The sequence below is a fragment of the Patiria miniata genome, unplaced genomic scaffold (genome assembly GCF_015706575.1).
Source record: "Patiria miniata isolate m_02_andy unplaced genomic scaffold, ASM1570657v1 HiC_scaffold_18, whole genome shotgun sequence".
In the NCBI taxonomy this organism is placed as follows: domain Eukaryota; kingdom Metazoa; phylum Echinodermata; class Asteroidea; order Valvatida; family Asterinidae; genus Patiria; species Patiria miniata.
In genome coordinates, this window is record NW_024037056.1 from 7,157,628 (window position 1) to 7,229,716 (window position 72,089).

Here is a 72,089-nt window from a genome sequence, read left to right on the forward strand (position 1 = left end):
CTGCGCCTGTTCCCTTTTTTTTGCCTTAAATTGTTAAGTGGTTATAGGTAATGACATCATTTCGAAAACATTCAAAAATGAAATTTTCAAATATCGTGACAAATCATACTTGATCGGAAGTAAATAATATGATTAAGCAGCCGGTGAAATTACTGTGCCTAGTATGCTTCGTTTCCATGCAAGAGGAATTGACCATCATTTCCTGGGACCAAACCTTCAACCTGTCAACAAAAGCATGCTTTATGTGATTGAGAATTTGAAGATGCATTATCACAGTTATAACATCTATAATTTCGACTTCTTTTTTATTAATAACATGCCTCACATTTATTGCATTACTGATTTTTTTTTTTTAAACAGCAAAATCATTTTTTGGGGGCAAAAAGTGGCCAATACCTTCAAGCCTATTTAAATTAAATGAATAGGCAGAAAGAGACATGATCAAGAAAGTTCGGCATATCTTTTCTCATTTATAAAGCACTTAAGATATTGAGAGTGTAAGAGAGCACCTGTGTAAGCGTGCAGTGTTCTGTTGTCTCTATACAATGTATTACTTTCAGTGATTTCGTTAAGGTGTGTCATGGACTCGTGTATCTCCAGGACTAAAATCTGTGCTGATCCCAGACGGCCAGGCTAGTGAGAGTGCATGCTCTTATCACTTATTTAGCACACACACGCACATACACCCAGGCTTACGTTACATACCTTGTGTGGACATTCTTTTGTTTTCGTGTAGTTAAGAAAACTCGGTACACAAAATAACTTTACTTAAACTGTGAAAACTCTTTTAACCCAATTTTTTTTTCTATGATTCCCTATAGTGTTTCTCTTCATTCTGCTACGGATAAACCTAACCCAAAAATGCCTCTAAACCTGTTTTCCAGAAAGGGCAAAACGTTATCTGGACACGGCTTAGTCCACATAACGTTAACACAACCTGCATTATGTGGACATCTTTTGTTCACAAGTCCACATAGGGAATGTAAGACAAACTCACTAATACACCCACTTACATAGGCATAGAAGTGGGGTACTTCCTTTGTTCTCGTGTACTAAAATTTTGCAACGTCGCACACTTATGTCAAAATGCTCTTATTTTAACCATAGTTAATTTCCTGGGCTTAAATTCGGACTTAACATCCCTTAAAGGGATATTAAGTCCGAATTTCAGCCCATTTTGAGAGCATTTTGACAAAAGTGTTCGACGTTGCAAAATGTTAGTACACGAGAACAAAGGAAGTACCCCGCTCCTATGCCTATGTAAGCCTGGGTGCGTGTGTGTGTGTGCCTGACCGTCTTATGCGCTTTTCATAACGGTGTTCTTCATTTCAATGGTTTCTTATATTTTTGTTGCCTTTACAGTAGTCGGTCGGACAAAAAAACAATGTTCAAAAAAATACAGTTGCAGCTGTATAGATGGCTTAATTTGATGATTCCAAGTGCGTATCGTCTCTAGTTTTATTCTTGCAGTGAGTTTATCATGAGTTGACCACCGGCTAGCATAGGTGTAGCTAGCAGGAGGTTTATATAAAGCTGGATATGTAAAGACTGCTCCTTTCCAGTCAAATTCCCTTTTTTTCAGCAGCGCTCACCACCCCCACCAATATTCGTAAAAAGTGTTCTTCTTTTGTTAATGTGGGGGGGGGGGGGTGGAGGGAGGTGGAGGGGGGGGGGGAAGTGAGCTACGGCGAGAACAGTTGACGGGTAGTAAATGATGGTGATGGGGCTAGGACTACTACAGGAAGCAGGGGTGCTGATGGATCTGGAATGAGGAAGGAAGAGAGTCAGGAGGCGGTATAATTCTGAACTGTCCCTTTAATTTCCCTCCAATTTGGGTTCTTAGTTGGCAGATTTTGTAGGACGCAATCATGCGGTGACGGAAGATTTCGGGAAACACCATAAAGGAAGAAAAGATAAAAAAAACACTTATTAAATAATTATTCAATAAAATTAATGTGAACATGTAGAGAGGTTGCGTCCCCCAGTTCCACACTACAAACCGTGAGAGCACACTAGAATTATACCCTGATGTTTCCACTGAAAATATTATAGATTGTTAACCTGAATTAAAATTGTTAACAGTCCACTTGGTTGTATACGAGAAACATGTCATTAAATTCCCAGATACACAAATGCAGCTAATTCACAGAGACTTTGCAGAAACTAAATTACAGTCAAGTTCCAATAAAATTAGTTGCATGAATATTTAACAGATTCCACCTAAACTTTCTGATTAATGGTCCAAAACACAGTACATAATTACCTGTTCAATTAGTGACCTCCTACTTGTGCATGTCAACATATGAGCAGATTATTCAAACACAAGAGGGCGCTATTCAACATCTGCATGGGTGCAAATTTCACAGTAAGTTTTCACCAGGATAAGGCTTAATTTGTGGCAAAAACAACTACACTTGTACATGCACTTAAGCTTAAAGTCACTCCTTATGTTTATCCAGAATATTACATCCAGGGGTAAAGATCAAGAGGAGATTTATGCCCCACGTTATCCAGCTTGGCACAACGCCCACAAGTAAACATCGATAAACGAAGTCGCCATGTTTGCAAAATCAACATATCTTCGTTTCTTGAAATTAATTACTTTTACACAATGTCAATAACTTTACTTCTTTATATCATAAACTCCAATGCTTATTAAATCAGACATGCATTGTTAAAAGAAACATCAATGGCAGAAAACACGATAAAAATGTACCTGAGTTGGAAGATTTTGTAGGACGCAACCATGCGGTGACGGAAGATTTCGGGAATACCACCACCGCACGGTGGCGCCCCACTCATCCACCAACCGCAGTTTCTCCGAGAGCCACATCACATTAATAAGTGGGTTTTTTTTCATAACAAGTACCCTTAAAAAAATATCGTGCCCTTTCTTTGTGCCATCGGCCGTCACTGGGGCCTTTTTATGAATTTCGCGCATGTTTTGCACTGAAAAGCACCATACATATATATTGCCGTTAGTGTGCATAAACGTCAGTTTGGACTTTTACGGAGGATGAACACATGTCTACATTTCAGCGCGGATGTGCAAGTGCCCTTTTCAGGATATCTTTATTCCCACCCCCAACCAAAATGAACTTGCCACGCCCCTGAATAATTATTGGGCAAGATGTAGTTGACTGAAATGTTATCTGCACCAATCAGCTCACTATAGTGTAATGTTTTGGCAGTAGTGGCAGCCATGACATACCAGTTAAGGTGTACAAAGGACGCCTTTGATGAGAGGCAACATCCTCATCTTTTGGGATTATACTGGTAGATGTACGCTGTACAGCGTACTCAGCATGCGCCCGGAATCTAGTACATGTATCATATCTTGCCTATGAGCTTCGTGCGCTACCAAAAGAAGGCGCCCTTTTACCTAGCAACGACGTCCCATGGGCGGTACATTTCGCTGGTTGACGCGCACCGTTCCTTGTGTGTGACGTGCGTACACCAGGGGATTTGTTCTATGTACACGTAGTGGCCGCACACCCCCAACTGTACTTCCTTTGCCGGTGAGGAGGTACTTGTGAACGGAGCGGATACGCGATTTGTATGTTTTTCATACCACAGGAGACTGTGTGTCATAAAGTGTAATGCACTTGTTTTATACTCCCGTCGGCAGGAGGTGGCTTACGCTCTACATTGTATTGGCATTGAGCACCTGTCTTCGGGGACAGTTCGCACACTTGACTCCTATAAAAAATTGTAAGCTAGGCCTCGTATTTGCTGTGATGGTTACGCTTGGAATCGCCTGGATGTCTAATCTTTGTGATATAATTTTGCTCCAACATTAAGATGCCTCAGGGTAAGAAAGTTAATTCATATCAGTTTGTACTGTATAGACTCTGAACTTGAACATGTGCTTTTGCGTACTGTACAACCATTATTTTTTTTATGTTTTCTGGATTTTTTTCGGGGAGGGGCTTTTTAGTCATAATCATTTCCATAATGAAAAAGGAGAAGTCTGTGAAGTCCGATGATTGCAGCTTCACTAACGAATGAGCCTGTCATTCTCCTTAATTGGTGGGCGGATCTCCGCCTCTGATTAATACAGCAGGGCCGACCGGTACAGAGAAGACAATGGCGTCGTAGACAGGATGGAGGCGTACTTCAGTCCTGCTGAGGCACTGTTAAACAAAAATGGAATTGATCTACGCTTAATTATAATAAGCGTTAATCAGAGCCAAGGTTTTTCTTAAGGCCTTCATGATTTTAGAATAATGAAGCTTAGCTGGTGTACATTCTTACTCATTGAAGTGTACAACATATTTACTTTGTTTAGAAAACTCAAGGAAATATGTGCATGAGTTGTTATGTAGTGGGCAGTTGTTTTTGAACAAAGTGTACCCCATGTGGTTTTTAGCTATAGGTTCAAATAGCGTGTTGTGTGCCAGTCTTTTATTAACGTTGGTTTGTTTGCACGTTTATGCTCAGCACTGCTTTTCTGAGTACATTTTCAATAAATGCTCTGTAGTCTTTAGCTATGAATGCTCACATCAGCTGATAAAGTGGAAACTTTCCCCATTTATTTTACGCGCTTAAATCTGTTTGTATTTTACACAGACCTGTGGAGCTTGGGCTTTGCTAGAATGAGTGGCAATTCTTACAGGGCCGGGGCCCATCGTCCCGAAAACGCTGAAATTTGTATTTTTTTTAAAGATTAGACATGCACTTACGCAACGGAATGAAAGGCTAGCCTTCAAACACTAGTAAAAACCTGTCCTTAATAACTTGTGCACTGATCTATCCTTCCCCCTCTGACTATACAGCAACACCGACCACTAGGCAGACTCATACCCGTCATTAAATCCAGACTCTTCAAAGACACATTGTAACCAATCGGCAATTATTACTACAATCATTTGGGCATGATTTAAAATGTCTTTAAACTACATTCATATTAATTTGTGGGTTCGAGCTCCGCCATGGCCATGCGTGTTGTGCCCTTGTGTAAGGCGCTTTACCTCAATTACTCCTCTCAACCCAGGTGTTAAATGGGTACCAGCATTATTCAGTGCTGGGAAGGTAACAGACTCGCTGTGGAGGAGGTGTGGCGATCCCCCCACAGCAGCATATGAGTCAGGCCCGAACAATTCCAATTATGACAAATTCGTTTAAATATGCTATTATATTACTCGGAGCTCAGACTGTGTTGAGCATTACAAGTGCACAGTGGTTTAAAACCATATGTGACCCAGACATCGGTACATTTAAGGATAATAAACGGTCAAAATTCATATAAAACACACGAAGCATGTTCAAAAGCCATCTCTGGGTTTAGAAAACTAGGTTGGAAATTATATAAACGTAACTCGCCAATTTTGTCAAAAATCCGGAGCAAAATTCAAAAAGAGGGCGCTACTTATGCATAGCCCCCTCTTGCGACAATTTCTGCATTCATATTTTTCCCACGTTCATACGGCTTATTACCGGCGCGGTATTGACACATTTTTTTTCTCGTTAATTTTTGTTTTACTGGATGAAATAAAGATTATACCAGGTTGCAAATTTACGGTTCTAATGTAGTGATTTTGTGGTATTATTTTACATTATGTGTTGGTTTGTGACCCAAAATACTACTTAAATAGTAATCAATTTTCACCAAGATATTTCTACCGTCCTTTAAAAACCTTTCATAATAAAATGCTGAATGTAGTAATCAGTTGTTGAGTATTAGATTGATTCAATCTTCGTGAATTGAATGGAATACCTGCTGGTACTATTTGTGACTTATTGAAGGAGAAATTAAACAGGTCATCTTCGGTGTTCACTCTTTGGACAGGAAACTTGAGGAGTACTGGATCTGCTTTTAACCATAGACGATGAAATACGTCACTTAGATTGTCCTCTTGTGTTGTTTTCCTGGATAGCTGTTCCCTGTACTTCCGAATGTTTTTTTTTGTTATTTTCAAGCGCCTCTTCGGAAAATGTTCCCAGGCCATGGCTTTTGTTCGCTGCGACCAACTCGCACTATGTGCGAGAAGCTGGTGCACTGAGCACGTAAATCTGAAGCTTGGAAACTTCTCTAGGAGCATCCTGCTTGTGTCTTTGCAAAGCGTGACAAATTCTGTAGATGACACCAGACGGAGAATTATCGACATATTCGACACGATCTGTGAAAGTTTTGCTCTGTCTTGACCTCTTTCCGGTACACATTCCATCAGGACAAAAAGGAATGGACGGCCGTCGATGTCAACAAAAATATTCTAAGAATTATTAAGATCTCTAGTTTCAATTAATCCTGAAGAAGTCTGGTTTAAATCACAATGACAGCTCCGGTCTGGAGTTGGTTGCAGAGTCCTTGAATATCGGGTTTCCCTGGGTCGGGAAAACACGTCTGGTTGGCTGAGATGGTCTTTACTTTTCCCCTGTGTTTTCCTTTGCCCGAAAAATAAATTGCAACCCGTGTCGATTGTCCAAGAAAAAAAAAATCGAAAACCACGTTTCTCTGTCATTGTTTTTGCGAAATTTTCTTAAATAACCTACCCTACAATCCATGCAATCGATAGTAAATATACGTACTTTATTGTAAATGCACGAAATACTTCGCTTTCGTCGCAAAAGTCTCCTCTCTGTATGCAAACACGACGCGATGCGGACGTACAAACTAACTGGGAAGTATTGCGCGATTTTGCTGACCATGCGTATCAACAGAGGGCGCTATTTCGCGCACGAGGCGATATTTCTTTCGAATTTCTGTCGAAAACACCGTTCCGAAATTCGTCTTGTACGGCCAAAAGGAACATTTCCGATAATTTTCCGCGATTTAATATTGACAAGGAATGTTTACTCATTCAAAATATTACCAATTTATGACATTTTACGGTGGGTACTAGAAGGTACTCTTCAAAATGTGCGATCGTAAATGTATGAAAGTATTACATTTTGTTCAATTTTAGTCGATTTTTTCAATGTTTTGTTTCAGTGTCATCCAATAATTGGTCCATACCATACTATACACCATTCGAATGGGTATGAGATGGGCAATATTAAAAGCAATATTAAAATTGAAAACGAGCCTTTATATGCTTTGGCAAACACGTTATATTTAAACAAGATATGAATCCTTTATTTCATTTAACTCACACATCAATGTACATAACAATTGTTATATCTCTAAAACAGCGCATTAAATTTGAAAATAGTTTTTTTTATACTAAAAACTTGATTTTCAGACTCCAATCGAAGGTTTTTTTTACTAAAATTAAAAAAAAAAATTGGACCCGATGTCTGGGTCTTAAACCACTGTGAAGTGTATAAACCCTCTACCCTTTCATCATTAGATTTTAAATGTTTCAGTCTTGTTACAAAATATGGTGGGGTTTTTTTAGTTTTTTTTTTTTTACAAAAGCACATTTAACGAATTCCAACCAAGCCCGAACAAGAAATCGCATTCCAACTTGACGCATTTGTTCCAGTAGATGATTTTTCTGTACACGGACTGTGTTGCAGGTAATCGAAAAAATACTCAAAAGAATCTAAAAAATACTCAAAGATTCCATATCTGTAACACAGTTTTTGTTTACTTTGTGACAAAAAAGAAATCAGTAAAAAACTTGTTAGAGCACAAACATCTTCAGTTAATAAATTACTAAATCTGGTTAAGTTAAAATACTTCTTCAGCATCAGATTTCCTCCGAATTAGGCCTAATTATCAAACTACATGTATTTTCACAAAATACTATTTCAAAAGCAAATTGAAACCAATCACCAATGTTCGTGTAAACGTATATGGTTCTTATAGGATTAGTTAGGGCATACGTGTTAATTGTTTTTGTTCAGAATGCAAATTGAATCGGTTACTATATTAGGCCATCAGCCTCGGTCCAAAATGATGGCCACCGGTATCAAATGAGGGAAATAATCGTCCTAGCGATTTTTGGCAAGTTATACACCTACAGAGCTGGAAAATATGTGATAGCATTGCAGCGGTGGCAGCTTTTTGGGTGTTATCACCTTTTGTTTTTCCAAAATGTCGATCAAAATGCTTGTTCCCACTCTATAGGGGCGGTATACCTTACGCATGCGCATTACAACCATTTATGCCCTGATTTGATACTGACCAAACACCATGCTACTGGCCTACATAGAGTTCTCCACTGGACGTGATATAACTTTCTAATGCAATGCCATCTTGAAAATCAAGGCGAGGCAAAGAACGCCAGCCGAAAATCACCCGCGCTATATCGTCCAGAGTGTAATGTGCCTAATTAACCCTTCGCAGCGTGTACAAAAAATCCAGCCATTAACCCATCAACGGCTTCCCTTTTGGAAGCAGGTACTTTCCCACGCAACGCAAGAGCCTATTAAACGCAATGCAACAAAAAGCCATGTGCCAGACAGTGTCCAGACAGTTGCGCTGGAAAGATAATTGACTGGCGGCTGTGGTATTCTGTTAAGAAGGGAGATGGCTGTGTCAATGAGACTTGGCAGGAGGCCTGGTCGAACGTTTGTTGACACGGCTCGGGTGTAGTCCTGGCTGCAAAGTTCATTGAACCAGCTGATTTGGCAAGGGTTAAATGAGGATTAGATAGGAGGTGAACGTTATTGGCCCTATTTTTTTTTTATTCAAAACATTGAAAAAACTGATGCCCAAAAGGCCATCAGGTCACTCTGCGCAGGGTACACTGCCAACTGCATGTTAGATGAAGTTACAATGCATATACCCATGATCAGTTGCTCACTGGCATATAATTCTATTTGTCTGATAATGAACGCAGCTGGTGCTCTCAAAGCTCTCAAAATTAGTTTGTAACGTTTCATCGTCACCAAAACCCGGCTGAAACTTGAAATTCAAGAAATTCTTACGCAGTGAAAGTAAGCCAAATGTAAACCTGTTTCATTTTGACGAACCTCTGTGGTGATCGTCTTCTGATTTCCTTTCACACAGTTGAGAGCCCACCCGGTGTGCTGCATGAATCGCTACGTACGTTCCAATGACGTGCCTACCAGTGTTGTAGTCGAGACCGGATAGTCCGAGACCGAGACCGAGACCGAGACCTGAAGTTGCGAGACCGAGACCGAGACCGAGACCAGCCCCTTCAAGACGGACCGAGACCGAGACCGAAAGGGTCCGAGACCGAGACCGAGACCGAGACCGAGACCGCGGATAATAAATAACAATAATCTAAATAAACAACAAGACACTAATTACAGCTGAACAGTCTGTCCTTGAGATGTTGATGTTCATGGGGATGTGAAGGAAGTGATTGAAAGTTAGGAATCACTTGTACCTGCTTAATTGTGTCATGCGAGTGCTCTTCGTGTTTGCTTCATGCCATAAAATACAACATGGCAACAGAATTTGTTATTGTCACAATCAATTTTTAAAATATGGAAACAACCTAATTTATAGAAGGGGGAAACCTTATTTGATGAACTCCATATATTTTGCCAATTTTTTTTAAATATTGTTATTTTTTTTAATAATGTTTATCTACTATAAAGTGTTAATCTGATGAAGAAACTCTAACTTAGGAGTACGACAATTTGTACTAGTTTTTGCAAAACTTGAACATGTTGAGACTTGACAAAAGTAAAAAGCTAAAGGTGGATGTTTCATCTGTTATAGGAACTCGATATCGGACCCTAAACTCCACAGCCACCCCTTGGTTTCAGCAATGACCACTAACGGATATTTAAATGCAACTTTAATTTTACATTGGACCTCCTTGTAAACCTGATTCGAAAACAATTTGGAGCAAGAAAATATTGATTTATTTTTTAAATTTTCAGTCATGGAATATAGATTTGTACATGTAGACCAAAAAATTGAGAGATGGTAGCCAGATATGGATTGGTCTGCCCCCCCCCCCTCCCTCTTTGTGATTCTCCTTCCAACCCTGCATGTTTGTGTGTCCCCTACACGTTTGTTTCTTGCTCCTCTGTCATTTACCTCTGAAGAAGGCCTGGCTAAGGCTGAAATGTAATGCCACTTTATTTTTGTTTAATGTCAATAACGTTACATATACTATAGAAGATTGATGAACCATATTTGCCTGATCTGTCTTCTGTTAATCTGCCCGCCGTCATCATCATCATTAGCCTATTTGAGAATATGGCCGACACAATAGAAGGGCGCTGTCACAAACTGAATGTGGTGGGTGAGATGCACTTTTAGGATTCATGGCTCAGTGCCCACGCCTCTCGGTGTTTTGTACCGTGCCATCGTATCGCCCGCATCGGCTACTTTGCTGGGCGATTTACTTGAATATTTTAGTGATTAACAAGTACGACATAGCCAATATATTAATGGTTTATTGTGACGGCCGTAAACAGCATATAGCGATTAATGGAACACAATTCTTCTCGACTCATGCAAATGCAATTGACATTTAGGAAGGAGACGAGGCATGTAATTAGACTCTATTTTTGTGTGACCATGGCAGTAGCTCAATTTGTGTTTATCACAGATGAATACATGGCGAGTCAAAAAGAAAGTGACCGTATGATAAAAAAAAATGGGATAAAGAACATGTTATTGAGAAGTAACTGTGAACATTCCACGTAATTTTCATACTCTATTCCCAAGTCGTGTCTATTTTAATAAAGAGATCACAAAATTCAGCAGTCCACCACTAATACCAATTTAACGGTCTACGAATTGATGAATATCCGTTAATAAATATAATAAAAAAAAACGTTTTCCCGCCTCCACGATTAAAAGAAAAATTGAAAAGGAAAATACAAAAAAACTTCACCAATATTTCTAGGGAAAAAGAGTTGAATTGTTCCCCATATTCGAAATACACAATCTGACGGTAAAAAATAATGTTTCAGTCTTGATTCATAAGATTTAAATCTCAGTTGTATTTGGAATCAATGAGGATGGCTATAAAGTGCTTGTTTCATCAGATCATCCCACAATAAAAACGAGAAATAAGAAAAGGAGCAATGGTTATTGGACTATGCCTCACTCACTAGAAAGTGAAGAGAGACATGTCCATTAGCATCACACTGCAGTCACATTTGCCCTAAACTGATTCTTTACTTAACCCTAAAAGGGCCAGGGGCGGAATCCGCCCCCCTCACTTTTTGGCTGGTCTCGACTCGAGCTTCGACAAAATGTATCTCATAAAAACGAACTTCGAGAAAATGTATCTCATGGTTATTGGACTATGCCTCACTCACTAGAAAGTGAAGAGAGACATGTCCATTAGCATCACACTGCAGTCACATTTGCCCTAAACTGATTCTTTACTTAACCCTAAAAGGGCCGGGGGCGGAATCCGCCCCCCCCCTCACTTTTTGGCTGGTCTCGGCTCGAGACCAGCCAAAATATCGAGACCAAAGGGGACCGAGACCGAGACCAAGACCGAGACCACAGCTCCCGAGACCGAGACCGAGACCGAGACCGGCAAAAAGGGGTCTCGAGACTTAATTATTTTTTTTATCTCGTGCGCACGACATAATAGGGAGGTTTCGCAAGCGAACGGATACACTTACACTTACGCTTAGCTATCCGTATCCGTTTTCTACTTACGTGTAGCGAGCGAGATATATGCGTGTCGTCTGCACGTTTAGCGGATAGTGAGTGGCGTATGACGTCATACGTGCAGACGACATGCATATCTCGCTCGCTACACGTAATTAAAAAACGGATACGGATAGCTAAACGTAAGTGTAAGCGTATCCGTTCGCTTGCGAAACCTCCCTACTATCTCGTGCGCACGACATAATATCTCGTGCGCACGACATAATTATCACGTGCGCACGACATATATCTCGTGCGCACGAGATAATTATCTCGTGCGCACGACATATATCTCATGCGCACGAGATAATTATGTCGTGCGCACGAGATATTATGTCGTGCGCACGAGATAAAAAAAAAATTGATGTCCCTTTACGGGCTCCGTACCTTCATAAAACTCCGTAACTCCGTAAAATATATCTCATAAAAACGAACTTCGACAAAATGTATCTCATAAAAACGAACTTCGAGAAAATATATCTCATAAAAACGAACTTCGAGAAAATATATCTCTCAAAAACGAACTTCGACAAAATGTATCTCATAAAAACGAAATTCGACAAAATGCATCTCATAAAAACGAACTTCGAGAAAATATATCTCATAAAAACGAACTTCGACAAAATGTATCTCGTAAAAACGAACTTTGGGAAAAATGTATCTCATAAAAACGAACTTCGAGAAAATGTATCTCATAAAAACGAACTTTGGGAAAAATGTATCTCATAAAAACGAACTTCGAGAAAATGTATCTCATAAAAACGAACTTCGACAAAATGTATCTCATAAAAACGAACTTCGACAAAATGTATCTCATAAAAACGAACTTCGAGAAAATGTATCTCATAAAAACGAACTTCGAGAAAATGTATCTCATAAAAACGAACTTCGACAAAATGTATCTCATAAAAACGAACTTCGACAAAATGTATCTCATAAAAACGAATTTCGACAAAATGTATCTCATAAAAACGAACTTTGGGAAAAATATATCTCATAAAAACGAACTTCGACAAAATGTATCTCATAAAAACGAACTTCGACAAAATGTATCTCATAAAAACGAACTTCGAGAAAATGTATCTCATAAAAACGAACTTCGAGAAAATGTATCTCATAAAAACGAACTTCGAGAAAATGTATCTCATAAAAACGAACTTCGAGAATATGTATCTCATAAAAACGAACTTCGACCAAATGTATCTCACAAAAACGAACTTTGGGAAAAATATATCTCATAAAAACGAACTTGCGGTACCCGCTGCTATGTACATCAGATTCGAACCAGCCAACCGATCCCATTAGCTCGGTGGTCGAGTGGTAAGACATCTGCACTAGAAAGCAGGAGGTCGTGGGTTCGAGTCCCACCCGAGTGATTTTTTCCAACTTTCACTCGGGAGGTAACACACTGAGTATACAGTGTTTAAACGTTGGTGAAGGGCAAAACCTAATTTGATTTATATCACCCCGACTCAAAATTCCATCTTATAATAAAATGGCAGCAGACAAGTCCAAACGCGTGGGAGGTAATTAAAGTAAGGAGGGGATACGTAACGAAACAATGGATACATAATGTTTATTGTTTGGCCAATTGTTACGTCATGGGTTTGGAAATCGAACTCTGGTCAAGACAGCAAAATAATCTCCCGCTATCTATCATGCTCTGTTGAGAGGTAATTGACGTCATCGCTTAGCGCCCTCATTTATTATTCTCCGAAATCAGCTTCCCAGCAAACCTTACTCCATCGACCCTTCATGGGTTCATTTTACTATCTCGCATATATCCTCTCGTGTACTTACGAAACCGTATCCACTAGTCGGAGACTTTGATCTGCTAAGGACTGCTATTGTTGTGTGATCGTCGAATACATAATTGTCGGTGTCAAGAACAGGCCGTTCAAGATAGGCTACACATTTCATCCGGCAAATGACACTGTTGTAAAGGGACCGTAGGCGCACTGCCGGAAACACCGGTCTTGTGGCAATGCCTTGGTCGCTGTGACGCTGGGATTCAGACCGCGGACCTTTCTCCAAGTCTTGGCATAGAACAAGACCTCCTTCACGTCCCCATCCTGAGCGACTCTACTCCAGGGTAGGTCGGCGAAGCGATACGACCGGTGATTCTCCGTCCCAACCTTTGCCACAGCGTCAGTTGTCTGTAATAATCCTTAGTAAAGACTCGTTCCAACATTTAGATCAAATTACGCAGTTGCGTCACGATGTTCCAATGTAGTATTGTTTACTCTCCAGTCAAAAAAGTGTAGTTTTAGTATGGCCTAAATTGAGCGTAATTGAATGTCAGCGCAGGCACGACACACTGTGAGGTGTAGCCAGGAATTTGGAGGGGCGGGGGCAAGTCTTACCTGCCTTTACAAACCCCAATGCAAACGCTGAACCCTTACGGCGTGGGTTCCGGGGTCCACTTAATACACTGATCCTACACACAAGGATAAACGACTGTTCCGCTCCTGTACAAAATTCACTTAGCGGACTTGCCTTAATTGGTTAGACGCGTGATCACGGGCATTCATACCCGTTGGCATGTTAATCGCGAACGTTCCAGGTGTGTCATTGTGTCGGGTTTCTGCATGACATCTTTAACAAGAATATTTATAAAACTGTGAGCAAAACTCCTTTATATATAATTGTTCCAAAATTGTTAAGAATAAATACTTCAGAATGTAACAGATGGTATTGTGCAGTGTTTGTCGTCATACATGAAGTATTTACCCGGGAAATAAATGTCAAATTTCAAGGAGCACACCATTTACCCAAATGTCGTTGTCAATTAGGCTCGGTCCCGAACCGATAAAACAAATGCGAAATGTCATGGTTCATTTTAAAGCTAAAGATATTGTGCTCGGCGTTAACATGGTTATGTAGTTATCCCTTATCAGAATTCAAAAAAAAACAGACCAAAAAGTAGACTCATGAATATTCAAAAATATAATTAGCTGGCTTCGACAGCAAGTATTCATGGTATTTACGGTGCTTAATTATAACAAGTTAAGAAAGAACAAGTGACGACTCAAAGCAGAACGAAAGTAATTTGTCATTTTATAAATAACCGCATTGCTGTAAATGATTTCAATATTTGTCAGAAACCACTTACCCTCAAATCGAAGACATTCCTTGGGAAGGTCACGTCAAAGTACCAAAAGCTTGCATTTCGATGATTTCCTGCCGCCATCTGTAACGAAATGGCCATTACTCAATGAATGTTGATCCGACTGAAAAGGTTTTTCGTTGTTGAAAAGCTAATGAACTATGCTGCCCAAATATGTATCGATATTTCGATGCACATATGTATATTCTTTTTTAAAGCAGTGAAAATGGGTGCGCTTTGATGGTTCTTTTTTTTGCGGGGGGGGGGGACACGCTGTGTAATGACTTATCTAATTTTCTCCAGGCTTTTCCTTATCTTACGAATGACTCTATGTGAAGGTGTGATTTTTATTTCAGTTTGGTCATAGCTAGGCATCGTCACATTCACAGCACCACTGATGCAGTTTATACTGTCTGATTCCCATAAAGGACGACCATCAACAAAGGATATGCAGCCTTAACCATTACAGCCTGATAAAAACAACCTATTCCTTCAGTTACCTCCGTGCATTTTCACTTAATATTCAACTTTGTATTTACAAAATACAAGCTTCTTTGTAAGACGATAACAAGGAAATACATACCTGGTGCTTCTAACTGTGGTATATATATATGTGTTCACGTCCTCTCCGCTGGTGTAAAGGTGAGTAACTGACGACGACTAGGGCTGGGCAGGCGGATGATGAATACAGTTCTTTCAAACTCTGACCTCGATCAGAGAAGAATATAATGAACTTTTTGTTGACTGATACGTTAAGCATAATAAACAGATTAACAGACCCAAGGAATCGATTTGCGAGTTAGGTACGGACAAATAGGGACTAATATACTGATTTAATAACTGGAGTTATATGATCAGTGACTGCGAGGTCGAAGATTAAATGATGAAAACAAAGACAAATCTTTTCTAGCAGACAGCGATCTGAATGGCCTCACATGTTGTTACGCGCTAGCATAAAATGGGGCATTAACAAAATATGGTCTTGGATCAAGGTTTTCTCTCACACGTGAAAGTTGATATTCATAGATATAATAATACATCTAGCAGAAAGCCGAATCTATGGGAAACTGGTTATGCTAAAGAGAAATATACAGTTAAATAAGCCCATTGCTGTTTCAGGACCGTTTGTGAACAGGGTACCTTTCCTATTTAAATGTGTAACGGTTCAAATACAGCAGTGGCCCCGACTATGATAGTTCGGGCGGTGTGAACCAAAGTTTTACATCTGGCTTGCAGCCAATCTTGGATATTTCAGAATGAGCGCCATTTTGCAGTTCAGTTTTTAAAGGGTCTCTATAGCACGGTGACAAGTGTTGACCATTCCTGGACTGGATTGTTTATTATTGGCTATAGTAGAGAGGCATAGTGACAGAATTGTGCACTTTGTGGTTAAACGTGGCATATCACGTCTTCATGCCTTGACAAGAATTTTTGAGAAATGGAGGCATTTCATATCTGACCCCTGGTGACCTTTGTGAAGGGTCAATGAAGGGGAAGAATGTAGAATCCACATGCCACTTCAGCGGTTGTGTACAAATCTATGGAGAGTCAAGAACGTTTTTAAAGTATTTTCTTAACAAAATTGGAAATGATATATTATGAAAAAAATTGATGTCAAGATGCAACATCTTTTCCCAATGAACTGTGTATACCCTAATTGCCGCTATTTATATAATCTTCCAAATGCCACTTTTCATTACCTAAGTCTAAATAGTGAAAAAGAAGTGTTTTTTTAACAATTATTCTATAGTGTGTAACGATTCAGACCCAAAGACAATTTTGTCATGACTTCTGATCTCCATTTCCCTGCTTTAAGAATATAAGAGGTACATTGGACAAGCATCACACTCTGTAAAAAGGTTAAAAATGTGGTTACTCAAGTCCATCTGGATATAACAGAGTGTAATAAGAACACAATAATGAGTACTGCTTGACATTTGTATATATATTCCATTGCATTCCAATTGGGGCATGTTGAGTCTGTCATTAATTAAAAAAGAAAAGAAGATTGAGTTCAGAGGTCACCTCGAAATTGTTTGTGCATGGGGTCTGAATTCAATACATGACTATGGAATAAATATGATACATATCGACACATGCAAAGTTCGTTGACCTCTCAAAGGTATCAGGCGTCAGATATGATGCCCTCACGTCATAAAAAGGTGGCATTCACCTGAGAAAATCTTATAAATATCTAAAGATAGGTCATGACCTCTCAAAAGGTAACCAGAGGTTAAATATGATTTGTCTTACATGTATAAATGAATATTTTCTTTTCATAGCCCAAAAAATAGACTTAGATCGTGAAAAACTTGGGGTTTAAATAGTAAACCTTACAAATGGCTATAAATAAGGTTTACGAAGGTTATTGGACTTTCAAAGGTCACTGAAGGTCAGACATGAGTTGTTCCCAAATCTGATCATTGATTGCATTGCATGAAGACCTACATGACCTGCATGAAGACTTGGGACATAGGAAAGTGAAGCTTTGAAGAATAATTGTTCAATGTTATTGACTCTCAAAGGTAACCAGAAGTCAAATATGAAATGCCTCTTATATTTAAAAAAAATGTTATTCAAGGCATGAAAAACCAACATGTATAGTTTAATTCATAATTGTATCGCAGATTGCGCAATTCTTGGTATTATTGGGGCTATGCCGCTCCACTACAAGTCTGCGTGAATGCTGTCTATAGTTAGCAATTAGTAAGTCCACTTCAGGTTGTTTGTATGCCTGGGTTTCTGTTTGTTCGTAAGTGGCTCTCTGCATCAACTGCATCACATGCCCAGACAACCCTGGTCCTGTCGTGGCTAGGCTAGATATGAAAGCAGAGTCACAACTTTTGGTGACTCGACTCGACTCAAGTCCCTAAGGGTAAATGACTGGACTCGAGTCACGGCAAGCAAATGAATCGGCTCGACTCGAGTCCTCATCAGAAGACTCGAATCGACTCAAGCGAAGGATAATTAGGCTCAAGTCTCAAAAATATAAGCAAAACTTTGCGAAAAGTGATTGCAATGACGTACAAAAAGTGCAACATTTATGTTCATGCCGCTTTGCGAATACAGTTACAGCGGTCGCTTGTAATGGCCACGTGTCACAGACTCCCATAACACATCATATCATCATTATGGAACGCACAAAATACTATCCACCGAGTAGACGGATTTTAAACACATTTTCCAATTTTTTGTTTCATCATTGGCTTTGGGCGGTTTCTTATGAAGTTCTCGGATTCAAACGCCGGCTAAATTGATGCCCTCCTTTTAAAAATTAAACAGAAACATACCGACTTTTTAAATAATCAGAAACAGTTTTGTATATTGCAATTTGATTTTGATGTCAGCGTATCAGCGAAATAAAATCAAGACCCGAAGCCAAACCAGATAGCCTTGATAAGATCGAAGTTTCACTTCTTGTTAACTGTTAGTGATACTAATGACTTTCCCTCTTGTCGTTGTTATGTGGTTTTCAAATATTCGTAACTCGAATTGACTCGAGGTAAATATTTGACTCAACCCGACTTGACTCAAATTTCTTAAATTGATGACTCGACTGGACTCAACTCACTTCTTTAAAATGACTTGACTCGACTCGAGTCACAAATATTAGTGGCTCTTTACAACTCTGATTCACACCAATTTCAGTGCTATCAGGTGCCTGGGAAAAACGGTTGAACACAGTGGTTTAGACCAAGTCTGCATGGGTTGCTTCTGATCTGTACAGTCAGGTTATAGTCAGTCCAATCATATCCAGCAGTCATTATTATTGTGCTGTTGATCATAATGTGGTAATAACACTCCAAGTATTGTTCCAAGTGGTTTGAAACATTCTTCCCAGAGAAACCTGCCTTCCATTGGGGTAACAATGTGTAGATTCCTTGGTATCAAATTTGTGGGGTGTGCCACCACAATATCCAAGATGGCTGCCATCCATGGGGAGTACTCCGTCAACAATGATTTACTCGGGTTCCTAGGTATCAAAAATATGACGTTTGCCACCAAAATGGACTTCGTATCACATTCAGGTGCAACGTTATTATTTGAATGAAACCCTAGATGGCGGCTATTTTGAAATATCCAAGATGCTGCTTTCCATTGGGAGTACCCTGTCAACACTGATTTACGTGGGTTCCTTTGTATCAAAAACATGGGATTTGCCACCAAAATTAACTTCATATGACAATCAGGTCCGAAGTTATGATACAAATTAGGTACTAATAAATAGCGGCCAATTTGAAATATCCAAGATGGCTGCCATCCATTGGGAGTACCCCATCAACAATGATTTACGTGGGTTCCTTTGCATCAAAAACATGGGTTTGCCACTAAAATGGACTTCATATGACAATCAGGTCCGAAGTTATTATACAAATTAGGTACTAAATGGCGGCCATTTTGAAATATCCAAGATGGCTGCCATCCATTGGGAGTACCTCATCAACAATGATGTACCTGGGTTCCTTTGCATCAAAAACATGGGGTTTGCCACCAAAATGGACTTCATATGACAATCAGGTCTGAAGTTATGATACAAATTAGGTACTAAATGGCGGCCATTTTGAAATATCCAAGATGGCTGCCATCCATTTGGAGTATCCCATCAACAATGATTTATGTGGGTTCCTTGGTATTAAAAACATAGGGTTTGCCACCAAAATGGACTTCATATGACAATCAGGTCCGAAGTTATGATACACATAAGGTTCGAAATGGCGGCCATTTTGAAATCCAAGATGGCCGCCACATGGTAGATGGAAAAAAATGTTACCAATGGATTTCTAGTCCAGCGGATATGTGACAAAATATCGATGAATTGTGCACTTTTGCATAAAAGCGTGAAACTTGGCACAGATGTTTATATTCATGCGAGAAAATGTTTTAGATGTGGAGCCATCGCAAATTTACCCTTTTTGGGGGCGTGGCATTAATTTAAAAAAAGGGGGCGGGACTTGTCGTGCCCGCAGTGAAAATGGTTTTTCCCACTTGTTACAAAAGTAGGAAACTTCACAAAGACATAATTATATAGACTATTAGTGTTTCCCAGATTCGGAGCCACCACAAAGTACCTTTTTGGGGGCGTGGCAGCCATTAAAAGAAAAGGGGGGGGGTTAATTATTATGCCCACTTTGGAAAACATTGTGCCCATATTTCATGAACGAATAAAACGTCCCACAGACGTTTACATTCATGAGAAAAAAAATTCCAGATGTGCAGCCATCTCGAACACACCCTTTTAGGGGCGTGGCAACCATATAAGAAAAAAAAGGGGGCGGGGTTTTCATTATGCCCACCCTGGAAATATTGTTCCCACACTCATAGAGAAATGGAACTTTCCAGAAACATTGACATTCATAAGAAAAAAAATTCAGATGTGGAGCCATCTCGAACACACCCTTTTAGGGGCGTGGCAACCATATAAGAAAAAAAGGGGGCGGGGTTTTCATTATGCCCACCCTGGAAATATTGTTCCCACACTCATAGAGAAATGGAACTTTCCAGAAACATTGACATTCATGAGAAAAACAATTCCAGATGTGGAGCCATTGTGAACACACCCTTTTATGGGCGTGGCAGCCATATTGAAAAAAGGGGGGTTCTCATTATGCCCAACATGGAAAAAAATGTGCCCACATCTCATAAACGAATGAAGCTAATTCCCACAGACATTAATATTCACGAGAAAAAAAAAGTCACACGTGAAGCCATCGTAAATGCACCGTTTTAGGGGCGTGGCAGCCATAGTAAAATGGGGGGGAGGGGGTTAGTCATGATGCCCCTATAAAAGAAAGTCATGCCTACCTATCATTAATGGATTAAACTCCACACGGACAATATATTCATGAAAATCTTTCCTTTTTTTTGTAATTTGAAGCCATCACAAACTTATCCTTTTAGATGCATGGCATCTATTTTTTTTTAAATGGGGGGGGGGGGTGCTACTAATACTTTTTTCACCATCGAACTTTCATAAATGACTAAACTTCACACCAACTTGGTGCAAGATAATAAATTCACATGTAGAGCCACAGCAAACTCATCCTTTCAGAGGTGTGAGGGGCCTACTCACTGTGCCCACAATTGCAATTTTTATATTTTGTTGTTGATTTCTTATAATGTTGACTGACCCATAACCTATATTATTTGGTAATACAATGACTTACACCAAAGAGCATGGGTAAGTACCGGTAGGCTAACCCGTGTTGTAGGGTTCAATGTGTGTACTTGCACCTATATTATCATGCACATCTAAATTCCAGAGTGATTTCATAATTACAAATACACAGCACACAATGGCAGCCCTAAACTCTAACATTTAACATTTACGGGCCATGGAAATCCTTTTTTTATGGGGGGGGGGAGTGTAAAATCCCCCTACCCCCTACCCATTGCGCCGCATTGACAGCAGATTGGGTAACAACACGATGTACTCGCCTCACAAAGTGGTGGCCCACGTCCACTATGACTTCACATTCAATGAATCTGTGTACCCCCACCACACAACCCCTTTTGGTCTGTCAGAAAAAAAGGCAGGGGAAACAATGTATTTGGAGAAGTAACACTAGTCATTCCAGGACTAACTGAGGCACCCCAGTTTATACCCCAATTCAGATATTGCTGCAGTTGAAAGGTTAACAGTAACTGGGTTAATATAGATGAGGCAAGAATGCATAGTGAAAGAAAACAAAGGGTTTGCCAACAGTAACTTCCAACTATAAAGGCGGCCCTACTCCAACACATTAAACAGCTATATGGGGTGGATTTTATTATATGAAACGCGGTCAAAATTTTCCACGTTGTGCATATTGAGTACCCCCCCCCATTTTAAAAATGGACGCGGCGCCTCTAAAAGGGTAGGTTTGTGATGTGATGGCTTCACATTAAAAAAAAAGAAGATTTTTATGAATATATTGTCCTAGTGGAATTAAATCCATTTATGAAAGGTAGGCACAACTCTCTTTTATAGGGGCATCATCACTACCCCCCCATTTCATTATGGCTGCCACGCCCCTAAAAGAGTGTGTTTACGATGGCTCCATGTGTGATTTTTTTCTCGTGAGTATTAATGTCTGTGGGAATTAGCTTCATTCGTTTACGAGATGTTGGCACATTTTTCCCATGTTGGGCATAATGAGAACCCCGCCCCCTTTTTTTCAATATGGCTGCCACGCCCCTAAAAGGGTGTGTTCGCGATGGCTTCACATCTGAAATTGTTTTTCTCATGAATGTCAATGTTTATGGAAAGTTCCATTTCTCTCTGAGTGTCGGAACAATATTTCCAGGGTGGGAATAATGAAAACCCCGCCCCCCTTTTTTCTGATATGGTTGCCACGCCCCTAAAAGGGTGTGTTCGAGATGGCTCCACATCTGGAATTTTTTTTCTCATGAATGTCAATGTTTGTGGAAAGTTCCATTTCTCTATGAGTGTGGGAACAATATTTCCAGGGTGGGCATAATGAAAACCCCGCCCCCTTTTTTTCTTATATGGTTGCCACGCCCCTAAAAGGGTGTGTTCGAGATGGCTCCACATCTGGAATTTTTTTTCTCATGAATATAAACGTCTGTGGGACGTTTTATTCGTTCATGAAATATGGGCACAATGTTTTCCAAAGTGGGCATAATAATTAAACCCCCCCTTTTCTTTTAATGGCTGCCACGCCCCCAAAAAGGTACTTTTGTGGCGGCTCCGAATCTGGAAAACACTAATAATCTATATTATTATGTCTTTGTGAAGTTTCCTGCTTTTGTAACAAGTGGGAAAAACCACTTTCACTGCGGGCATGATAAGTCCCGCCCCCCTTTTTTTTAAATGGATGCCACGCCCCTAAAAGGGTAAATTTGCGATGGCTCCACATCTAAAACATTTTCTCGCATGAATATAAACATCTGTGCCAAGTTTCACGCTTTTATGCAAAAGTGCACAATTTTTTCACATATCCGCTGGACTATTCTGGCTTAGGAAGGTAAACTCTATCCAAATATGACAAAAATTCCTTCTTTAGCAAAAAAAAATGCAAAAGTACATAACAGCCTATACTATAGCGGTACTTTCCTCGTCCTCCACCGCTGTGACCCGGTTTCGAATCCCGCCTGTTCAATATGTGGATTGGGTTTTCAGTCCCCACCTGATAATTCCGTGGGTTTTCCTCAGAATATTTATCTGGGCTTTTCCGCCCACCTCTAAAACTGTACTTTTTCTCATTGTCTTCTCTCTACATGTTTCTTCAGGATTTCGAGCTAGGACACTTTTAAGAAATCTTTCGGTTTTTTTACCAGAACGAAAAAAATGCCGTTATGAAATGCGAGTGAACCGTGACTGTTGAGGGAGCGAGCTAACATGGGGAAGGGTTCTGTCCTCAAGGATACAAACAAGAATAATAACGACCTGGCCAGCTCCTGGTTAGACGCGCGATAACGGCCCGTACAGGTGGCAATTACCATGGATACTTGTCAACAAAGACCCAAACAGCCTAACCGCTTCACTGCACTCGGCGGCCATCACATTTGCAGGGTTTTGTGCCCGATCTTTTGTCGAAGTCTATCAAACCAGCTAATTATATTTTTTTAATATTCATGATCTACGTTTTGGGCCTTGTGAATTCTGATAAGTGAACACAATGTCGTTATCTTTAAATGAACTCTGATATGTCGCATTTGTTTTATCGGTTCGGGACCAAATCTCTCTAAACTTTTAATGAAACTCTAAATAATAACACAATTTGTATAGGATCCGTGTATCACTCCTCGGAAGCGAACACTGGTCACGTTTCTTCTCCTTCGGAGGCCACGTGAGTGTACATTGATCACGCACTTCGATTTGTCTATCTTACAAAACCTGCAATGGGTTCTTAAGGTCTGGAAGTTATGCTTGATCAGTTGACCAAAAAACAAAATTCGTTTGAATGTTCTTTCTCTGGTCGAGGTCAGTCACACGTCAGTCACATCACCTTTACACTAGCGGACAGGACGTGAACGCTCAGGCGCGGATGGGGGGGGGGGAGTTCAAGGAAATTCCCAAAATATTTGGAACGAAAAGAAATGGACAGAAAACATTGTGACTTTTTTGGGGGGAGGGGGGGCAGGGATTTTCTCGAACTTATTCAAGTTTCACAAGTTGGCCGACCATTCGCCTAATTTAAGCCCAGTTTACGGACAGCCAGCTTATTTCCCCCGTTTTTGTTTGCTGATCTAAATTATGATAATATTATCATTGTTCACATGATTTTCCATAGGCAACTTGGTGAATTTGAAGCTCATCAGTACCGAAGTTTGGCAAGACTACTTGATTATATCTGGAGACAAGGTAAATGCACTCATTTTTTTTGGATATAGGGCCTAACAGTAGACATTTCGGATCGTTACTATGTCCTCATTATTATTCAGACACTTATAATGCTTACGGAATGTTATTTAAGTAAGAGTGTGTAAGTAGAATCACCAAAATAAACATTTCAAAAAAATGGAAATAAATATAGTACACGGCAAGGATTAATTTATGCAAGTTAGGTATATTTGGGTCAAAATTAAGGGTGGCATCCAACTACATTTACTTCTTAATCCTTTGACTGCTCTATCGGATCTAGCTAAGACCAAAGTGAAATGATAATTTCACCTTCCATAAGTGTCATTCGTAAGATAAGAAGCTGTTTGCAGAAGATGAGTTTAGTCATTGTAGATGTGAACCAGTTGAGCAATAATTTTGATAAAAGGTCAGTTGTTTTGTTATGGGCGGTAGAATCATGGTACTGATTAACGCTTTTATTTCTTGTTTCATGTAAATTAATATTGGAAGAGCGACATCATATGCTTTGGCACCTATCCGACAGTTTCATTTGGAGAAAACTTTCGGATAAAGATTTAAAATTTAACCAGCGTTTTATATTAATTCAGATACTTGTCTGTTAGGCCAAAAAAGGTCTCCGGTTTCTGGTATGGAGCTTGCCCAAAAAGTGGTGCGGCGAGGCGGCTTTTTTTTTTACCTTTTTTTTTTTTGCTTCAAATGTCGGCTGATGACTGCAAATGGTGCCCGACTAAACTTAGTGCAAATATATGGGAGTCCAGAGAGGCTACATAAAGCTTATTCTCGATCATAACCCCATCTAAAAACACGTAAAAATTGTGCAGCAGCAGGATTCCAGTCCAACCAATGAGTTTGGCGGTTTTGAGACATCATCTTTTATTGAAAAAAAAACTTTTTCATTTTGCCGACGCGCATGGCTACGGCGACGCGCGCGCATACCAGAAACCGGAGCCTTTTCTTTTTTTGCCTTTTAACAATTTTTTTTTTTTCGAGTTGCTTTTGGACACAGAAGTGTGGTGTTATGAAAAATTTAAGTTTTCACTAACATTGGTGATTGGTTTTCTTTGGAATGCAATTTTGAATAATTTTAGCCCAGCCCTGTTATTTTTTTAAGTTAAAATATTGAGGCTTGATTTTCCTCACTGCAAATCCCTGAAATGAAGTGACTAACCTACAAAATTATAAGAGGCCAACAAAATAAACATCTGTTGATTTGGCAATACGTTTTTCAAATGGACATGGACACATAATTAAACATTGTGCATTTGAAAGTTTCCTCATGCTTTGCCCTGTTGGAAACATCGTTTTAGTTCCTAATATGCAAGTCGTACGCCACCAATCCACAGTTATTAAAATTGATCAGTCACCAAATCTCTAGAGGGATATATTTCGGTGCCTCGCGTTACAGTTTGTCACCCGATTTAAAATATAGTAAGAAACTTAAAGTAAGAATTCAAATAAATCTTTTGGAACAACGTAAGAACCTTTCTGTGTGTCTTAAAAGCAAAAACTCACAGTAAAACTTGCATTATTAGGCCTTTTCACACTAGAGCCTCTCAACATAGGGTTGAACTTAACCCTGGGAGAACCCAGTGCTGTCCGGGATTGAGTTTTGGATTGTTCAACCTCGCATTCAACCCCGCGTCATTTCACACTTGTTTCGTGCAAACCATGCATGTTTCGCTCAGTTACTACCGTTTGGAAGCCCGGGATGAGATTTTCAACCCGGGTTGAAAATCTCAACTCTGGTCTGGAGCAGGGTTGAGTTCAACCTGGGGCGAAATCAATCCTGGGGATGAAGCGGGGCTGGCTCAGGGTTGAAATTTTCAAGTGTGAAACGCGCCATGTTTTCAACCCTGCGTCAACCCCGTGTCAACCCCGAGATTTGTCCAGTGTGAAAAGGCCTTTTGGTATGTAAATGACCACCTTAAATCAGATATCCATACCCTCTCGACTGTCCAGTTTCCCTATACGATACTCGGTTACTCAGAGGGTAAATAGGTTTGTCCTCTCGTTCCTGCAAAAATCCACAACCCAAATCGGAAGCTATCTCAAATAACAGTCGCACGCTGATGGACCCTTTTGTTTTCCAGAGCATGGTTCTCCCTACCCAACACTTTATTTGTGTAAGCCTGATACATTATCTAGCCGTGCTACTTAACAAGTTGGCTGTTTAATCAAATCAAATCACGTGGTGTTTATAATAGTTAGCGAAACACGACAAAAATGACTACCAAATCTAATGAATGCGCTGGTAATGGGTAATAATTTTGTCGAGTTTCATCCATTTACGTTTTATGCAACGTAACGCTCTCAGGCCATTCACCCATTTTATTAGATTTCCTGGAGAAATCTACAATTTAATCAGCAGTCATTCAACTCAAGCTTGTTTTGTTTATAAACGGGCTGCGTGGACTATTCCAAGAGCACCATTGGGAATCACTAATACACATGATAAAGACAACGACCTAAAGTGGTCCGTCTCTCCCAATTTTTCTTGTTTCACGCGCAATTGCGACTGTCATTTCAAATTTGATAGCAGTTACAAAAAAGTCACTCTATAAAAAGACACTTCGGTATACAAGAATCGGTCAGTGCGGGCAGGCTTTTGGTTGATGGGAATCTATGCATTAGAGCGCACTGCATGCTAGTCGTGTTCAAAACGTTCGGACGGACCGCACGTTGCGTCGACGAACACTACCGCCTTTGCGAGAAAATAAGAGAACTTTCAACTAGGAGGAGAGGTTTATCCGGTTTTCCCACGGGAAAACATTTGTACACTCAATCGCCAATTCTCAAGATTTCCTCCTAACGTACCTTATAGGCAGACATAAACGTTGGTCGGTGTCGCGTGTCCTTCCTCATCACAGCTACATGTAATAACGTAACTTGTACTGCGACTACGAAGTGGGCAAAGCTCCGGACTACGTTGCTCTTGATAACTAATTCCAATGCAATGTTGACTCTAAACAGCTTCGACTCAGAAAAGGCACACATAACTCAGCATTTTCATAAAGGGGCCCGTAGTGTCCCCATAAACTTCACTGTATCACCTTGTCATTCGGGAGCATCCTCATTGTGTACGTGTGATTTTCCGTGCGATTGACGCGACTATCGGGCATCAAGATTAGTTTCTGACGATCCGAGGGCAGATAATTCGGTATCATGGAGACCACTACAAGCTGGCTGCTGATCGAACGAACGGACTCCAGCAATGTCTCCCATCAGGACAGTCAGTCTTTTTGGTCCAATGCCAGCAGCTTGCAATCAATCAGTACATTATTACAATCCAGTGATGAATTTAATTCCACAATACCAAGTAAAATCAATGAAAGCTTATACACGAACGGCTTCTGGTCCGATCCATTTTATACCACTGAGCCGACTTCTCTCTCAGAGGTATCCGGAAAACCCCGCAATGTTTTTCGTTATGGTTAGTTTACGCTCAATTGTCGTACTCGTCACAATTCTGGCAAATGTTTTAGTCCTTTACGCGTACGCCACGACGAAGAAGCTCCGTACGTATACCAACTATTACATCGTGAATTTAGCAATTGCAGACTTGGTCAGTGGCGGGTTTTTGCCGATCCGAGGCGTCTACAGGGAGTTTTCCAACGAATGGCCCTTCAGCGAGGCCTTCTGCGCTTGCTTCACGTGCGTCGATCACATCTTCCTGCATGCGACTTTCCTGATGACTCTGACGATCTGCTACGATCGATTCCGAGCGACCAACATGCCGCTGAAACATTTATCGGAGAAAACGCTGCGCCACGCGTGTATGCTGATATTACTGGCTTATATTGTACCAGTCTTTCTATGGACTACAATCATCATAATTCTACCGTACTCCGGAGTGATTTCACGGGTGCAACCTCCCCAATGTTACGGTCCATACGCGTTCTATCCCGCCTTGCTCATATTCACCATATTGGTTCTATCCTGGGTACCTATGATATCGACCGTCATCTTGTACGCTTTCGTATATTGCACCGTCATCCGGAAAGGTATGGATAAAAGTAGAGTGACTGGCAAAAATGCAGTCTCTGAAAATAAGTCAAAGGGAGTAGCATCGGAGGCGAAGTCCCGGGATCCTCGGTCGAAGAGCTATCGCATGGATACCGAACGGGCTGCAGGGATGAAACATCCGGCAGAGCAGATCCGCTCGGAGGGTCGTGTGCACAGCATCTCTGCCGGACTATCGCAAGGACTTGCTAACCCAGCCTACGAAGAGACCGAGGAGGACGTTCATCGCGCCAGTGATCAGCCTAGTCTCACCGGGCAAGTTCTGACAGAAACCACGCTCTCGACCGGTCCTCCCCGCCGTGGCAGCACCGGTGCACCGGCGCGTTTTGCAGGGCGGGCGTCTAGACGCGAGAGTCGCCTGGCTAGCCTACGCGCTACTCGCACACTCACCTACATCCTCACGACCATGATTGTATCCGCCTTACCCTGGTCTGTCTTTGCTCTGTGGGCAGCTATCGATCCGCTTGGCCTTCCACTGCGGTATAACACAGTCTTCAATGTAAGTGTAATATTTCTAACAATTTATATATTTTCGAAATTCGTTTTCCAACATTGCTTCTAATTTTGTCAATATAAACCCACGTTAGATTCATAAGTAAAATTACAACAGACAGTTCTATAGTACATTTTTTGCAAATCAAATTGCAAAGATGAGGGAACATTTTACTCTTTTGCCCCAAATTAATGCTTATTTCATATTTAAATATTAAACTGACAACTTTTACTTGCTCTGACTATTTTTTTTGTGTGTGATTGAAATCGAAAAAGTTTACACACAAGTGTCACACAAGAGAGTCCTTGGTCCTATTTGATTCGGATACGTTTCGGGGTAACTATGACACTGTTCCAGGTTCAATAAAACGATACTTCTCTGGAATATTTTAATTAAGCCAGAACACCCAGAAACATTTTGCAAGATGTGATTTTGCCCAGGAAAGTGTCATTTTGACCCAAACGGTTTCAGTGCGCCACCAAGAAGTTGCAAGGGAGAGTTTATTATTTTTTTTGCAGTGCATTGTGGGAGACGTTGAACAAATTCACCAGTACGAGAGACTGAAAATTGTCAGTTTGTCTGTTCAGTATATTTCGTAAGCGAATGATTCGAATATCTTTTTTCTGTTTTAGAATATTTTAATCAAGATGGTGGGCTTTTTTTTGTGAGGCGGCAGAATTCTGTGCCCGATCTATCAAAAGTTTCCTCAAGTTGTCTACTGACATTCGTTCAAATTGTGGCAAGTCGGCCTTGTTTTTGTCGACCGTAAAGTTGAAACAACTGACTCTCCGTGGAATACTGCTGGTGGCGCACAGCATTGGGAATCACCCGTATTCTGGGACTTTTTAAAGTGTAGGCCGAGCACACCTTTTTCTTTAGATTTGACATGAAAAAGAGCCATTCGTCGCTTATCTTTCCTGTATCTTTCAGTGGCACTGCAAATTGGACCCTTTAAATGCACAAGTGCCTTGTATTCTCTAAAAACGTCCAAGTCAGCTGGAACCGGCTTCTAATTGGCCTGGCTTTTTCCGGGTTAAGAAAACACCTTCCAGGAAAAAAATGCCTCCTTTGACCTGGAAATATATCATTTTTGACCCCGTGAAGGGTTAAGCCGAATAGAACACGAATTCCGGGCCAATCTGACTGATTTTTTTTTTTTTTTGAGTAGCGTCCAATAATCCCAACAGTTGTTTCTTTTCTTTTTTTTACCTCCAGTATCTGGGTTGGATGTCTCACTTCAGCAGCACCGTGAATCCGTTCTGCTACGCCGTCGGCAACCCTCTGTTCAAGGCGGCCTTTCTTCAGATTCTCTGCTGTCGTCCAAACACAGCGCCGCGGAACGCCGAGAGATCTTCCGACCGACACAGCCGTACTTCTCGAGATTAGAGTCGGGTTTTTGTTTTTGTGGATGGACCGACCAAACAAATGAGCCATATGTCATTAAAGCTTCTCATAAATGCATGTATTAGGCTTTAGAGCAAATCTTGTTCAATTTAAATCATGCACTGTACATATTATCCCATAGTACGTCTGTATTATTTAAAATATTACGAGTGATGTGACATAAGTGAGCGAAATAAGCTAGTAATAGTGCACATGAAAAGTGAATCATGTTATTGAGTTACAAACGCGAGATAATCGAGTACGAGACTATTTTATTGGACGTTGTTCAGTTCAGTTGTGAATTATTTATGTAAAGAATAGGCAAACATAATGATGAAATTAAGATATTCAGTTCTGCCATGTATTAATAATATCAGCTGGAATATCGATCTGGCTTATTATCAAACCTACTCTATAGACCCTTTGCATCTTACGTCAAATCTGAGGGCGGGTCTCTTTTCCTTCCTTTTTTGATACACATGAATAGACAAATTCAACTGTCACTCAGAATTAAAAAAGACAAAAACTGCCCTCAATGAGGGCGCATCGGGCAAAGGATAAAGTATAGGAATCCGGGTCATATTTGACATGACACTTTTGACCCGGAAAAGTAGCTGGTCAAATATGAATTTTATTCGAGGTGAAATCTGACCCGTTTTGCATTGTTATGTGTTCTTTGTGTTCTTCACGCCTTGATGTCTGTTGGATGTAGCTCCATGCACGGCTCGATTATTGGGTTCTGAGATTCACTATCGTTTGAGGCTTTTAGTCGTTTCATCAGTTTGATGAGGCAAAGAACAAGAATGACGATGGTCATGATGGATACTAGGAGGGCACTGGTCGCGGCTACAAAGGCTGGTATCCACAGGGTCAAGGGTGAAGGGTCATCCGTAGCAAAGGTCAGAAGGTTGTAAGTCGGTTCAGAGGTCACCGTAGTGATCGCACCAGTATGATCATCGTGGACTGTTCCAAACATTTTAGATGAGGTTGCTTCAGGATCGGCTGTGTGTTCATTTGTCACCTTTACCGAGGTGGTTGCTGTTGCTTCGGCGTGTGTGGAATCCAGTGTGGACCTATGCTTCGCTTTGGTCGCATACAGTGATATTTCTGTGGGTTTTGTTTCCGTACATGTCATAAAAGGTGCCGGTGTTAAGGTGACTGTGTCATATATTGCTGGAGTTTTTTTCTCTGGTGAGATCTGAGGTGGATTCTGAAGTGGTTTCTGTCATTGGTTCTGTCACAGCCGTTGTTCGATCTGTTACCCGCTATTTCCAGCGACATCGAAATGGTTCCGTTTATGTTAGATATTGTCCAGGAATGGTCATCAGATGGGCCTTCCTGTGAAATGTCCATAGCGATTGGTGGATTTCCTGCCTCAGACGTACAGCGCATGGTCAGCTCCGGTCCAGGGGTAAGGGTGATGGGTCGTCAGGGAAGCAAATCGGGAAATTCTGACTAGGAAAATACAAGACTGAGAGATTGATTCTAGCGGAGGCCTCTATGTTATCACCTGGGTCGGAATTGATGTTCTTGACATTGCAGACGTATTCATTAGAGTCTTCCCTCTTAACATTAGTGATGGTGAAATCCTGGATTACCACAAGCCGGGATGTTGGTCTTTCGGAGGTCTCGAAGGCAAACCGTGGGCTGGTGGTGATGGTGGCTTTGCACCACCTCAGGGTGTGATAGGGCGGGCTGCCGGTCACCCATTCCAATGTGTGGTATTTATACAAATAGCGTGCGACACACGTCATATGCACCACATCCCCTTCCTTGATAGCACCGTTGCTGCGCGGCTCCACGATCCACGCATTCACCGTCTGGGCCACGGCAACCATCACCAAAGCGTTGAAACACAAGAACCTCAGTAGCATCGAGCATATGATAAGCCTGGCGTCCATCTTGATTTGTCGGGCAGGAAATGTTGCCCACAGCTGGTACATTTTTTTTGGAAATAGCGATAATCGAATTTCGGCCGAACTTCGACCTACTGGGAAAACAGTGTACGCAGTATACAGTGGCACAGAGCCAATTACACGTGCCTCACCAGACGTATCCTGGGACTCTCTGGCCACTACTTCAAATCTAGCAGTAAAAAAAAAATCATTCTGCACTGTATCTGGGGCTAATTATTTGTGTTTTTCCTTATAAGTAGGTGGGCTGACTACCAGAATTTCACGTCCTGCGCAGCGTCCAGCCACGAGGGCTTTGTGGTTAAACTAGCCATTCCGTTTAGATGCGCCTCATTGCTAGAAAAGTGGTTCATTTCATTGAAGGTCATTGGTTATAACCTTCATTTTGAATAATACCATGATATTGTTCATGTGATGTTTTACTCTGATGTTATTTTATTTACAATACAATCTGTTTAAACCATTAAAGATTACGCAAATATTCTACTACGTTGCACTACCAATATTGAATTATACACCATAAATGCATACAAAAAGCTGAATCTCAAAACATTTTGAAATTGTATACATGGCCTGAGGCACGTAATATTTCTATTTGTATAAATACCAGAAACCTCACCACCAACCTCTTGATGAAAAAAAAACAACTATGAGGCCACCAAAGATCTTATAGCGCCGAAGGCGCAAGATGGGGAACTCCATAGAAATTGCGAAATCGTCATGGACGCCATTCGAGCAAGCAAACCATTGTGCAAACCATTTGTTTGCACAATGGTTTGCTTACTCGAAGCAAACCATTGTGCAAACAATGGTTTGCACAATGGTGTGCTTACCTGAATGGCGTCCATGACGATTTCGCAATTTCTATGGAGTTCCCCATCTTGCGCCTTCGGCGCTATAAGATCTTTGGAGGCCACCCATCTGAATGGCTTTCTAAACCGAACGGGATGGGTAAATTGTAATTATATATCAAACAGTAATAGGAGCAGAACAAAATAAAGCCCGACAATCGCGTATGCTGAATGGTTATAACAAACGATTATTAGGGGCCACTATAAATGGTGCGGTTGGGGATACGTACTGTTCAGAAAAAAAAAAAACTGTTATAGTCAGTGGGCTCAATTGTAGGGGCCCGTATGCATTTTGGATACAAATCGTGGAAACTCTCATGTTCATTTATTGATACCCCAACAAGTTCAAAACCCCTCAATGCCATTATATTCTTACCCTTTTATGGGCGGGGTCATGGCGTTAAGAGGCGGGGAGGGCGATAGAACGTTTCACCTTTCTTTTTAGCATTTACACAGCTCACCGAAGTATTACAACACGAGAATTCCACAATTTTGCCTTTTTGGGGAGGGGCTACACTTCGTTTAAGTGGAGGACAAAATGTTGTTTACAAAAAATCTAGCTGCAACAGGCATCTTGATGTGTTTTTTTCCCCCAATCAGTTTTTCAAGGAAAGGACAGAATGTTTATTGTAAAATCACGATTTTTTTGTTTCCCCTTGGTGCGTATCACAATTTTTAATTTTTTTTCATGAAAAGGGGGCACATATTGCATAAATGAATATTTCTTTTGGATTTTTCAAAAGGACGCCCGCCAACAAAACGGTTTGGGAATTCGGAAATGGGTATTTAAATCGGGCGCTTCACAATGCAGTGCGCCACCAAGAGTTAGCCATGGAAAGTCTTTTTTTTCAAGTTTGCAGTTAACAAAAAATGGCCCATTTGAATGAAAACTTGAGCTATATATATTTGGGCATAGCAGTCTGCAGCCTTACAAAAACAACATTTCATGGAGTTCAATGCTCGCGCTACACTCTGTCGACTAGTGGGCAACTGTGAATTTCTCGATTGTGCCTACAAAAATAAAAGTCCTCGTCCACGTACTTTTACTGACATAATATGGAAGTAATCCCGACATTTGTGACTAAAGTATACAATTTACTGATTAATCTGTTCCGCTTAAATCCTTATAAAAATAATAATGAATGATCCAGGAACGCTAAATATTAATGCTATATTACTTGTGCATGTAACATATGCGCAAGTAAAATTCCATCTAATCTCTGGATCAGAGTAGGTTCGGGATTCAGTCAGAGCAAAACACAGAAAAAAATAGTTTGTTGACAATGTTACGCGCCAAGTATTAACCCTAAAAGGGCCGGGTTATTTTGACCATCACCCTAAGATCTCGGCCATCGAGCGACGAAAAATTCGGTACATGCATAGAGCAACTCCTCATAAACATACCCAAGAAGTTTTAGGACTATAGGTTAAAGGGTTTTGGAATTATGTCTAATTAATTATTCATATGTACGAATGGTTATTGTGCTCTGTGTACAAGACGTATGAGAAAGTTCAGCTTTCACGGCGCCTAGCGCCGGAAAATCAAGGCTAACACGGAAAAAGTTGATGGGGGGGGGGTGGATTCCGCCCCGGCCCTTTTAGGGTTAAACCATTACGAACACTCACTTTAAACGGTATAAAAAAAATAACAAACGATACGAAAGTATAAGCGTACGGTATTAAAAGTCATAACTCCACAATTTGTAGATAATGTCACAGCAATAATAGTTCATGTTATTATCTGATGTGATTTAAACATTGAACACATGTATTTACAAAACAGCATAAACTTAGTAAATCATGTCAGATAAAAAGTCAGATAAATAGTAAGCAATTGGGACGATATCATCAATTCACTGCGAATTGGATTAACCAAAATTGCTTTGTTGCATTGGTTTTAAAGACCAACTAACAACAAAAACTGCGAAATAACATCTCAAAGGTATCTTTATCACTACAAAGCGTTTCTGTTCATTTGAAGTTCGTTAGAGAGATATATTTACTTTAAACAATTCTGAATAACATGTGCAGTTAGGTATTTAATTTTATGGTACGTGACAAAGTCAAAGTAGCGCCTGCAGTTCTTTGTTTAAAATTGTTTTGTCTTAGGTATCCCCGCTGTCAATTAAAGTGTCAAAAGCAGAAACATGTATAAAGCAATGTGAATTCAATGCCCGTTGTAGCGAGCATTTAGCTGATCACGTACATTAAACTGTATGCTCATTGATATGCAGGCAACAGACGCTCAGTGGCGTATCCTGTAATGAGTCGACGTTAATAAGGATTTGATGATTTTGGACGGTTGATTGAAAGCGTCAATAAATCAGGAGTTGATGAGTGTGGCGAAAAATCAATTAAAGTACATGTCTGGCTAGCACCTCCTTAGAGAGTTGCCATATAGTCTTTTTTGACAAATGAAGTAAATGCAAATTAATTCCTTTTTTTCCCACCAGTCATGGTATTTTGTTCCTACATTAACCACGTCACTTGTTATTAAACGGAAGTTTCTCTGAATAGACTTGGCGAATTAACGCTACGCTTTGTTTACTACTTAACCTCTCCGTCAATTCGGGCGATTTATAATGCAGTGCGCCACCAAGAGTTTGCCACGGAGAGCCAATTTTTCCAGTTTACGGTAAACAACACATGGCCCACTTAAACTAATTTGTTATAGAAAGGGCCAAAGCGTTTCGTCGCCTTACAAAACAACACTTTATTATAAAGAAAAGAAAAGGGCAAACATATACTGGAATCGAACGCTTACGAAAATACTGACCGGACAAAACTAACAATTTCAAATGTCCCGCGCTGCCAATTTGTCGACCATCTCCCACAATGCCCTGGGAAACTGAACTCTCTAGCAAACTGTTGGTGGCGCACTGCATAGTGAATCGTGCGCCCGTATTGGTCAGAGGTGATAGTAGGCAAGAAATCGTTTTCCTAGAAATACCGTGATATGACATGTGTTAAATGTTCTCACCATCACGACGACACATAGCCCCCATACTTCAAAACCTTACCTGTCAGTAAGCGCGTCATCTTCAAAACTCTACTCTTTACTGATAAATGTATCGACGGTTCGTCACCATCATACCTTCGCGACCTCATTGAACCCTATCAACCACCGCGCACCCTACGCTCTGGCTCAGCCATATTGCTGTAGACCCCCGCCATTCACACTAAAACGTATGAACAACGGTCCTTCACACACTCATCCGCTGCTCTCTGTAACTCTCTCCCTCAACACATCAAGACTGCAAGAACTGAAACTGAGTTCAAAACTGCGCTTAATTTTAACCCAGCGCAGCGTTTACAAATGTTTTTTGTTTACAACAACTCGTCAACGGCGGCCCTCTGGGCAGCAGGTACTTTCCCGCACTACGCAAGACCCTATTAGTAGCAATACAACAAAAATCCACGTGCCAGACAGTGTCCAGACAGTTGCCAGACAGTGCGCTGGAAAGATAACTGACTGGCGGCTGTGGTTTGAAGTTATGAAGGGAGATGGTTGTGTCAAGTTACAGGTGTTTGTATATGTTTCAATGAGACTTGGCAGGAGGCCTGGTCGAAAGTTTGTTGACACAGCCTGGGTGTAGCCCTGGCTGCAAGGTTCATTGAACCAGCTGATTTGGCAAAGGTTGAATGAGGATTAGATAGGAGGTGACCGTCATTGGCCCTCGGTTTTTTTTTCTTAAAAAAAATGGTTTTTTGATGACCCAGGGGCATCAGTTCACTCCGCCCAGGGTTGACATACCTATTTAACATTTAATTATTTCGCGTTGTAAAGCGCATCGAGACATTGTGTAATGCGCTATATAAGAGCCGATTTATTATATTATTATTACTATGACCTATTTTGCCATTGCAGAATACAGCCAGATAATGTATTTCTTAAAAGTCATAATGGTACCATTTCAACGTCAACTCTGTTACCACCATGCCTTTTGAAGCAGCTGCAGAAAGCTACCTTAAAACCTTGCTTGAATTTCTTGTATTTGAACTCATAGATGATAGGATTAATGACTGAATTGAAATTATAAAGTAAATTAGCGAACACTCTGGTATAGTGGTAGCTCGTTGATCCACAGAACAAGAACTGAGCCTCCTCTGTTCGTTGCAAGCAGGGAAGAGTAACTACATAGTCCAGTGTCCATAAGACAATGAGAGCTCCCAAGACAGTTTTAAGCATGCTGACCAGGTTCTGTCTAGCAATCACAAGATCATAGGCTGCTGCCCTTGCATGTTGAAGATTCAGGGCCTTTGCTTGTCTTTTGAGAGTGACCTGCATCTTATAATATGCCAAACTCATTAATGTTAGGGGCAGCAAATATCCCACGAGAAATGTAAATATGCTGACCATAATTGGGAATAGGCGGTGAGGATATTCGAATGAGCAAATGTTGTTGGGATCATCGATGGGTTCGATTGTAAATATCAAAGGTACGTGCACAACAAATGATGTCACCCAAACAATGACAATTAAAGTAACCATCCGTGATGTTGTGAGTTTCCTCGCATAGTGTAGAGGGTGTACTATGGCTATGTACCTCTCTAATGTAACTACACAGAGATTGAAAGCAGAGGCATAGGACAATGCAAAAGCCAAATACTTTGATTCTAGAAGTCGGCAGAACAAGTCTCTCACGCCGATGCTAACTGGAGCAAAAGCAATAAGGTTACAGTCTGATGTTGTATAAAATAACAATACTTGCAGACACAGCAGCATATCAGCAACAGCCAAATTCACCAGCAGGTAGTTCGTCATGTTGTGTAGAAATTTGACGCGTAGGATGACGTAGCACACCAAGAGGTTCCCTAAGACACCAATAACGCCTTCTGCTGCCATGATCTGACACACCCACTTCTCTCTAGTTGGTTCCTCATTGTGTTCATCAGTTGCATTCATGGTTAACATTTTCGTTGATTCTGATGAACAAACAATGTGGTGGGTACAGTAAGTGGTTTGTTAGGATGCTCAATTAATTCAACTCTCGTTTAGAAGCATTGCTAATATGTAAGCCTTTGAAGTTGGAGAGAGTAACTGTTGCTCACTGTTTAGATCGTAGTTAACAATCTGTGACTGTTTCTCCCTCAAATGTGAGTCGTTTCACCTCAAGGGTATTTCGGAATCCGTCTAGTTTAATTTGTACGATAACCACACATGTTGATACACTGATGACGACTATGTAGTAAAGATGTACATTTTTTTTATCAAAACGACACTGTTCTCAAAAATCTGTGAATCGGAAACACGTGGTCACGATCCGCATCAAAGTGTATGTGTCCAGCTTTACCGTCAGAGCGTTTTTGAGAGGCTGCAAGAAGCACAATATTTCACTGATTGTATATGGCCATGCTCGTATCAGGAAACACCTTATACTAATTTCACGTACGGAGATAAAACTACAGCCGTCAATAATCGCTACAATGCCAATGAGTTTCTGTTAGCTCACTGTCGGCAGCTGATGCTTCGTGTGGCAGCCTACCCGTTATCAGCTTCCTTTATTGGATGTGAACACCCTGTGGCTTATTGAAGTTTTTAATGAAAGATGTCAGGAGACGGTTGATAATGCAACCTGTTTATTATCTGCATCTCTAATTGTCACTCAATGAGCTACAACAGACTACCTTCTTTATTAATACGGTAAACAATAACCAATGATTCATTTCGCGTATAACCATTAATCATCAAGGTTTCTAACGCATCCTATAAAATCGTCGTTATAACGTATAATGCAACTTTAATGAGTTATTTGATTGTAGGCTTGCGTGTGTTTTTGTGCGTTTGTGCATTCAACGGGGGGCGTGGAACAATAAAGTACAATAGGGTCCCCAATTCCCGAAAGGTCCACAATTTTGATTTGGGTACACAACATATGGGAGGTCTTCATAAAAAGTAAGAACAAACACAAGAGGGACAATAGGGGTCCCCAATTGCAGGCACATGCACACTTGTATGATTGTGAGGATTCAACCATCACGCTCTCTTAAAAATGTGAGTTTAGATGGGTATTACACAAAGTGGGCCTTGATATATGCGGGTTGGTTGTCTTCACAAAGCTTATCAATACTTACTTCTGATGGTGTTTTCCAAGGTGGTATCTGTGCATGTCACTGACATTCATTACTAGTAGAAAAGAACCGAAAAGGGGCCAATCTCTACTTGATGAAAGAGTTGGGCTCTTCCTTATATTCACTATCATACCGTACATGAAGTGCCTCCCTTAACACAAGCGTACATCTTTCTGACTTTACCGGATCACCCCATGACCGCTATAGTTGTTTCACCGTTTCGGTTACACCGCAAATAGTTATCCCAGTGGCGGATCCAGGATTTTTCGCATGGAGGGGGTGGGGTTTATCAGCAAATCATTCTGAAATGTACACAGCTGGTTTTTTTTTATCTACGGGTGGAAGGGGTGGGGGTGGGGGGGGGGATCGTACCATATTTTCAATTGGGGCGCTGTTCAAATCAGACGATTATTAACACTCATAACAGAATAGTGTACAACTACCCCCTTTTAAACCAAGCTGGCTCCGTCCGTGTTTTGTGCACAGTCACACATTATTTACAGTATACCTTTGTTTACGGTATATATACCACGCGCGAGTAGTACTAAAAAATGTCCTTATATGGAAATTAGTGGTGTATGGCGCGTACTGCGCGATGTGGCGCAAATCGCGGCGGTTCCGTTATAGTATGAATTTTGGACTATGAAATACGGACTAATTGGTAGTTTTGTGCAAAAGTGAAGATTGTGATAGTTCTACCAATAAAATGGAAATGGTAAAAGGGACCAGATTTCGTAGGAATCATCAAATCATGTGACACAACAAGTGTTTAAAAGCATTTGTTTTATCAACCGTTTAAAATCACCACGTGACGGGCTCTCGACCAATAGGAATGGCTAAACTGTATCAGGTATTTATTAATAAGGGAATAGATATGAGCTTGGCCGATTTAAAACAAGTACGTTTAAAACTGGCTAGGAGCCTGGTAGCCGATAATAACCTGCGTCGGTATTAAACGTACTTGTATAACAACGATCAAGCACATATTAATTCACATTCATAAGTGCATTTGGGTCAATAATTCAAAAAAAGGGGACAGAACACACACATTTCAATCGATTTTGTATAACGTTTTTACCTGTGTTGTAAATCACTGTTCTAGCCATGGTTATGGTATGTGCCTCGTGTGCGAATTGCAACCAATCTCCTTATATTTAAATTAGCGGGCGCCGATTGTACATTGCGATGCATTAATACGTGTTTAAAGCCAGCCGGTGTTTTATCAGCCGTTAAAGGCATACTTTGGATTTTATACCGACGACTGATGGTGTTAAAGTATTTCAAAACCTCAGAACATGTTAATCCACTGAATGGTATACGTATAGTCAGTTAAATGCCGCCATTGCTAAATACGATTGACGGCTGTGAGGATAAGCTGGCTGAGTAGTGGCCAGAATATCCTTGTTTGTCGGTTGCATGATTTTGAAGAGGGGGTAATCGCCAGCAGGCTTTACAAGAAATTGCAAAACAATATCATGAAAAAACATGAACAGAGAATGTGTTTTTTTATAAACTTTTTTTTTTTAGCTCAGCACTTAGCTCAGGTTGACCACACACGGTGATATTTGTTTAAGCTACGAGCTATGCAAACGGCGTCAAATGACCTTTTGCTCATCACGTAGTTCTCGCGCGTGGCGGAAATAATTCATTACAATTCCTGGGTGTTCTAGTCAAGCCATTGATAATTAACCCAATTCCAACTTCGTGGACTGCTAATACATCTAAACATTTAGGCGGGTCTCTCCCCTTAACAACATCCACAGCTAGTTTAATACACAATTTTACATCCAAGTTGGGGGTCGCTACCCGTAATACATACAAGAACAAGTTATGCAATATAAGTCTGACAATTAAATATTCACAATACTTTAATATCGAAAACTGACACCAACAGAACCCGACCTAGACCAACCTAATTCAACCCAACCAAACCCAAAACAACTCGACCCAAACCCACCCCAAGGGGACCTGTTAAATTCAACCAAAACGTGTGGTCATACAACACCAAAATAAATTTGGTTTTTGTATGACCGCATGTTTTTGTTGAGTGTGGCATTGAATCCCATAATGTACATGTCTGACTGGCAGAGAGAGTTGCAATGTAGTCTTTTTTGAAAAATTGAGTGAATACAAATATGTCCTTTTATCATCAGTCACAATATTTGTTTTGCCGCTCACTGTCTTGCTATATTAAATGAAAACAGATAACTTCTCTGTACTTCCTTGGCGAGTTTACGCTTTAGTACGTTACGTGAGCATGGGAATTATTCCTCCTCGATACACTTTACAGTTTTTACAGTTATTACGCTTTGTTTGCTGCCAAGCCTCTATGTGAAATGGATACAGCCAGATAATGTATTTTCTTTAAAGTCATAATGGTAGCATCGCAATGTTCACTCTGTTACCACCATGCTTTTTGAGGCGGTAACAAAATGCTACCTTAAAACCTTGCTTGCATTTCTTGTATTTGAACTCATAGATGATTGGATTGATGATTGAATTGAAATTATACAGTTAATTAGAAAAACTTCTTATATAGTTGATGGCCTTCGATAAGAACTGACAATCCTTCTGGTCGACCGTCAACGTTATTTTGGCCCGCTGAGGATGTCCGTCTAATTGCGGAGTTTGCAACATTAGACGTCCTACCTACACAAACCTGTTTTTTTTAAATGAAGTATAAATTACATGCACTCTCCATAACAGCTTGAAGTGAATCCAGTTCTTTACATAGCATAAAACCCAAGGTACATTTTATACACACAAACTCAAACAATGCGTTTATAACAAGGCACATTTGCAACGTTCTACAACAGTTATCCACATACACACTTTCAATTTTCAATTTTGAATTGAGAACAGCAAACCAATCAACATAAATATTGATTATGGCAAATACTCTTGTTTACATTTAAAAGGCAGTGACGAGGAGACGAGAATAGCCGCAGCCTATCTACTCTATGCAAACAAATTGCCAAACTCAGTTCACAAAGAACCTATAACTCCTCACCACTGCTAGCACAAACCATAACTGGCACTTAATGCCATGACGTAGTGTCGGCCCAGGTCTCGCCTCCAAATGCTACTTTGGATTGTATACCCAAAACTGATGGTTTAAACATATTTCATAACCTCAGAACGTTTACGTTTATCCACGGACAAGCATAAGTATGGTAGGTTAAGTTAAGCTATTATTAAATCCATATTGGACTAACGACTTCTACATTGTAATGCCTAGGTGTTGGACTGAAATCAAGTCTTGATAAGATGAACCAAATTCAAACTTCGTGAACTTCTAACACTTCTAAATAAAATCCGTTTTGGGGTCTCTCCGCTTAATACAGCTACAAAACGTTACACAATATTTAAATTCAGGCTAGGGTCGCTACCGTAATACACACGAAGAGAAAAAAGTGATACAATATAGGTCTGACAAGTAACAATCAAAATTCACTTGTATATAAAGTTGTGACACCAATTGCCCACTCCAACCTAACCTTACCCAAACAAACCCAACCTAACTCAACCCATACCATTCCAACTCAACCCAACCCAACCCAACCCAACCCAACCCAACCCAACCCAACCCAACCCAACCCAACCCAACCCAACCCAACCCAACCCCAACCCAACCCAACCCAACCCATCCCAACCAAACCAAACCCAACCAAACCCATCCACCGAACCCAACTCACCCAACCCAACCCAACCCGACCAAACCAAACTCAATCCAACCCAACAATAATGATAGATATTTCCGGAGCTCAAATTGTATTTTACCTGTGAATGTACCTCATGCACAAGTGAAATACCCTCTAGTCGCTGGGTTACAGTTCATGAGAGTAATTTAGAGATCCAGTCATAGCCAAACACAGTAACAATAGTTTGTTGACCATGTTACGAACCCGATAGTCAACCATTGCAAATACCTACTTTAATAAGGACAATCGTTATGAAGGAATGAGCGTATTGTATTAATAGCAATAACTTTACTATTTGTTCATTATGTCACATCAACAATAATTGCTGTAATTATCGGATAAGATTGAATCAGTTGTTTTTTTTACAGAACAGCATCAACAGCGTGAATCATGTCCGATAATTGGTAAGAGATCGGGTCGATATATTTACTTCATTGCGAATTGGTTGAGCCAAACGTTCATTGTTGCTTAAAGTTTAAAGGCCAACCAACCAACAGAATGCGAAAAATCACGAAAGTAACTATATCACAAACAAGCATCATCCTGCCCCCCTAAAGAAAAAAGAAATTCTGCTATTCATTTACAGCACAATTTTTACAACAAATTTCCATGTTTTACCCTATGGTTAACCCTCAAAAAGAAAATAGAAATGACATCACCCTCATCAGAGCGATCAGAATTTCACTCGTGATGCTATTTTTTTCCTGGCATTATGCAGCAGAAACATACATGTTATATTCATGAGGGAAAAGAAAAGTATGTGTAGCCACCGCAACTCACACTTTTAGAGGCGTGGTAGACATTTTTTTGTATCGTGATATTCATAATTATGTGGCCGATTTCTTACAATGTTAGTTGGCTGGTAACCCACAAAGGTACTGACAAATATTGACCTTAAATCTAGTGGCGGCGCCAGACTCTAAAATTGGGGGGGGGGGGGCAATTTGAGGGGGGCAGAAACTAATTTGGGTTGGGGCAGTCAAAACAATCTCAAGCTGTGTACGCGCGGGTGTACCGTTGTCCATGTTCCGGAAATCAGCCACTAGAACAGCTCAGAGGTGTAGTCGTTTTTATGAATGAGAAATGTATAAAACCGCAGGATGAAGCACACAAAATGTATAACAAAAGTACTAAGACGTTGGCTGCACACTTTCTACGGCTGTATACATTGCATACGTGGAGTGTATTGTCTTAAGTACCAAAAAAGAGAGCTTTATGTATTAACGGTCGATTTTGTTAAAACACTCATTATATTGCAGCGGTTTAGAGGTACAGTTCACAATCATTCTATATGACAGCACCAGCAACTTCGGTCAATATAGATGAGGCACAAAGGCATCTGTTTATTAAGTAAGGGTTTGCCAAACAGCCACTTGCACCTACAATGGCGCGGCCTTACTCTAACACGTTCGAAAAGCTGTATATTTTAAAGGTCGATTTTGTTAGGGTAAAAATACTCATCAGAGATCCTGAAATGCCTTCTCCTGGTAAATCGGGTGGACAATTTCATCGAATTGGAAGCCATTGTAGACCATGCTTCCCAAAGGTGAGTGATTACAGTTGGGAAATTTGTTACGGAGAAAGTGTTATATGATAGAGGTACTTAATTTTTATACACATTCGTCCCCGTACGGGTACAATTTGTCAGCTTCTTGTTTATTCTATACTCACCCTTGAAGAAAATAACCAACTTTATGTAAAATGCTCTTGTGTGGAAGTTATAGTGTTACTAAATGAGGTCACTTAGATAACCTGTCAACTATTTTTGTTTTAATATAATCGGCACAGATTGTAAAATAATTGTGGGTACAAGCACGCATCCACATTATTAAAATCGCTGACACGGGCTAAAATGGTGAGTTTGCGATGGCTGCAAACCTATTTTGCCCTCATGAATATACATGTGTCTGTGTGCAGAAAAGTAGACATTTTTTGATGTTGAGCATAATGAGCACCATGCTCCTAAGAGGCGTTTATGTTTCATGCGTTTAATAAATAATAATAATAATTGTATTTATATAGCGCTTCTTGCCAGAGGATACAAAGCGCTTGGGGAGAATGCAACAAAAGCCAGGTAAATGAAGTATATGAACATATGAGACCCATTGTGAAGCACCTTTTTGCTAGGTGCTGCGGCGCATAATTTAGGTAGGCACAATTTCTTAAACGTGGGAATGAGTATCCCTACATTTTTTATTTAAATGGCTGTCACACCTCTGAACGGGGGATTTCCTATGCCTCCACATCTGGATTTGTTTTATTATAAATATGAACGTCTTTGAGACCATTCACGCGTTTATAAAGGGTGGACACATTTTTTTCGATGGTTGGCATAATGAGTCTCCCAGTTTAGAAAAACAAATTCACGTATACGTATAAGTCTGCATAAAATGTGAAAGGTGGGCATAATTTTGTTGAAAGGTTGGCGTAATGAGCCCCTCAATTCTTCAGCTAGATGCCACACCCCTCAAAGGGAAGCTTGCGATGGCTATCATTCTAAAGCATTTATTCTCCTGGATATAAACCATTGTGCAAAGTTTCAAGCTTTTAGGCAAAATTTCACAATTGTTAAGCATATCCGCAGGACTAGACATGATACATGTTAAATGTTTTACCAATACTGTCATTGCATAAATATAGCCAGATAATATTGTTCTCAAAAGTCATAATGGTACCATCTCAAGTCCAACTCTTTCACCACCAGGCCTTTTGAAGCAGCAGCAGAAAGCTACTTTAAGGCCTTGCCTGAATTTCTTGTATTTAAACTCATAGATGAAAGGATTGACAACTGAATTGAAATTAAACAGTAAGTTAGCGAAAACTCTGGTATAGTAGAAGCCCTGAGATCCACAGAACAAGAACTGAGCATCATCTGTTCGATGCAAGCAGAGAAGGACAGCAAAATATTCCAATGTCCATAAGACAATGAGAGCTCCCAAGACAGTTTTAAGCATGCTGACCAGGTTCTGTCTAGCAATCAATAGCTCATAGGCTGCTGCCTTTGCATGTTGCAGGTTCAGGGCTTTGACTTGTATTTTGAGAGTGACCTGCATCTTATAATAGGCCAAACTCATCAATGTTAGGGGCAGCAAATATGTGAAGAGAAATATAAATATGCTGAGTAGAATAGGTAATGACGGGTGAGGATATTTGATTGAGCACATCTCATCGGGGTCATTGCTTGGCTCGAATGTGAATAGAGTAGGTGAAGATATCAGAAATGATATCACCCACACCAATGTAATTATAGCAACCATCCTTGCTGTTGTGAGTTTCCTCGCATAGTGTAGAGGGTGTACTATGGCAATGTACCTCTCTAATGTAACCACACAGAGATTGTAGGCAGAGGCAAAGGATAACACCAATGCCAAATACTTTGATGCTAGAAGTCGGCAGAACAAGTCTCTCACGCCGATGCTAACTGGAGCAAAAGCAATAAGGTTACAGTCTGATGTTAGATAATAAAGAAATTCTTGCAGACACATCAGCATATCAGCAACGGCCAAATTCACCAGCAGGTAGTTCGTCATGTTGTGTAAGAATTTGACTCGTAGGATGACGTAACACACTAGTAAGTTTCCTAAGACACCAATAACTCCTTCTGCTGCCATGACCTGGCACACCCACTTCTTTCCAGTTGGTTCCTCATTGTGTTCATCAGTGGCATTCATGGTTAAAATGTGTGTTGATGCTAATCTATATACAATTGGTGCGTACGGTTAGTAGTTTTATTAGGACGCTCTAATAATGGATTCAACTGTCTCACAAGAAGCATTCCTTTGTAGCCCTTGCAAAGTGGAGAGAGTTACTGTTGCTGTCTATGGAGTGTAACACAAATCAGTGACTGTTTGTCCCTCAAATGTGAGTCGTTTCACCTCGAGGGACGGTGATTCTTCTACTTAGTGTGTACGAAAACTGCGGTTTTGGATACACTAATGGCGACTTGCACCTGTACTTCACATGTATTTTAACGACATGTCAATGATAGTGTGTCTGTCCACCCATCAGGAAACACCTTAAACTAATATATTGTACGAAGATAGTCGCCAACATTTACTACAGCGCTGCAATGCGATCTGCCTTTGTTGCCTCACTGTGGGCAACTGATGCTTCGTGTGGCGCCCTACCCGTTGTCAACCTCTTTTATTTGATGTGGGAAGATTACTTAAGAATTTTTTTAAATGAAAACTGTCAGGAGACGATTAATGTTGCAAAGACAATTATTATCTAAATCTCTGATTGTCACTCATTGAGCTACAATAGCCTACCTTCTTTATTGCTACAGAGTACTTAACCGTTGATTCCCTTCGCTTATAACTGTTAATCAAGTGTTCTAACGCATCATAAAACTTCTTCGTAATAACTTTAAAAGTTTATGAAACTTTAATAACTTGTTTACATACCGTTGACGTAAGTCTTTGCGTTTCTGCGTTCTTCGTGAAGCCGCCTCGTCTCCACTAACTAACCCCACATGTTAGATGGGGAGAATTACGTACTGTGATGCAACATTTCTTTACTCAATTTATCATCGCAGGCGGTGCGGCAGCTCTCTGAGTGACAAACACACATTTAGTTTATTGCCATCTTTTGCAACACTCATCAATTCTTTATTATAGCTTTCAGTCAACTTTATAAATCGTCCGCTCCCAAATAAATTACACTAATTCAAAAAGAAAATACGTGAAGGTTTGTCAGTGACATAATAATCATCTTTGTCCAAGACAGTGTGCATTCGTTTTATAAAAGACCGTATGAGTGCCTAAAAAAATGTTCTCTAAAGCCGGGCCTCGTCTTGAGTTGAGATTTTAAAACAGCCGCTCACAAAATGGTCCGGAACACCAAGCTTGCTGGAAAAACAAATCGCATACACAATTTTGCCACCGGAAAGCGATCTTTGTTGACGCGAATATTAATGTCGATATTTGCGACCGGAAATCAAGACGTGATTTTTTTTTGACTCGAATATTGCAGTCAATATTCCCGACTTAAGAGCGAGCCGTATTTTGGTTGCCGTGAACATTTACGTCCATATTCACGATTTGCGATGTCCCTTCAGAGCCTCAATACATACCCTCATCGGTCACAATATCATAAATTACACTTTTTGCAACACGTTTGCATTTATTTAATTGTGTCATGGCCTACTTTTTGCCCTTAACACTGATGAGTCTAGCCAACTACAAAATACAAGTCACTCTTAATCGACAACCCAAAACCCTCAACCTGCAACATGAAAAGGCGGAAGCCTATCATGTGAATACCAGACAGCGTCTAGTCATCATGCTTACAATCGTCTTCGGAGCTCTCATGGACCAGTATGGGTACGTTTTCTGCTCAGCTCGCGCACACTAGAAGATGGTCAACTTATTTTCTGTTGTGCAAGGAGGACCAAGTACGTTAGGTCACTTTGTGCGTTTGTCTGCTATGTCAACCCCAACACATACCAGTTAAAATACAAGACATTCAGGCAAGCTCTTAAGACAGCTATTCACGGCTGGTTTTCTAGGCACAGAAATAACATAGTTAACCGAGCTTGAAAGTTCCAGTCCCATTATCAAATCAAGTAAATAAAAGGTACCTTTTTGGACACGAGTAACAGAGCCCATATCAGAAGCTTGCGACACCATCAAGATGTCTTTATCAACTGGGGTTGTTGAGGTCCTCACGTGACTCGTCACTTGACCATGCTTGGTCATACGACATAGATGACGTTTGGATGGTGCCATTGTGAGAGTGTGAAGGACTAATGTTTTATTCTAGGGAGCTGAAAGATTTTTAAACGGGTTTTGGCAATTAAATAGCATAACTAATAATGGATGTCTGATGAATAATCGTACAACTGTAAAAGGATGTAATAAGTCCTGAATTGCAAGTACCAAGACGAGTAGCTAGGGTCTAATGCACAACGCTCTCGGTGCTAAGCCATTGTATAAATTGAGAAACTGTTTGTTTGTATCCTCTCAACCAAAAGTGCACTGGAGCCCTCGGCTTCGGTGCCAAATTCGTCAATTAGCTTGTCTTTTTAAGAATAAAATATGTTAAGGTTGATTGAAGCTATAATGAGGAATTAATTGGTGCGGCAAAGATAGTTATTATTGTTATATCTGGCTGTCACTTAGAGAACTACCGGACCGCTTTCTTTGATGAATTGTGTAAATATATATTTGTCACTTCCACCATTAATCAATTCGGGTAATTAAGGGACGACGAGGCCAGTCCACGGGAAAATTGATGCTTTGATTAACTGTTTTAGTATTGAGGTCGCCTATTACAGGGCTGTCAGCCGCTCAAGTTATAATGCTAAATAGAGGAACAGGATCCCACGGAGATTAAAGAGCATTGTGTAACGTGCGTCACCAAGTAGTTTCCCTAGCTGCCTGCCTGGCCAGGTCCAGATGGAGTTTAAGCACCTGCGGTTGTAGGCCACAGCACCGAGTGACGTCCAACACTCCAAATTCTATGGGCTCTGTGCGCCAACAAAAGAGGGCGCCCTTTTACCTAGCAACGACTTCCAATGGGCGGGACATTTAACTGGTTCTGGCGCACCGTTCCTTGTGTAAGACGCACGTACACCAGGGGATTTGTACTATGTAATTGCAGTCAGGCAAGATGGCGTCGGTCGGTCACCCCCAACTGTAATTTCTTTGCCGGTGAGGGGGTACTTGTGAACGGCGCAGATACCACTTGGGAGCATTGAAGCAGCGGACCTAGGTGTGATTGAGTGGATTGGCAGGATATCCCTGTGGATTGACATGTGGAATGGGTGGAGTACCTGTGGATCATGGTGGCTGACAGGTGGCTTTGGGTGGCTCACTTGTTGCTTTTGGTGGTTTTGGGTGGCTATGGGTGGCTCACCGGTCGCTGATCGGTGGAGACTACACCGCTTATTAGCAACAGTTAGACAAAAAAGCAGACAGGAGACTTGTTTGACTTCTTTGGTCCCACCTAAGCGAAGAAGTGAGGTTTATTCTCTTATCCTTATAGGCCAACATGATCCCCATACATTTGTTTACAATAAATGCACATCAATGCTTAACAAGGGCGGATCCAGGGGGGGGGGGGGAAGGGGGCCATGCCCCCCCCCCCCCAAAAAAAAAAAAAAACGAAACCAATTTTTTTTGTTTATGTGACATCGCAATAAAGGCAGGCAATGAGTACACCACCATCTTTTCCTCAAAAAAGCATTGATTAAAGTGGTCAGAAATTGCCCCAGATTGCACCACAGAGCATCTAGAATCCAAAAAAGTTCGGGCCCCGAACCCCACGCCGTAATTTTTTTGACCCACTTTTTTGGGGGACCATTTTTTTTGGGGGGGGGGGCCCAAAAAAAATTCTGTTCTGGTTCCGCCCTTGATGCTAAAAAACAGAAGATGCATTGACCAATACAAACACAATATTGCTCAGTAGATGACTAAAGCCACGCCTACTAACAGTGCTGGACAATTGGATTCGGATATATTCTAGCATGAGTACTAAGAAATGTCAATACACAGTTTACGTTGGTGTATATAAAACGTATAGCTGATGACTCGTCACAAGTGTTTGCTGAAGTAACTTGTTCCCATAAGAAACAAAAGAAACAAAAGGAAAGAAAACACAGCGCCCTCTATTGACATAGCCAGAAACATTTCGCACGCAATGAGTGCCGGCTGTGATACTTTGTTCATGTTATATGCTAGCTTTGTGTCATTATTTCTCATCAGGATGCCAAAAATTCTTCATTCTAGTTTTGTCCCATTAGAAATGATCAGGTTTACGGTTCGCAGGTTATTTATTAGCTAGATAAAATCGATCGGTATGTTAAACACTACAGCAGAATAGTTTTGTGAACTAGTATATCTCAGGAAAACATCTCTCAGTTCTGCTCCTACAATAGTTTTTTTGGGGAAAAAAATAGCTGAAAAAGAAATTCACCATCTTTTGTGAGGTTGTTTACAGAGCTTCCCCTTTTTTCAATATCAGTGAGAAGGAATTCAAAGAGAGAATACATGTATAGCTGATAAGTTAAAACTTCTGATATATGTGTCGTTTAGAATCCGATTGTTAAAAAGTGCGTGACTTCGTCAGAGTAGAGTACATTGTAAGTACAACACCAAGTTACTAAGAGTAAATTCAACTTGATCGATAGTGCTAAAACAAGTTTACAAAAATATATTGAAAGCAAGGTTTTGCATAAGACATGTCTTCAGAGATTGTGGAATAAGAGCGTAACTTTACCAAATTTCCATAATGTACCGTATTTTTGTCGAATCCAAATTAAATGGATGTGTTCAGAGCTAGAGGTGTTATTTTCTTATTTTTTTTTTTCATTGATTGTGTTATTTGTTTCGTTTAATGTAATATGTTTAATATTCCAATAGTGTCATTGATTGAGGAAGTTACCCTGCACTGGCAGATGCAGGTATAACGTTTTTGTGTTAGGATCACTGTCTACAAACTGTTAGTAGTAGTTCTTTCGCAGATTGAAAATAGGAGAGTCTTCTCTCGTGATTATCTCGAGAAAAAAATTCTTCAAATCCACATGCCCATCCCTAAAACGGTGACGAATTTGGTGAACGAGTATGTGCTTTTAAAACACGACTTGGTGGCCGAAAATGATTCAGTAATAATGTTCATCAATATATCTGCAAATTTGAAATCAAGTTGAGTTAAGAAACTTTTCCTATACACCTTTAATTATTATTTCCATATCATCTGACCACAGTCGAGCTTTGTTGATATAATTTTTGCAGGAGATAGACTTAAAATGTGACATTTATTACCACACGCAATGTTTTGAATCACGAATATAAGTGATTAAATATTCTTAAGTGGTTTCGAAACTAAACAGTGCTCAATCAAAATTTACTAATGTAAATACATATTCCATTTGTTTCGTTTTTTTTATCTCAACATTTTCATTTAAATATCAATTACACACTACCACCACAGACGAAGTAATATTAATATATCATACATCGTTAACATAGCGAGAACACAGTATAATCACTCACATACAAAATTGACGAAACTCGTAATCAATAACCGTTTTCTTTTCGACAAGGAAAGGTCCGTTTTAGCTAAATATAAAACGTGACATTAGCAATTCTATGTAATTTTTTCTAACAACAAATACGGTTACTAAGTATCTTTTAGTGTTTTTAAGGCTTAAAAGTGATCAATCAAAATGTCATAATGCAAATACCGAACGTAATTGCACTATCACCACGGATGTAATATGGATGAACATGTACCATACAGCGTCAAACTAGCTAGCAAATACAATAATCATGCACATCGAGTATGCACGTGTGTACGTTATTAGAAGATAACTAGTTTAAATGCGTTAACTACCACTAAACCACAAGTTGGGAGTATGCAGTAAGACAATGTCAGTGGAAGAATATCTTTTGAGAAGATGTGTGATTCTGAAAAGAACCGGCTGGTTGTGAACGAGTTTCACAACCAGCCCGTTCTTTTCAGACCTGCGCATCTTCTCAAAAGAGATTCTTTATTGTTACCGCAAACCCTCACTCTACTGCCATGCAAAGTTTCAAAAGTTATTTACCACTGAACAAACTCAGAAAGAACCAATTATTAAATGGCTATATAATGTACCGCTAAAACAAGCTTCACGTAGAGTGCACATTTTTACCAAATGTATTTCGAATCAAGAACAGTTACAGCAATATGTCAATCAAAGTTTACGTGTGACGGTACTGAGGCAAATAATGGACATCTAACTTAAACTACAAACTACAAAGCGATACAAATTCTGCGTTTTCAAAAGTCGTTTTAAGGTTCTTAAACAACTTTAATTAATACGTAAGTTAATTAACAATAATACAACATCGTCAAAACAAAGTTATTTCCACTGTCAAATGAAGCCAAGAAAATAACTTTAAAAATTAGTCCAAAATACACTTTTCGTCTATCGCTAAAACAAACATTTATAAATACCTAAGACAGTTTGCCCATTCCTATTGGTCGAGAGCCCGTCACGAACCCGGTCTTAAACGGGTGATAAAGACATGGCTGGCTGGTCTTAAACACTTTTCCAGTGTCACATGAAATTTGGACTCCAATGAAATTCAATGACTTTTACCGTTTAATTGGTTGAATGTTCACAATCTTCATGTAGACATGCGCAATACTACCAGTGAGTCAGTAATTCATAGTCCAAAATTCTCAACGCACTCACCACAGCTGCATCTGCGCGTCATCGCGCAGTACGCGCGATGACGCGTAGATCTCCATACAATTAAAATGAGTTATTTACGTCTTACTCACGAGCTGGACACTCCATTTTAGCTAGAGGGGTGTTTTGAAAAGTATAAAGTAAAATGGTTGAACCAAATCGTTGGACATTTTAAATTTTGACTTGTTTTGACTTTTGGACAGTAAAAACAAATGATTTTTTGACCGAAAAGGTATTTATGTATAATTACCCTCGGCTTCGCCTTGGATAATTGTCAGCATTCTAGACTCCAACCAGTCTTAAACATAGTGTTTAACACCTCCCAAGCACACATTTATTCCCTTATTTAATAAAAAAAACTGTACATTTTCGCATCATGTTTTTCTAAATATCAGAAATTACGGCACTGTGTAAATTGAAACGTCATGGTATAAAGGCAACAATTCTAAAAGGAAAAAAAAATGAGTGGTTTCAGGCAACACGCATATTGCATTGCATTTTGAACTTCCGGAGAAAGAGAAAAAAAACAGCGCGTCAAAGAAAATTTGAGAGCTAGAAAGATTGTGTCCGTGTACACAATTTAGTATTCTGAATACTTCCTGAAAATAAATTATAACTAAAGCCAAACGAATCTTCGTACTGCACTTTTTAGGGAGTAAGTTCCATATTCATACGAAGTCCGTGTAATGGCTCTGATACTTCCGAGGATGAATCAATAAAGAAGCCGTTAAGGTTTGCACGGGAACAAATATTGTACCACCAACCACCTCTCTCATCCTCTGTGCAATCGAACTAATTTAGCTTCTCGTTATCTTTATCCTTTGTTGAAAACAAATTGACCGTTGTGTAAGAACAGAGAGTCACCGGCAGTACTTTTCTCATTGTAAGAGTGATATACCAAACTGTAATTTTGTCCTGAAATTTGAAATTCTCCTCACTCGGCCCAGGCTGTGTTGCCACCACATTCCTCCAGATGGACTCTTAGATCCCAAGATCCATCAGAATTACTCAAGGTGCGCAAGCTGTCGCATGACTCGTCTTAAACAACATTTAAAACATAACGTTTTTGACCGATTTTGTGTTGTTAGTAAATTTTTGTAAGAATACAATCCGTCGTTTTAATTTCACGATAACGGAGAAGTCAATCTCTTTTCATACGGAGTGGTTCAAATCGTTTCAGTAATTATATGCAATCTAATCTTCATCCTCATTTTTTTTTTCAGGGAGTACAATAGACACCTCCATGAATAAAGACCTCGATAATCTCGCTGTTTTTTTCCAGGATTAATAATAATGCATATTATTTGTTTTGATACGTATGCAAATGAATATAGTCTCATGCCTGCCCGTGCTAAGCGCTTCACGTAAGCGTTTGTTTTTGTATGTGGTGTCTGGGGTAAACACAGAATCAATTCGTCGCGCTGTGAGTAACGAAAACACGTAGTAATAGCGTTAAACGTGAAAATATTTAATGCACGTTAGAAATAACAAAACCAAGTACTTGTTATGAATCAATCACTTTGCTAAGTGCGCTATCGAATCAGGATACAGGAAGCAAATTCCCATCCCAAGGCTTACTATTGGAAACGAGGTTGAAAACGAAATAAGCCTTAGGAAAGAGGTTGCATCTGCAGTTGTTCTGGCAAATATTACTATTGGAATTGACCAAGAGTGGCACAGGTGAAGGGCTAAAACCTAATTTGATTTACATCACCCCGACGCAAAAATTCCATCTCATGAATAGTTGATGCGGTACCCGATGCTATGTACATCTGATTCGAACCGGCCAACCGATCCCGTTAGCTCGGTGGTCGAGCTGTTTCGGCAAGTCAGCCGAAACAGCTTCTGCTTTCGTTACTATTTTGTTGAGCTGTTTTCAATCGAAAACAGGTTTTGGCTTCTTTAAGATTCTAAAACAATCATACTATATTTTTTTTAATTCACAAAGCATGTACATGTGGTTTAATCAAATCACGGTTATATAGTACAAATTATTTCTATTCAATGTATGTTACGCTTCAATAAGGTAAGAGATTGGAGATGATTCGAGATCGATTTGTTTATAGTTTCAAAATAAATTGGAACCTTCGATGTAAATAGCACGACCATGATTATACTTGTCTAAAAAGCACTGATGTTATTTAAGAAAATTATTAGGTTTGTTTTTGTAAAACTGCATCTACAAGTCACCATGTAATAAAATTTGTTCAAGTCAGATTGGATAAGAATACATGCCTTTTCTGTTAAATGTGTTTTTCCATATGAAAGCGGGCGAGTGTTTGCGCACGCACAGCTCAGAATGTAACAAAGATGCCCGTTCCTCCGTGAAAACGAAAATCTCAGTCGACGGGCACGATGGCGTCTCTTCGTGAAAACGCAAATGCAATTATCGAGATGCTTGCCCCTTGCATCATTAATGTAATTTAGAAATTACTTACGTTTTGCTCACAGAAGCATGTCAAAAATGGTCAAGAACGATGTTTTAATTTAACGAGTAAAAACGAATCGAAACGGGAAAAAATGTTATTTTTGACATGCCCGTCCCTTCGTGAAAACGACGAAGAATAATGTTCAGACTGAACTATGGCGTGGGCAAAGAAGCTTTCTCAAATACTGACCCAATTGACCGAATTGAGTTAAGTTAATTTTTTTGAATAACGTTTACATCTAAGTGTATGTAGGAGTGCCAATAAAGGCATTTTCAAAAGTTGACGTAGTGTTGTTGTTATTTTTACACAGAACGACACGATTAATGTTTTTAGTTTACATTAACCCAAAAAGGGCCGAAGGCGGAATAAAAAAAAAAAAAAATAATCGCAATCCGAGCTGTTTTGACTTTTTAGCCTCGAGTCTTGCACATCTTTTGATACCAAAAACATAAAATTCGGACCACGGGTTGCCGCGCAGTGAAAAAAAAAATACGCGCCGTGAAAACTGACTTTCCCATAATATACGTAGTGTACACAAAGCAGAAATACCACTCGTGCATATGAATAATTAATTAGCCATAATTCCAAAACCTGTGACCTATAGTCATGAAATTGCTTGGGTATATGTTTATGGTAATTCTCTGCATGTACCGAGTTTCATATTTGTTCGTCACTCGATGGCAGAGATCTCCGGGGGGGGGGATACCCCCCCCCCCCGGCTGAGAGATGGTCAAAATAATCCTGCCCTTTTAGAGTTAACGGGTATTTTTATCTTTTTATTGGTTACTCAATTTAAATAAAACATAAGTGGTCTGATTCCTTTCAGTAATTGACTTACATTGCCAGTCGAATCTTCATACTACATTTTTGTAAGGAGTAAAAAAGACCCCTCCATGCAACCCAAATAATACCTCGGTAGTCTCCAGGTTGTTCACGGGACGAATGAAAATACACACTGTTCAAATTAGAATGATAACACGCCTTGTACCACCAAGCTCCAGCCATCCTCTCTGCGCAGTTCATATGTGAACGGTCATTGTCTGCGTCCTTTGTTGAAAATGGCCAGTGATTATGGTAAGTCAGAGAGTCTCCAGCCGTACTGTCCGCATTGAACGAACCAAAACTCAGACGAAAATCCTGTCCAGAGATTTGAAAACCTCCGTACTCGGCCCAGGTTGTGTTGCCATCCCAGTCCTCTAAATCGATTCGAAGATCCCAAGATCCAGTAGAATTACTCAAGGTGCGCAAGTTGTCGTTGCCGAGCCAAAACTCACCAGCCAACTCACCAAAGCCCACGCGGTAGTCAGCCCAGCCGCGGTAGAAGTCGACACTGCCATCCTGACGCCTCTGAATGACAAGCCAGCCTCCACCGTCGGTCTCCATGTCGCAGTACACCTTCAGACCATCTGCAAATCCCGCGGGGAATATCGTATACATACCGGTCACACTGTAACCTGCCTTCAGTAAACTCCAGCAATCGCTGTACAAACCATCGAAGTACACGCCCGCGTAGTCTACGACCAAGTTATTTGGGGCAGAGACTTTGGTTTCATTGTTCAATTCACACTTGCGATCTCTCTTGAAGTAATTGATTGATTTGCAAATCTGCCAAGAGTGGCACCAACTCACACAGCCGACAAGAGTACCAACTCTACCCGACCAAATTGTGGCATTTCTCAGTGTTCGATTTTCAGCAGCATTGAATTCCTGTGAGAGTGCATAACCACAAGCGGTTCCTTGGGATGTGGGCAAGATTGAAAATAAAGTATAAAACCACAGACCGGTGACAAGTACCTGTCTACTTGGGTGACTCAAAGCCCGCACCTCCTCCATTGTTCCCGATAAGGCAAAGTGATAAAATTTGAACAAAGCAGATCGTGTAGGTCTATTTACACAGACAACTATTTCCACCGTACAATGCAGTTTTGATATCAGCCCCGACCGCACTGACAGTCACTGGTATTCCAAGCTTCTGGCTTGCTGGATTACTTCCAAACAGGTGAATTTGATTCAAGTCACAAGACCTATGAATTGCGACAATTGTTTGTACGCACGGGTAATAAACATGATGTATATTTCCAATTGTGACCAAACCTGTAGCTGCAGCTGTGATTATCTTGTTGTATTGAGCAACTTGCATCTTCGATCACGTCACCATAGCAACGTCTATCTCAAAAGAAAAGGCTATTATGTCACACTCGTCCTCTCCAATTAATCATGCACAGTTTCACAGCGTTTATGTTTCTACATTCTTATACTCTGTGGGCTGGGGGGCACCCCCCCCCCCGAACCCACCTCCACTGATATGTTTTCGATCCTTGGCATGTCTCCAATACCTTTTTTTTTTCTAGAAAAACATTGCTCCGTTTTAAAGGGAATGTACAACATTTGCTTTTGCTGCAATTTTCAGAAATAAATGGATTTAGAGGATTAGAATGTTATAGGAAATATTGTTAAACTGATTAGTTTCACGTTTTGAACTCGTGGATGCTGGAAAAACCAAGAAAACCAATCATGTTCTTGTAGTCCGGATTTCCTTACCCCACTTAAGATGAAACGGAGCAATTTGTAGACTTTGGAGAATTGTAAGGTCAGAGAATCAGTCTGGCAGGCTTGTACCTCTTCACATGTGTGTAATCAATTGCAAAGAAAATGCGTAATAACAAAATATGAAAACTTAGGAGCAGTTTTTGAAAATGAGTCAGTTTTCTCCAACGCTGGTCGGCCGACCAGCGTTGGAAAAATACAATTTTTCTTGGAAATGTCAGCACACCAGGAGCCACGATTTTACAGGATGCTCTAGACTGTCATTCCCTAACAATCCAGTAAGGTATTTCGTGATAATTTGATCATTTTGGTTTTTTTTATGTAAGCAAATGTTGTATCTTCCCTTTTATTACAAAAAAAAGAGTCGCTTCTCTTCAGGAATTTGGCTAGAATACCTTTTAGATATTTTCACCAATGAGCTGGCATAGCATTACGACGCGTTTTGCTGTCTTGTTCTGACAATTCTAATGTCTGGTACAGAAAGTGAACATTCCAGCGTTCATTTACAACTTAACGCGCGATTGGCATTTGCTACAAACACTTGCTCACAAAGATTGTAACAACCGCAAAGTGATAACATTTGTATCAGAACAGATATGGAATAACGTGTATTAAAAAAAAAAAAAATGTTTCCACTGCATCAGGCAATTTTTTATTTGAACCCCGACCGTATTGACAGTCACTTGTATTCTACGCTTCTGGCCCGCTCGATTACTCCTCGTCTCCGAGCAGGTTTCCAAATAAAATAAACGTAATTCAAGTCACCAAAACATATTGATCGAGATTTTTGTTTTGACGTACGGTGATTTGCAATGATGTAATGTTCCAATTGTGCTCGTGTCTGTAGCTGCAGAGTGGTTCTCATGTTCTATCGACCAACTTGCATCTTCGATCAAGTCACCATAGCAATGCGTTGACAAACGATTAACTCAAAACAAAAGGCTATTGTGCCCACGCGTTCTCTCCAATGAATCATGAACAATTACACAGCGTTTATGTTTCTGCATTCTTATACTCCGTGGGCTAGGGGGGGGGGGTCCCAGTGCACCCCTTCCCAGAACCCACTGCCACCAATCTTAATCCTAGAATTGCGGGAATGAAACTGCAAACTCAAGACAAGTGCGAACAATTGTAGAACGTGCTGAATCCGATTTGAACATTACAAACATTTTCACTCAATTGCTATGTTTGTGAACTCTCGACAAAGACTTAAATACACACCGTATTGTAACTGGGCTCGAAGCTAACACCACATCCAAATCAAATGTTTCACCTGCAAACGTCTTTATAATCATTAGCTTCCACTAGCCAATGTACGAAGTAACATGACTTTTACTGCAACACAACCAATGGGAGACTTTCCATTCTCCGTAAGTCACCGAGAGAGCTAGAGGGCGCCCCTTACCGGGTAAACCCCAGAATAATAAAGAAGAAAAAAATCATCGTCCAAAGTTGCTTGTTTATTGCGTATCAACGACGGTTTTCGACTTGGCTTGCTGTAGAAACTCACTCGCTTGTCAAATAAAATCATGACGAAAACTCCATGTAATGTGCCGCAGTGTTAAGTAAGAGGAAGACATGAATATCCAAGGGAAAGAAAGAGGTGTAATACTTGGCGAGTGGCCATACGACGGTGAAAAATGACACAGGAAGGTCGTGGTGGCCGTCTCTAGGTGATGTTGTCTGCTCGGAACACTTCATAACATCAGACTATCAACAGTTTGGAAAGTCTGGTAAGTTACTTAAATTTGTCGATATTTAGGCCTTAACGGGCCTCCCATACTCTAAATCAAGCATTTGTGATCAACTACTGATTTTTTGAGAGCCGCATCGCTAATAGTAATACATGACTTGGGTATTATGAATATATTTTGTTAACAAGAATGTGATGCAGTTGATGTAGAGAGCCAAAGTATGCGAACAGAAACCCAAACACACAAACAACCTGATTGGATTTACTTATTGCCAACTATAAACAGCATTCACACCTCGTAGTAGAGTGGCATAGCCCCAATATTTCCAAGAATTGTGCACTTTGTGATAAAAGCATGACCTTTCGCATGTTGGTTCTTTATGCCATGAAGAAATGTTCGTGAGAGGCATTTCAAATTTGACCTCTGGTGAATTTTGAGAGTACACACTACTATAAATAACAATAATTCTTCAAAAATTAATACCTATATGACCCCAATCTACGCCATAGGTCGTCGTGCAATGAAAATCATGATCGGATTTGGGAACAATTCATATCTGACATCTGATGACCTTTGAAAGGTCGGTGACCTTTGTAAACCTTATTTCTAGCTATCTGTGATGTTAACTCTTTTAAAACCAAACTTTTAAACGATCCAAATTTAAATGGTACATGTAGGTGTCCATACTATGAAAAGAATGTTCATAGATATGACATGTGATATTTAACTTCTGGTGACCTTCCAAAAGATCATGACCAAGCTATAGACCAAGCTTAACCCGAGTCGAAGCCGAGGGTGCTATGCGCCCGGAGTTGGTAAAAAACAGCATATCCCACATCACAACAGTCAACAATTGTTTTGTTATATCGTATCAATAGCCTAGTAAAATAACTTCCTGGCTGAGAAATAAATTAAATCACTGTGATGTAACCTTTTTAACTGAAGGTTTTGATGTCCTGTCGGACATGAGACTGAGCGTTTGACGTTGCAGTTCTCATTGCGCAAAGCTAGGCGCCGCGGCAGGTTCCACATGGCCCTGTCTCAAGTCAAGTAAAAGTGGGGCACTAGGGTGTCAAGTCATGGCGGCTTTTAGTTTATTTCTTTCCGTTGGCTTGTAATTTGTAGGCATAAACTTGGACTTTCTGGGGGTCGGGGAAAATATCGTCAATAGCGAATTATTGTAAAAGGAAAGCCAAGTTGAAATTAAAGTTTGACAACCCTTGGATTGTGATTCGTCGACATTCTAACAGTTATTTTCGATCTTTATGCGGGCGGCGCGAGTGCGATTGACGACACCAATGGCATGCACAGTCCTACTAAGTAACTGCAGTCTATAAAATAAAAAAAAATAAAAAAAATGTCTCTTACCTTCCAGCATGTATGATAGAATGCGAATAAATCACAACTTGTTTCACACTCGATAGTAAATAAAACGAACATTTCACTTTTAGTTGTTGGAAAAAAAAACTATTAGAAATGCATGCACTGATTGCATACGATGTGCATGACGAACACGTTGAACGCGCGCGTGACGCAGACATTTTCCGTTTGTTACATAGATAAAGAATAAAAAAGACGGGCTTGGAAACTGCGTCGCAGAATACGCGCACGCATGATTATGTTGAGGAAACGGGTTTTCACGAAAGGGCGAATTTCCGTACTCTATGGTATTAATCAATTTTCAGTAAATAAATACATTGTAATACAATAGTTCGTATGTCACGAAGGGCCTAATTCAATGCGCGTGCAATAAAACGTTTTCGCGAAGGGGCGAATTTCAAGGCGCATGCGCAGTGGGGCAGAATCTGCGCGTACTGTACACAAAATGCATTGACTCAGACCGCAGAAGGGCGAAATCTGCGCGTAGTCACTTTAGCGTTTTCACGAAGGGGCGAATTTGCTAATTGGTCTTTTTTTCGTTTTCACGAACAGCCTCTTCTCTTAATTAATTAATTCTGCAAAACTAATCACCTTTTTTCTTAAAGTTTGCTACATTTAGGAAGATTAGAAGCTCTTCTTTCCTCTGATACGTAAATCTTGCATATTTTATGCATCTCTAAGTTTCAAATTGTCAAATGAATAAAATACCAACTTTAAACGCGATTATCTCGAATGTTTGTTCAGACAGTGAAATACTCAATTCGCCTCTTCGTGAAAACGGTGACGATTCATTTGATTGAACTGCTGCTGCGTGGAAACATTTATGACGTTCATGTTTTGCGCATGAGCAAGTTTAAGAGTGATTGCTCTGAACACTAAAGGTACAGTCCAACAGTTGTAATTTTTGCATTATGTTCGTTTGAAGCAGCAAATGTGCTCAAAATCTAAAGACGGGTGCTGAACAACTAACCTGATGAAGTTTCAGCTCAGCTTCAGCTGTATATTTCCAGAAAAAAAACATCATTCTAGAATCTCGATTTCCGAATCAAAGTTGCTGAACCATGTTTTGAATTGGGCCTGAATTCAGCGTTCGAGACACAATCTCACTGAGCCGATTGCAGCTACGCGATGTCGCGCACTGATCCGACGAATTTTAGCAACCGCGCGTGTGCGTCGTGTCATCGCTTGCGCGAGCTTCGCCGAATAATACAAATAAATACATAAATAAATAAATACCTGCTAACGGACATTTCCAACGATGCGTCTTTGGAAAGGCCTTATTTCGATGATTTCTTCAAAATGACAGCTTGTCAGAAAGAATATTTTCACAGGGCGTTAGTTCCCTTACTATCTTTCAACCAAGTATGTTTTTTAACAATAATTACGTCAGTAACGTTTTGGATAGCTGCAAATGATGGACTTAAGCTTTAAGTTAAGTTGAGTCCTAACATAATTGGGGTGCTAAGATCTTTCGTGAATACCAAATTAAGCGCCCCACTTAAGTTAGCGGGGTGTTCAGATTCATTTGTGACTTAAGTATTCTCTGAAATTTGAGTTTTGTGAATACGTCCCCAAACATGTGGCCGTCCTAGACAAATGAAATTACAGTATCCAAGTACACAATTAAACAATGTGATGTATTACTGATTCCGCCGTCTAAATAATTCTGGAAAACAAAATCGAAAACAGGTAAATTTAAGTTTCTGTTAACCATTAGTTTTTATCCAACCGATTTCTTTCGCCTGCATAAATGTAGCATGGGAAAACCCACCTCTAATGGTAATTGAACAATTTTGACAATTCAAACTTTGACTGGTTCCGAGTCCAGGGCACATGAAGTGAACATTATTATTATTATTATTATTATTTTTTTGTGGGGGGGGGCATGTTTAAAAGTACATCAGATTAAGTGCACCCCCCCCCCCCTCTCTGTTTGAGCAACAAAATCGCTCAAACTCTTATGAAGGGCGCATACCAATATTATACATTTTGAGAGAGAAAAACAGAGAAAATGCACACTTTTTGTGCCCAGGTTCAATTCATGTTTTTTTACCGATTGATACCATTTCAGGCAGAAAATTTGTAACCAGTCTTCATTTTGAGCAAGGATTTTTGAGGTCGTTATGTATGTTTCTCTGTAGCTGAAAAAATGCACATGTGCCTTTTTGTTTTTACTAAAGCACTCTTAACATTTAACACCACATGTCTATGACCCCGCTCCGATTTGTCGAATTTCAAGTGATCACTGGAGTTAGGTTTCCCAAGCTAATCTCGACAGACTTTACTTGTTAATTGTGCAGCCGAGGACTTCAAAGCGCATACAGCAGTATCCATGAAACTGGGTAGGCAGGATACGCAGGAACCTGGCCTGGAAGGCCTTCAGGAAAGTGGTGGTCACTTGGGTGTTTTGGTCCGAGTTTCCGGGGAACTGTGAGGAATAAACAAAGTGTAAGCATTGTCAAACCAGCGTTGAAAGGTTTGTGGGGACGAGTTTTGGCCATGCAGTTGCAGCAGGATCGACAGAGGGAGCCCTGACCCTACGCCATGCATATTCATAGATATCCAGGGCTTTGTAGGATCAGTTAAAAAAAATAATTAAGGAATGTCCTACCACCACTCGACTACCAAGCTTGCCTCGGACTCTGATCTAGCTTAATTTTCATCAACCCTTTGCACACATCAACATGAGGTCGTGGGTTCGAGTCCGAACCGACTGAGTGAGCGTGAGCCTTTTATTTCACAAACCCTTCAACAACATACACTGAGTTCTGGTATACATTGTTTATGAAATTACATCCATGAAAGGGCAATTGAACAATGCGATCGGACTACCTTCCTCGGTGTACTTGATCCATCATCGGTGACGACAGTCCATTCTTGTCCATCGTCGCTGTAGGCCACTTTGAACTCTGCCACCCACTGTTGGTATCCCCCGCGCCCCTGCGTGATAACGCCAGTAATGGTCGCATTGGAACCGAGGTCGACTTGGATCCATGGATTGGAGTCACTAGATCCGGCATTACACCAGGCTGCGGCCCCGCTTGTAACTGCATAGTAAGCAGATAATCAAACCTACTGAGCATAAAATGCTATACTTAGCAAATGTATATTGTAAGTAAAACTGGTAACCTGTCACTAGCACTGCACCAAGCAACGGCCATACTTGCAAAGCAAGCGGATGATAAGGAGGAAGTATTGCATGGCCAATTGTGTGTTAATAAAAATAGACGGTTGCAAGCTATACAAAGGCTTTTGCTCTTATTATTTCCCCTTTATGTTCTTTATGTGTTGTGCTGAGCAATATGACATTAAGCAAATGATGAACTTGGCTTCGAATGTATGAGCGTCTTGTGCAACCTGTGCAAGTTTTTGAGCTCAAAATGTGTAATTATAAAATTAAACAAAAGAGACTTTACTTTAAAGCACCATCTCTCAGGGGACAGTCTTGAACAATTGGCATTTTTGTTGTCACCTTTGACGAATCATTTTTGTTTGAGTTGTCTTATTGTTCATCCAATGAAATTGTTCAACGAAGATAACATTACCTTGAAGGTTAAGCCGAGCCCTGGTTGGTCCGAAATCGGCCAGGTTGGGATGCACTGACGACGCCGTTATGCTTGCATTTGGGATGCGACCATCTTCCATCCCAAAGGGTCCCTCTCTAGAGCACTCCAAAACGTCTGTCAGAGATAGTGGAACCGATAGTGATAGTGATAGTGGAATCGATCAGGGTGGAGCTGGGTTCATTACAGCAATCACAATCATTTGTTTTAATGGACATCATGGCCGGCGCAGAATCCGCCTTCTCCTACATTGACGCTGAAGCTCAATCAGACGAAGTGTTTCAAGTAATGATTATCATGTTTCACTTGTGCGTCCGTGAATGAATGGAAATCTCTGTATGTAACAGGTTGACCTTTGCTCCAAATTTACATATTATAACACGCGACACCAAGGTCAGGTCATCCACACCAAATGCGATGTGCGAGATGGCAGATTTGGAACACCTTTCGTAGCTCGCATTTAACTTTAATAGTGTATCCAGGTACGTTTGACGTTTAAACGAGCTAAACAAGTCGTTTAAATGTGATAAATAAGTCGTTTGCACGAGACAATAAGTTTTGGTTTTTTTGCGTTGGGTTGATGTAAATCAAGATTTCGTCCTTCACCGACTTATATACACGCTCTATAGTCAGTGTGTTACCTCCAGAGTGAAAGTTGGGAAAATCTCTTGGGTGGGTACTCGAACCCACGACTTCCTGCTTTCTAGTGCAGATGTTTTACCGATTGACTACCGACCTTTATGTCGTTGAAGGGGGAAACCAAAATTTGATTTCAACACCACGCCGCAAAACAAATGAAATAAATACATTAATTAATTAATTAATTAATTAATCCATCTTGTGAATAGATCACGCCGTACCCGATGCTGTGTACATAAGAATCGAACCAGCCAACCGATCCCGTTAGCTCGGTGGTCGAGTGGTCAGGCATCTGCACTAGAAAGAAAGCAGGAGGCCGTGGGTTCGAGTGCTACCCGAGTTTTTAACTTTTAAACGTGAGGAAACACACTGTGAACAGTATTTTATATATTGGTACAGGGTGACACCTAAGTTGAGATATACTATGTCCTTGTTCATGCTTGATTTTTGTATTGGTTGGAAGCTTCTATACAAAACGCAAAGCCATGTCATGTTCTTCCTTTAAGTCATACGCTAGCGATTTCGGCGCAGGTTCGGCGGCGCAACGACATGAAACAAGCCGACTGCTTCTCAGCATGAGATTATCGTTTTTTGTTTAAGGCTGGCCTTTTTTAAAGGAAATGCGTCCTTGAATCACCGCCAGTGGTACGTATCCGACGGGTTACCCTGCACTACTGTGATGAAAAAAAGGTACAGGGAGAACTCCGCTTTGAATTGTTTATGTTGGCTCTGCTCTGGATAATTTGACTTAATTTATTTATTTGTATCGAGGCCCAATTTACATTTGAGCGAGAACACGAGGCAGAAAGCTAGTAATTAACGGCCGTGCTTCTTTTGTGGAATTTGCCGGAGATACTGCATTATACATGAACGAGGCTCACTTTCAGATCCAATTTATTGAATGAAAACACTATCACCAGGCCTTGGTAATGTTGCGTTAAAAGAAACATTCAAAGTAGTGCCAACCGTGGCCCAATGTTGAAATTTTAATTGGAAAAGACACAAATGTTTGTCTTATTATTAAAATGGAATGCCTTGTCGAGGTTGACCTCTTCATACTTCCCAACCTTCCAAATTCGGACGAAAATGAATAACCGATTTTCAGAAGTGCATGATCATTTCAGGAAATTGGCCGGGATAACCTATATTATAAATGACAACATAAAATACAGAACGGCTTCAGTGATCACGCTTTTTGTGGAAAAAAATTGTGCTTTAGTACTGCAACCAATATTTGGGGGACCGGGCACCACCCGATCACCGTTTTAGAATTGTACGAGCTTTTCTTTCTTTTTTCAGACAGTTATTCTGCGCGACTTTTCTTCAACCTGTTCACAAAAGAAACTTGAAACTTGGATTGAAAGTCAACCCTGATTGACGTCATCTGGTATCAAATTACCAAATCGTCATTTTTAACCCATGAGCAAACTAAACATTCATGTTAATATAGGTTTTCCCGGCCAATTTCAACTAAGTTTTCATTCAGTTTAACGCCTGGCTCATTCAATTTAAATTATAGTTGAAAGATCACGCATATTTTCATTCGACAATCACCAAGAACCATTCAATTTCACTATCATAGTATAGGTTTTCCCGGCCAATTTCCTGAAATGTTCAGTCACTTCTGAAAATCGGTCATTAATTTTCGTTTGAATTGAATGCACGTCTTTAATCCCATTTCAATTCAACAAAGGTTCAATCGTTTTCATTTTTTTCGTGCATTCGGTTTTGAGAAACAAACGGCCAATAACGTTACCTGTGCATTCATTGACAAATGCATACCTTGTCTAAATTGGTTGCAGGTACAGCTAATTTGATTGACGGTTAATGAAAAAAAAAGACCCTAACTATATCTTCGCCTTCCAAAAGCGGAGAAGAAGTCTTGTAAACGATTCGAATGGACAAAATCGGACGTTGCTGCTCAATAACTTAATTAATTGAACAGAAATGGTATTGACCGATTTTAAGAACTGAATGAACATTTTAGGACATTGTCCGTGAAAACATATAACATCTATTTTATCGTCTTTCGATTCGCTCCAATTAAAGGTATAGTTTTGTTCATTCAATTTCGTCTGAACCATCAGTTAGGGTTGATCGGACATTCAGTTTCATTATTGGGCAAACATATTTGTCAAGCACATTTTAAGACTTCCTGCACGTCCGTATTCCTATAAAACTCTAAATTATCTCAGCGTATTAAAAGCATGTAAGACGTCTTCAATCCGTAGATGAACACCTCTTTTTCTTAAAGAGCTATGCAATAGATTTATCTGAGGAACACATTTTGTGCAACTTTCGACTCCTCTTAAAAGTATGAAAACTATTTGACATGCATTTTTGGTTACTCTTATTGCAAATTACAGACAGAATCTTTCAAATCTTGTGAAAACATTTCTTCGGAACGGGTGAATGGACGTAAAAGGAAACCTGGTTTGAACATCAACCCTTGTCCTGAAATGTGTCAATTTTTGTGACGTCGACGTGACGTAATCAGGATCATGTACATGTACACCCACACGCGTACATCAACGTTCGCGCATTGTTATACGATACTGAAGTGGCACGCGTGTAGTGGCGCTTATACTCTCTGGAAAGATGTTAGTGATGTATTACAGAGGTTTGACAACGAATTTCAAAGAATATGACGGTCTTGAAGGATTATATACTGCTTTTATATTAACATAAACCATTTACTAGCTATTTATAGGTTTGCTCATCTAATGTTTTCGACAATTAAAATTTGAGCTAGTTTGTTGTTTTAAAATAAAATTCGGGAAGACCCTACTTTTCAATGTCATGTCCCGCCCATGAAAGGGTCAGAAAAAGTGGCATCAGGTGGTTTTGAGCTTCTTGAGGTATCCTTATTGTGATCCTGGGAGTTTTGAACAGTGTACCTAATAATGCATAGGGGCTCACTGACTATATATCATTGGAAAGTCAATAATTTGTGTAATGCTACCAAATTAATCGATTGGCACACACAATTCCATTGGGCCCTTCCTTTCACGCGAACTGCACGCACCTGATTTGGTATACACTGCAATCTCACTAGGCCCTCTTTAATGGGGAAAAAAAAATGCACGCGTTTGTACAAAGCAACTGCCACTTGACGGAATAGCTGAGCCAAACCTTGCACAAGGCTTTTTCCATTGAAAGGGGCCTTCGTGATATAATTGTTAGCGTGCTCGGAATTGTCTGTACTGTATTGCCGCTGCTTCGGTTTCAGAATGGACATTAACGTTCAAAATTGACATTTACAATAGGCCTCAGACGACGTCATGCTTTGTTTACAGGATGGGTGGAATGCATCCCACCTATCTCAAAGGAAAGCGCACATATAAACAAAGCGTGACGTCATTAGGTAGTAGGTATATTACAATAGGCCCATACTCACCATGACAGTTGAAGTAATCATGAATGTCCTCCTGGTCGTTGGTGAACATTGGAGTGTCGGTGTAAAACGGTGGATGAGACCAATGGACTGGCTGCATGTAGACGGGTCCCGGTCTGGTACTGGTGCAGGCGCAACGATCAGCCTTACTCCCCGGCATAAACCAGCGAAGACGGCCTGACTGATTTGCATCAGGCTCCTGACCGAAGAAGCAGACCCTCTCAGCCCAAACCACACCCATAAGGGTCCCTATAATGAAGAAAATGTCACGCAATAAAAAAAAGGATCGCCGGTATTTATTTCGTTTTCGAATGTATCCGCAAAGGGGGTGACTTCATAAACAAAAGAAAGGCAAAGCAAAACAAAACACCGCCCCCCCCCGCATTAATAATAATAAACAAATCCATAAACAACCCTACACATACCAAACAAGTGCGAGTGCACAAAAAAAGCTCTGGCTATCTTGTATGAAAGTCTTGCATAAAAACCTATCAAAATGATCCCCGTCAGAGCTTACAAACGCGACGCCCAAAATATGACGCCGATGGCACATACCGAGGGTAATTATTATCACCCATCCAGACTCCCATATATATTTTAATCCCATTCATAACTACCTTTTTGGTCCAACTTTGTTTCGGTTCAAAAATCAAAACATGTCAAAAACTAGACGTTCGCCAATGAATGGCAGTATGCTTTTGCCTAGTTCCGGATAGCACGTGCACTTACGACCCAACTACACGCGCGTTAATCGATTTTGTGTGACGTATTCTGTGCTGGGTCAAAGATTGTTGGTCCGTGCGTGAGTTCGAGCCGTTGCTCTGCAAACAAAAGTTTCAAAATCATTTACTTGTTTTTCTCTCTTTTTAAATTTGCTGGAATTCTCTTCAATGAACTATTTTTTTTGGAAAATGAAATAATACTTTTATCAGAAAATATGCTTGATTCGGTTGGTTCTGGCTGAAAAAAAAAATAAAAAATCTGGCATGATTTTTTTTTGCGTGAAGCAGTTTTGATCGATTCGGAACTGATTGAACCGATCCGGAACTAGGAAAAGTGACATCGGTACTTTTGACGTCGTTAAATAAAAAAAAAAGAGCTTAAATTTTGAAAATTATTTCGTGGTCTCTACATCACTCAGGTAAACTTTTTAATCAATGTCACTTGAATTCGTGGAGTAATTGAGCTGAAAGCAGCCTGAAAGATTGAACGTTAAAACCAATGGAACGTTAAAGGGCACCAGATGTCACGGGAGTCTAAATTTCATGTAACACTGGAAAAGTGTTTAAGACCAGCTAGCCATGTCTGTATCATCCGTTTCAGACCGGCCACGTGACGGGCTGTCGACCAATATGATTGCGTACACTGTCTAAGGTATTTATGAATTCTATATAAATAGGTACAAATAAATGTACAGAAACGAACAGCACCTGTACACACAATCATGAGCACAACATAATAATAATACAAAGGAATGTCAGAGAGCATTTCAGCCCCCCCTCCCGGCACACCCTCCGCCCCCCCCCCCCCCCCCGGCATTAACCTCTCTTGATATAAACACTCAAGAGTTTGAAATAGATCGACTGACTGACTCTAAACCAAAATGAACGCACACGCTGATAACAAGATCCTGTAAGCTTCGAAGCCTTTTAGTTTGATTGCACTAATTGGACAAAAAAAGACTGCAGAAATTAAGACTCGAGGTCAGTGAAAATGTGGTCTTGAATGCATATTACGAAATGTAATTACTAAAACTACTTAAAAACAAACAAACAAACAAACACCCCAACTAGACTTATGTTTGTGGACAAACACAGGGCTGTTTCGGTAGCTTTTTGTGACATGTGACATGTGTTCCATCAACCAAGGATATGTAGTTCTGTTTATAATAAATGGTGGCATACAATATGTGATTCCATTCTCATAGGGCTTTGAATAATGACGTCACATGTGACGTAATGACGTCATGATGACGTCACATAAAGTTTCATCTATTACTATAATATTATGGTGAAGAACAACTTAGCCAGAGCAAACATCGTTGAAAGCAAGTTCACATCTTTCACCAATTTTAAATTACAAGGCACTTCCGGTTTCAACCAGAAGAAAGGGTCACGTGATTTATTTGCACATATTTAAAAAATGAGGACCCTCGATGATTCTATCAATTCCCGCAAAAATCAAGTTTAGGTCTCACACGGTTGATTTTATATTGATTTTTAAAGATTAAATCTATTTTCATCTATAACACATCCCGGTCTAGGTACATACCAACTTTCAATCCAATCGGACCAGTGGTTCTGTATATTTTGGCCTTCGAAATATGCACGTTTAGTATAACGTCACATGTCACGTGATGATGTCATCGTGACGTCAATTCAATTTTCATCTATAACACATTCCGGTTTAAGTACATACCAAGTTTCAACCCAATCAGACCTGTAGTTCTGTAGATATTGGCCTTGAAAAAATGCATATTTGATATGACGTCACATGTCACGATGACTAAATCATGACGTCACTTAAATTTTCATCTAAAACACATCCCAGTTTAGGTGCATACCAAGTTTCAACCCAATCAGACCTGTAGTTCTGTAGATGTTGGCCTTCAAAATATGCAATTTTTAATATGACGTCACATGTCACGTGACGACGTCACATCACGTGATAACGTCATCGTAACATCACTTAAATTTTCTTAAAATTAATGTGGCCTGACGTTGCGAACTTAGCAAGTTCTTCTTCAGAGGCTAAAACAGAAATGACAGGGGTACATACATTAACATGGGGGTGCACACAAACATGCAGGGCTGAAAGAAGAAACACAAAAGGAGGATTAAGTGGGAAAGTTGTAGAAAGATGCAGGGGAGGGTGGATGAGAGAACAAAGAAACAAATGGAGATGGCAAACCACAAGGGGTCTGGTGTGAACAGGGGAGGGACCAGAAAGGGGAAGGATCAAAGGTCACAGGGAGTGGGAACGGACAAAAGAGTGTGAGAGTGAAGGGATGATGCGGGGGGGGGGAACAGTATGGAGGTGGAAAGGGATGAAAGATGGGGGAAGATGGGTAAACACAAACAAGGAAGACCAGATGGATTATCTGTAACAGAACACAAGACAATGGAGGAAAAAAAGGATTAATCATTTCCAAGTTGGATGTTGAGACCATGTGGTTGAATAGTTCGAAGACGATTCATCCACACTTTCTCTCTGCTGAGGCGAACTGAGTCCTTGCGATGGCCAAGAGATTCAATGCCCTGCAAAATCATATCAGAAATGGAGTGGTTAGGCAGGTTGAAGTGATGACCAACAGGGGTGTCTAGTTTCTTGGTGTTGACCGTTGACCGGTGGGCATAGAAACGCTTCTTGAGCGTATTCTTAGTCTCACCTACATACTGCACTCCATAGACCCTGCAAGAAATGAGATATATGACAATAGAGGTGTTACAAGTGATGTTACCAATGGTTCTGTGGGTAGTGACAGAATTAGAGTGGCCAGAAAAGGAGTCAGACTCCTGGATATGAATCTGGCAGACAACACATCTGGAACTGCACTTGAAAGTACCATGCTGGGTGGGAGGGGATGCATCTAAGTATGGGACTTCAGCTCGAACAATCAAGTCCCGTAGATTTCTTGGACGCCTGTAAGCCAATGTGGGGCCGTTGGGGATGGCGCGGGCAAGGCGATCTGAAGTATGGAGGATATGATGATTGTCATTAGTGATTTTGCGAAGGGGAGGGAGACTGGGGTGAAACGTGGTAACCAAGGGAATCATGGGTTTTGCCAAATTTTCATCTACATCTACCAAGTTTCAACCCAATTGGACCTGTAGTCATGGAGATATAGGCCTTCAAAATATGCACCTATATTGTGACGTCACATGTTACGTGATGACGTCATCGTGACGTCACTTAAATTTTCATCTATAACACATCCAGGTTCA

The 72,089-nt window shown here is 40.3% G+C and overlaps 3 protein-coding genes and 1 pseudogene across 3 annotated transcripts; 1 reads left to right on the forward strand and 3 right to left on the reverse strand.

Moving 5' to 3' along the window:
- The first annotated feature begins 27,316 nt into the window (after positions 1-27,316).
- On the forward strand, positions 27,317-29,788 carry LOC119725065 (muscarinic acetylcholine receptor M5-like). Its single transcript, XM_038196428.1, has 2 exons — positions 27,317-28,408; positions 29,618-29,788. The coding sequence occupies exons 1-2, from the start codon at positions 27,317-27,319 to the stop codon at positions 29,786-29,788; spliced, it is 1,263 nt and encodes a 420-aa protein (XP_038052356.1).
- Positions 29,789-30,470: 682 nt separating this feature from the next.
- Positions 30,471-31,615, reverse strand: LOC119725066 (annotated as a pseudogene).
- A 4,832-nt stretch (positions 31,616-36,447) lies between these two features.
- On the reverse strand, positions 36,448-37,455 carry LOC119725067 (neuromedin-U receptor 2-like). Its single transcript, XM_038196429.1, has one exon. The coding sequence runs from the start codon at positions 37,453-37,455 to the stop codon at positions 36,448-36,450; it is 1,008 nt and encodes a 335-aa protein (XP_038052357.1).
- Positions 37,456-55,659: 18,204 nt separating this feature from the next.
- Positions 55,660-57,193, reverse strand: LOC119725141 (microfibril-associated glycoprotein 4-like). The gene has a single exon (XM_038196503.1). The coding sequence runs from the start codon at positions 56,759-56,761 to the stop codon at positions 55,763-55,765; it is 999 nt and encodes a 332-aa protein (XP_038052431.1). The 5' UTR covers positions 56,762-57,193; the 3' UTR covers positions 55,660-55,762.
- Between the last annotated feature and the right edge of the window lie 14,896 nt (positions 57,194-72,089).

Excerpts from the sequence above, each read along its gene's own strand:
- LOC119725065 (XM_038196428.1), top strand. The coding sequence starts at position 27,317 with ATGGTTAGTTTACGCTCAATTGTCGTACTCGTCACAATTCTGGCAAAT. Across the intron at positions 28,409-29,617 it reads GGTATAACACAGTCTTCAAT|TATCTGGGTTGGATGTCTCA; the intron begins GTAAGTGTAATA and ends TTTTACCTCCAG.
- LOC119725067 (XM_038196429.1), bottom strand. The coding sequence starts at position 37,455 with ATGAATGCAACTGATGAACACAATGAGGAACCAACTAGAGAGAAGTGG.
- LOC119725141 (XM_038196503.1), bottom strand. The coding sequence starts at position 56,761 with ATGGAGGAGGTGCGGGCTTTGAGTCACCCAAGTAGACAGGTACTTGTC.